Below are 60,948 nucleotides of genomic sequence, written 5' to 3'. Positions count from 1 at the left end.
TAGTGTGTACCATGCTACTATTTGTGCTCAAAATACGCAAAAAAATGCAGAGTCGAAACAATACCGTTAATATAATTGAGATATCTACAAATATTATTTTAAGAAAAATTTAGTAATAAAAATTATATTTGTATGGTGCATTATATTTGCGGAATGTCTTCCGCTCTGAGAAGAGATGTTGTGCGAAGGTTATGCTCAGTAAATTAAAGCAACATTAGCAGAACATTCTGTGAAACATTATCAGAATGTTTGAAAATATCTATGTTTACTTTCCTAAAATGTTCTACATGTAAATTTGCAGAGATGTTAGCTAATATAAAGTATTTTAGGCAACACCAAAAAAGGACTGTCTGTAGAATACTACATAACAATCTCCCATAGGATTATTACAACATTTTAAGAATGTTGCACAAAATCCATATCTGAGTTTTCCAGCAACGTACTTTCTACTGTGCTGCTGGAACCTTGTAGAAAATACGTTTTAGCAATATATTTCTAACAGTAATGCTGTAATTTTTAAAAAGAGTCTACAAATGATCTTGTGACAACGTCGCAAAAAAGAGTTTCTGGGATTTCTCTGAAAACCTTTGTAACGTAAAATTGTTCGTCAGGCAAGGTCTTCAAGCTTGGAACTTTTTCATCGCTATATTATTCTAGTGAAATTACACACAATTGGCTGATGAAAGTTTTCTGATAGGCTCAGTTTCTATAATGAGCATATTCTGGATTGGTATGGGCGGCCAGAGGTTACGCCATAAGAAAATTGAAGTTGGTTGTTATGGACCTAAAGTCCTAGGAGGTTGTTCCAGTATGATAAAATTATTTTGTTCGAGCATTTTTTATCTTGCCTTGGCTACCTTTTCCCAAGGACCGCCAAGTTTAATGCTGTTTAAGAAAGGTCTTAGACTTTCAGCTTACAAACAAGCACATATATAAGCTTTTTTGGTAGGAGTCATGGGTCCCTTTACGCCAGTCTTTCGTGTTTAGTCCACATGGTTCTTTTGTAGCTGGGATTCATCATAGGTCTTCTGGAAAGTTATTTGAGGGTTTCAGCTGGCCCTTACTCTAGATAAAAAATATCTTCATAGTATTACCAGCTACTAGGTAGCCATACGTTTTTATTCTTTGTTTGAATCAACATCACATTGGAGCACTTAGCACTTCAAGCTGGCTCATGTAGCATTGTGTCAAAAATATAATTTGTGACCTAAGGCCTCAGTTTCCTTTTTTCAGTCAAGGCAATAAAGGAATGTTATTACATGAAGGTTTTTTGTTTAATTATTGCATCCCAGTGTTCGCCTTTAAGAATTAGGCTTTTGTCTACCTTTCTCATGGTTAATGTAGCCTGATACCATATCAGGAGTTCATCCGGTTGCCCACCTTTGTTTTGCTCCTTGCTGTTCTTTTTACCTATTTGAAACAAGTCAACAAGGTGACTTAGCAACCTTTTTTTCTGTGTTTTGTGCTACAATCCAATATGAATAGGCAAGATAGTGTCAGTTTTTGTGGCCTGGCGGCTGTCAACTTATGCAAAGGGGTCAACCTTGGTGCTGGCTCAAAGTGCTAGAGCCAGATCGTTGAAGTTAGGGTATCAGGTGACTACACCTATATCTGGTCCAGGCTGGTTTAAGTTACTAGCCAGCAAAGAAACTTCCAGACCGCCTTCTATCAATCCTAACAGGCAGTAGTGTCAAGTGGTTTCCTAACATAAAACAGCTCATTCCGGGCTGGTACCACTATTACTCTCCTCCCAAGAACCTTGCTCAGCAACAACCACCATCTCAGTCTGTGCATGTCTTTGGTTTTCTGTTAACTAAAATCATGAGCGGCTGAAGCTCCATAACACTCAGCAGACAAATGATAATTGGCTCCCGCTAAATGGTATCTTTGTTGGGGTGCATTAATGCAAATATTTCTTTAGTATTTTTGTTCCAGAGGCATATTGGTTAACCGCGTGAAAGGTATCCAGCTCTCAACCGCCAACGAGATGTGGGTATTGTTTTTTTAGACAAATCAGTGCAACCTCAAACAGTTTTCCAAACATTTGCCTAATCTTCAAATTTGTGACAATGGATGTGTTAAAAAGAGGTTGAATGGAAATTTCATCTACTTTCTAACAAATAGTTAGCTAGTTGATCAAGACCAATATTGAGCAAAAGGTAAAAGTATTTAAAAAATAAGTGCAATTTTATAAAGTATAAAAACCTAAAATTAGCTGTGAAAAATTTATCTCAATTCTAGTTTTCTTAAAACATTTGCTAAAGGATCAACGCTACTCTTTTAATCAATGGAATCTGTGGTGCTTTCACTACAGAACAAAGACACAAATTTTTAATGATGTAAAATATTTGCTACATTTTCGTAGAAAACTTATAATTTCCTTTTTTGTAATGGCAATAATCTTTGTAAAAAAATACTTCACTAGAAAAATGTGTTTCTTACTTTCCTTTACAAAATGATGTAATAATTTGTCAGATGAAATTCATGTTTTATTTTTTTTTAAATGGAAGAATTGTTGGCTGTTTTGTAAAACCAGTTAAACAGTACCACTTTACTATGAAGGCTTACTGAGGGGCTTATTAAACGGGGTCCCAAATAAAATTATTGGTATTGCATGCCACTTAAGTGGAGGAGTGTAATAAAAGAATTTAAGATTTGCTGAATGCATGAAAATGTTTTTTGTAACACTGATGGACATGGCTCTCTTTTAAGACAATATTTTTTCATCTGAATAAATTTAATGAACCAGAAAAAAAACCTCTAATAAATTGTAAAAGCATATTGAAACCACTAATCTATTTTGAAATAATTGGCTCAAAATCTGCTTATACTCACTGTTTTTCTTGAAGGGAGCGCTAACTTGTCTTACCAGCTCATTAAATTTGCCTTTTGCAAATTTAAAACTAAATCTTTCCATAACTAATGGCACCTCTTGTATCTATTACTCATTGGAGTGTTTGGTGAGCTTTGTCTGGAAAACCAAATTTATTTTCATCAAACGCAGTTGAATTATTAGTATTAAAGTAAAAATTTGTTAATACCAAAAAGCTTAGTGTAATCAAAAGTCCTGTTAGCTGAAAAAACTTTGGTTCTCAAAAACTTCCCTAGACTTGGATCATTTTCTAAATTACCATTTACAGAGTTTAAAAAAGCACGAGTTTGTAGTTAGGTAATTATACAAACAAAGTTTAATGCAGAAGTTTTCTGTATGCTTCCGCTTTTATTGTCAATCGGAACTGCCAAAGAAGTAGTAGACACTTTTTTTTTTTAAATAAAGGATTATATTTGGCTTGATGCTAGGCTAAAATACCCAACAAAACTTATTTGCGTTTTTAGTGAAAGTTTCAGTTTTAGTATATTTTTATTAGTTATTTTACCTTGTTTTTGATGAAAAATCCTTTTACATATTTGGTCGAAAATGCGAAAAATTTGATAAAATATTTGCTTTCTATTTTACTGAAATTTTCAAGTGATCTGTTTTATACTATTATAAAATAATAAGTAATATGGCGGTATTAGTTTTTCAAATCCAAATTGTTAGAAAAAACAGTGTATTGTAAAATGTGATGGCATTTTGTCTGTACTGTTTGGTCATGTTCAGTATTAAAAAAGTTTTACAAGCAGTAACTGATAGGTTTTATGATGAAAACAATGGCTAGAATGTGTCAGTGCATAATATTTTGTTTTTTTGTTAAATTTAAGTGCTCAATTGTATACTAAAGACAATGTGTCGTTTGCATCATCATTGGTCAAGTTGCTTACTCGTCGATAAATTTTAATAAATTTTGGCTTTTAGTATCCTGTTTTTTTTTCTCAAGTTCTAAAGTGTTTTACAAAGTTTAATACCACAAAGCCGGCAAACTTATTCTTGAAGTCAACATTAACCAAAGAAGTTGCAAAATTGATCATCAGAAAGTTTCACTGAAATGAATTCTGTCAATTCGTTATTTACATGTATCTGCAAATTTCTTAAAATGAAAAGGCACCTTTTTTCATTTTTATCATTATTTACACTATAAAATAATACATAATTTTGATGATTGTCAATACTAATAAAAATCTACAAAACTACACACATACTGTTAAACCTCTATTTGTATGCAAAATAAGTTAAACCCAATGTTTAGTTGAGTTTCACTGTGGGAAAAATGTGAAAAAATGCTTTGCCATTTTAACGCCGTTTTGGCAATCTTTTATCAACACGATTCTATAAGTGATCAATAAAATCGGTTAAAAAAAATTTGCTAATAATCAATTGGTTACCTGGAAAATAATCAATTGCTTTAGTGTTGATGTTCATATCTGAGAACATTTTCCAACTCCAAAGCTTTATGCTCTTTAGATGAAAATATGAAAGCGTAACAATGAATATAAGAAACAAAACAATCAGGCTAATTATAGTTTTTGGTTTAAAAGAGTATTGATACTTTGATGTATATTAAAAAACCATTTAACATTTATCATCGAATCTGAACTACGATTTGGAAGGTAAACAACTATTTACCGGGCGTGTGAAATATTACATGTGGTTTCTTTTTATTCGAACTGAGAGTGTATGCTAAACAGGAGCGTGTAAGAGCTCTGCTTTGCAAAAAATTGCTAGGATGCTAATATCGACTAATTTGATCAGTTCAGAGAGTCATGGTAAGAAAACACTGTAGGAAGTTTTGACCAGTCACAAAAAAAAATTTGCAAGAAGGCAACAATCAGAACACAACTGGCTGAGCAAAAAATGCAAATTTTTTGTATAAATGTTTACCGTACTTTTCGGACTATAAACCGCTCCTCTATATAAGCCGCACCTGCTTTATTTTGCAAAAAACGATAATAAAACAATACATAGGCCGCACCTTTGTATAGGCCGCACAACTCAGGACGGTGCTTTTTAACATGTCAGCAACTTTGCTGTTTAAAACGGAACAGTTCTAATGGCACTGTTTTGTTTTAACCGACGCCTTTTAACCTAGTGCCCAACGGAACAGTACCGGTAGGCATTGTTTCGCAATTTCTTTCATCGCTAAAGGCACACTCACCGTAGATTATGGTTAATGCATTCTAGCAGTCAAAGAAAAAGTTAGAAAACAACTGCACCTTTATATAAGCCACATGGCTCAAATCATCAGAAAAAAAGTAGCAAGTAATAGTCCGAAAAGTATGGAATATTTGTATCAGCACGTTTTATTAATAGGTTTGTTTAGCTCACTTGCTCTTAAACGTCTATTTGTAGCACTTGATATATTATTATATGCTATTTCATAAGTTTGCATATTTATGGAAAGTTTTTGCACTTTTGGATAGTATCATGGCAGATACCTGAACTCGACACACAATGGCTCATAAGCCTGAATATATTGTACAAAAAGTCATTTTTGGTTGCAAACATCTCAACAAGTGCAATGGACTTTTAAAATACGCGGTTAAATATAGATATAAGATAAAAAATATGCCTTCAAGTTTAGAACAAAACTTAAAAATTCAATATCTGTAAGAAATTGCAACGCACACTACCTAGTGCTGGATAAAGATTCGAGTGCATTCGGTTTTTCGATAGTTATTCTCTCTCGGTTCATTGATTTAGAAGGAGAAGACAACTGCGTATGAACCGAATCTTACATCATGATTCGATTCAGTGTTTGGGCATGCCCACGCAGCAGCTTCCTAAACAAAGTTTCCTGAGAGCATTGATCGGTCAGCAAATGTGTTTAGAGCTTTTTTTCATCCAAATTGTAGGTATAGTCTTGACTTTTGCCAAATTAACTCATGTGATGTTTTGTAGTTAAGAGACTCATATTTGTAATATCTTATTACAGTATTAATCTTCATTGATTGTATTTGTCCTGAGCATATTGTAATTTTTTTATTTATATTTATTCATTTGTTTTTAAATTAATTAATTTGATGTTGATTCATTAAATTTTAAAGAGGATAACATTTTTCAAATCGTATTGGTTAATTAATATTAATATAATTGAAAATGACACCATTACTTGAACATTTTTTCAAACATGAATTATTAGTTTTCTACTTATTAATAAATAGACAAATCTCGATTCGATGCGATTCATAATGCCCATATGAGTAAACCGAAGTAACAAATGAAGATTCGGTTTCATTCGCTTTTCAGGAAAAAACAACTCTGAGATTGAATGCATGGTGCAGGTAGACATCGAACAGCTCTAACACTACCAGATCATCACAAATTGATTGCAAACAATAGATATCAATTGGTAAACAAATAATTCTGTTTCAACCCCAAATCATTCAAATATCAACAACAAGTTAGAGATGAGTAAACAGATTCTTTTCGTCCAAAAAAATTAGTGTAGCTTGCCTAAATTAAATCACATTATATTGACAAAACTCGTTTCACCTGCAAAAAAGTTTTAATTAGTCTTTCAATTAATCTGAAGAGGTAATTGAAAACTAAAATTTTGTGCTATTAATGAATGCCACCTCTGATGAAGTAGCACTCTCAGAGAATAGTTTAACAATAGAGCTCCTTGGGGTTACAATGAAGGTTTAGCGTTATATTGATATTTAAACATGTTGCTAGGAGTTCCTCAAATTTTACTTGCATGAATCTGCAACTTTAAAAATATTCCAGCTTCCAATTTTTATATCAAGCATACCTTAATGCAAAATTGATGATCGCAAAACCGTAACACTTTTTGGCAGTTCATTATGGTCATTATACATGTAAAAGGTGTGAAGTTTGCACTCTTTACTAAATAGTATGGCTGTAAAGAAAGATTTGGGCAACAAGATATGGGTTAAGTCGCTTAAGACTTGAAAGCTGCACTAACTGAACTTCTAATCATCATTAGAAACTCAGTTAGTGCGGCTTCAAAGTCGGATAACTCAAAATCATGAAGTCGAGTTATCCGACTTTGAAGCCGCACTAACTGAACTTCTAATGATAGTAACGATTTCTGTAACACATGCAACTGGACCGATCAAAGAGAGGTTTCTCTGAATCTAAATTCAGTTTAGCTAATAAAAATCTTTAACCAACGGAAAACACCCCATTGTAGCCGTTGCCTTGCTAAACAATTTTGAAAAATGGTGTCCGATAAAAGTAATCGTTTCATTTTTTTTGCCAATTTTAAAAATAACTCAGACATTTTGGACACTTACAATGAGTAATTTGGTGTTCCAACTAATTTAAAAAAAAGGAAAGTAAAGGGAATGACAATGATCTTTTCTTAACAATTCTTATAGGATTATTACAGTTTTTAATTATAAGATTAATTAATCGATTTTTTCAGATTATTAAAAGATTTAGTTGTAAGAATACTAATTCAAAATTACAAGGTCAAAGTATATAGTGACCTATCATGTGCAATATGTTACTGTTACTATTTTGTTAAGATTCTGTTGATAGTACAACGGCTGTGCCCAATATCGCAGAACTGCCGAGCCGTTTTTAATATCTGCAAAATTCAGTAATACATTTTATTATAGTTATACGGCTATTTCTATGACAACCAGCTAAAGTATGTTTAAATTTTTATATTCGGCGTAATTTTTTTGATATAAATACAGAAACTTAGATAAATATCATAACTTCTTGATATTGGTTGCTATGACATTTTGAAATGTAAACAAAATTATGCATTGGTTTTCGTTTCTCAAACCTTAACTCCAGTTTTCTCAGAGCTATGTTTTCGCAATAATGATACAAATGCATTCAATTTATTGACCATGAAATCTGCTGTAATTAAGCAAGAATAAAAAATTTTTTTTAAAGAACTGTCAGAGTTTTCTTCTTCTGCTAGCATAAATAACTGAAATTCTGACACACCCGACTTAACCATGGTTTCTGAGATCATGACCCATATGTTGTTTGAATATTAAACAATGCTGTTTATGAATTACTCAAAGTTATTACTCGAACCCTAATACTCAAAGATAGGATGTCATGGTTTTATTTGTTTGTTCCTAATAAGTTTGCGTGTTTTTCACTTCAATTACATGCGCGATCGGTAGCAATTATAATTATTAACAAATTGTAATTAAAAGAAATAAATGTCCACTAATTCTTCTTTTGGCAGAGTGTTTTGGGGCTTCCATTTCAATGTTTATATCAAATTAATTTTAGATTGAGTTACAAAAAAGCAATATCATTTGAAATAAACCTAATCAATTGGCACTTTCTATTCTACTAAGCTAAGGATTACAAATAATAAAAGATATGAGCGTTGTTTACAGCGCTCTACATTTCGAAACAACAAACAACTCTAATTTGGAACAATAGCTCTTAATAAAAATTTTGAACTAAATCTTTCGACAATTGAATTAAATGATTAAATGTTTATTAAAATAATATATTTTTATGGAAATTCGCATCGTTGGAATTATTTTGAGAACTAGTGCATAGAAGTTGTCCTCTCATATAAAAAGTATGATATTCACAAATAACTCATAGTGATAGAATAAAAGTAACATTGTTATCTCAACTTGTGAGTTGTTTGAGCTACCATCATGCAGATTCATATTGACTACCATTAATTTCACAATAACCACTCGATGTTCGCTCAGCTTTCCAGGCATATTAAAGACCAAATTTAATTCAAAATACAAATATGTGTCAATGAAAATTGTATATATTACTTTATAGTTTATTGATCATTAACATTTGCTATAATACTCATTTTTTTAAATGTTTTACATGAAATTTACCTCAAAATAAACCTTGGCCACTGACAATATGGGTGAAATGACGCCAGATTACTAAAAGCAATAATATTTCAGTTTCTATTCTCATCAACGCCGAGCATGTCTACGATTTTCGGGAATGACTCTGCTCCTGATGAAAATTCATCAAATGTCAATCGACCATCACTGTCTGCGTCGAGGGTAGAGAATACTTCTTTAATCTTTCCCTTAGAGATATCACCAGACTCTCCTGTCATCTTCTCTATAGACTAAAAGTTCATAAAATGGTGAATTGATCAGCTCATTAGATTTTGTATCAGAACATGTAGGGTGGTTAAGCTGGTGAATTAGACAAGTAACATTGTATGTGAAGTTTGATTAAGACAATGACAGTTTTTGCTCGGTAGAAAATTAAAGTATCATGTTGAACACAGTTGTGAACAAAGTGTTTAGAAGTTGAAATGCAGTGGACTTCTGGCCAACGTGAATAACTCTTAGGCCTGGTTTCCATATGATGGCGCAATAATCGTGTGGGGCCCAGTGATCCCGCGCAATGCATTTTTTGGGCTACGACGCAGTGTTTCCATAGCGCGCGTAGGCACCATGCTTGCATTGAACAGGGTGGGTAATTTCCTTTATTTTTTGCATAGGAGATTGATTTCTTTGGAAAACAGCTACCCGTTTGAATTGTGAGATAGGTTGAACAGGGGGAGCACTGTATTGTGGAACACATCATCATGCACACCCGTCGTTAGGATCCATTCTGTCGGATCCTTGCGATCAGCTAACGCACGTCGCGCGATCGTCGTGCGTTGACATTTCTACAACAAAACTGGCCTACGCACGACAACATGAGCCTTGTTGCGCGCCTTGCGCTGTCATATAAAAACCAGTCTTTAGTAAACAAGTCCCGCAAAACCATATTACATTATACCAAGAGTAGAATGCATATAAATAGATTAATTGTTTCCAAGACTTTCACAAAATCACCTCTTCTTCATTGAAAAATAAGGAAGAAGCAACTAATTTAGTTTGGTAGTGATGGTATTGTATAGTTGTTTTTGAACACTCATATCATTGCAGATTTATAAGATATTATTACATCATGGAATAGCATCATTGCGGTCATCTAAACTCAGCTGACTATGATTTGGCGCTTGTTACCTCCACCTACTGTGAAAAAAGTGTTTGCTGTAAACACATCCTTGGGTGCAATGAACGTCTATTTTACTTTGTTAAACAAAGTTATACCACAAAAATATGCTCACAAGTTTAGATACAAACATCCAATAAAACACAAAAACTTATAGTGCTGAGAGTTTGCAAAGTAGGCTAACAATAGCACAGGTTGTAGCCGAGGTTTCATTTACTCAGCATATGTCCGAGAGTTAACATTTAGGGTATTACTATATACTAGCGTTAGGCACGAGTAATAAAAATCATTGAACTCACAGAATTATCTTATCTCAGTCTCAGGTAACAGAGCTTGTGAGTATTTCGATATTTGACTTGAGAGTTTGAGTTTTGAAGCACAAATCCGTCGAGTAAAGTGGACAAAAGTTTGGGCTATTGCGCCCTGTGCTATGAGCACCTTTTACCAACCTGCCTGTTAGTGTTGTGAGCACAATTATTGGGCGATAGAAAATAGTAAAAATAATAAGTAGATTGAATAGAATTAGAAGTGCAATATAACTTGTAAGATATATTCAATGTTTGGAAACTTTGGACATGAAATCCGTATCAAAAAACCCAATAACCAAAATTCTGTTGACTAAGGAGTACTGGTGCCAAGTACTACTAGCTACCCGATACTTTAAAAACTCTAACGAAAAGGGGCGAGCCTAAACTCGTTGGCTAAAATGTACTTGTGCTCAGCAGGTATATTCTGTATAATAGTAATAAGGTTACTACTCTATTCATAGTTGAGAAGCTTCACAAATTTGTACTTTATATTACATCAAAGTTCTTGAGTTAGAAGACCTAAAAACCTTTAGGAATTTATTTTTATAAAGTGGAATTAATGTGAAAAGAGAGTTTTGCTATTGGAATGCTTACCGTACAATTTTTTCTGGGATTCCAACTCTTACTGGAAATTTGAAAATGACATTTCAGAGAACTTTGCTTTGTTAAATATTAAAAATTGATTCTTATCATAATTAAATATATCTATCAAAAGTTCTTGGTCACTTCTAATAGCTTAGCCTTTAAATTATGAAAGTGAAATTGCCTTTATAAAAGCAGTCTCCAGATTACATAAGCCAATGATGTCGTTGAAGTGAAGCGATAGTTTATACGCCTCTAACGGCTCACAATATATCATCGCATTTCGGCATTGATGCGACAATGCTTTGGTTGCCATTGATTATAACGATGTTCACCTTATCCCAAACTTATCCCATTTGCATCAGGAAATACTCCGTGACAAACTGTTCCATTTCTCTTTTTTATATCGCCATGAAAAAATATCTTTTATTTTGTGTGCTGGGACTAAATGCTAGTCCAACAGCAACTATCATAAGCAAATATGCATGAATCACGCTACCCACGACCATGAATTACTATCGCCGACATGGCTCACATTTGAAAGGCGATCCTCGTAGTTCGGTGAAATATTGGAAAGGTTGGACACCTGCAAACTTTCCCAATGTGTCCCCGATGCTTTATTGACACCATCAGTGCATGGTCCATATAATTGACAAAGAACGTCCAAAGGGAGACACTGACAAACCACAATATATTGTGAACCAGCCTTAAGTTCTGATGGTTTTAAAAACTTCTGCAATTTTTCTTATAGCAAACAAAATGATGAGATTTTATGTGTTGTTACACGTAGTATAAAAATGTATGCCTGTAATGTAATTGATGCTGAATGCTACTAGGTTTGTCATCTATAAAGAAAAACTTAAAATTGCCATGTCTACCCATCTATATGATAGTTCATAGTTGAATCATGGTTTTTGTTAAACCACCCTAAATTTGCTTTTCAATAGTGTCATGAGAATTTGCATATTTTCGTAGTCCTGTCTGTTAACCAAAACATTGAACTAGCGTATTTGTGAAAGTAAATCCCTAGGTACAAAATGGTAATAAAGGCAGTATCACAAGGTGGGTGAATGTAGATAAGTAGATGATGGTTTTTGGAGTACCAATCAGTCTTTGTGTAATGATTATCCATTTGCACTGGAAAGTGGTGTGTCTAGAGTTCAATGTTTCAAAAGGAAATGTGCAGAATTGCAAAGGCATGCCAGCAAAAACACATAACAATAATCATGCTAGCAGTTTCAGAAAATACAGTTTCAAGAAAATACAGAATATCTATGATTAACTGTGTAAAAGCATCTGTAACTGCTCATTGCTATAACAAATACCTCTCTGATTCTACCCAGAAAACACACAGAGTACTTTTGTCTCGTTTGAAAATTGAAAAATGTTTCTCCAGCAAAGCAAATTTTAGCAGGTATTGGCCAGAATAGAAACTTAATTGTTTGTTTCATACAAAAACAACAAAATAACACTATCGGTTAGCTGCTGACATGGAAAAACAGTGTCTCAATAAAATAGGGATTTGATTAGGTAGGCACAGTATTCTATGAAATGATTATCAAGGTGTGAAAATACTGATGATCTACATGTTATATGCAACTGGAAACATAAGAACTTGATGTATTTGTTTATAGAATATTGGGAAACAGACTTTTTTCAAAAAATAGTTGATAAATTAGAGGGGAGATGGTCACACCGAGAGTTATAAGATGTAGCTGGCAGAGTGAGAACTTGCATGACTACTGCATAGACTCACTGAGGCATGAAAACTGAACATGATTAATGAGCTTTTAGCGAAATTTTATTTGAGAAATGTAGTTTTGTACAGTAATGACAATGGAGATGCTTAAGTTTGCATAAGCAAAGTTTATAAATGGAACTAAGCGTTTATAACCTAGCAATTGAAACTATTCCAATATATGTTTTCATCGATTTGTAAGGTTTTTGAATAAATATAGAACTTTCTGCAAAATAGAAAGATATCTGATGAGCTTTTTTTTAGAAATTGATGAAGGCAAGCTTGCCACAAAACTTGTTAATAAAACTGCTACTTTGACTCACTAGTAAGATTGGCTAATAAGACCGTGTAATAAAAATTGCCAGGAAGAGACACATGTAGAACTTGCTATTTGAACTTGATAGTCAAACTCGCTAGTAAGATTCGGTAGTAAGGTATGCTAGGAAAACTCACTGGTAAAGTTTGCTAGTAAGTCTGACTACCAAGACTCACTAGTATGACCTTCTGGTAAAACTTGCCAGAAAGACCCGCTACTAAGACTTTCTAGTTAGACTCGTCGATGAGACTCATCACAAATGCTAATTATTAAGTCTCCCTAAACAATCCTACGAAAACCTTTTATTGAAACTTTTGGTACAGCAGAAAATACTTTTAATCATAGATATATGATTGGCTAGCTGAAAGCCATTGTTTTCCAAAAACTTAACTACATAGTATCGATTAGTGCTTAGGTTTCCATTTTCAACAAGTTAATAAGTTTGACCTCATTTTTAAGTGTTTGGATTGAATCAATTTTATTACATTTTCTCTGAGCATTTAAAATTAGCTGTGCACAGTTCTTGACCTCAAGTTAATTGAGCATCATTGCAAGCCTGTCAACTTACAAGAATTTTTACCTATTTTTGATTAATGGCTAAAAGATAGATAAGGCGCGTCCAGAGTTCAAATTTTAAAACTTCTAACCTGGCATACCCCGTAGCTGCACGATTTGATGCAGCGAGTTTGATTCAGGGGATCGTGAACAAATATTTTTACTTTTGAAATTTATTTGTAAAATAATATTTTAGTTACGCGATGCTTTATACAGCTGTTCAGTTTTGATCATAGAAGTTTGAACACATATAAGCCTAACTATCAATTTGAAATATTGTGCAATGGCTCATTCTATTGTTTAGTATATTTTAAACAGTCTAAATAAAAATTTCTACTTGGTAAACTGAGTTTCAAATTTATTCATGTTAGTTATTTTTTAACTTCCCTAATTTACGATATCAGGTTTTAAAATATTTTAAACATACCTCATATATATTTTTGGGGAAGAGCTAATAAAACTGTAAATGAATAAGTTCACATTTTTTTTTTAAATATAGCAGACCACTTCAATTAACTAAACCTTTAGTATTATAAGTTTGATAATACTAAATTGATAATAGATTTAAAAAATACTCATAAGAATGTAAATAAGGTGTGCTGTAGTTATAGTAGTTGCTGTTAATTTTTCTAGCTAAAGATGAAAGAGCGTTTTAACTTTCTCTATGGTAGCAAACTTACTGGGCTGATGCGGATCTGGCAAAACTGGACGAATAAGGACGAAAAGATACTCGAAATCTAATTGAATATTGAAACTTACTTATTTCAATAGAATCTTGGATATTTTCTGAACCAACTCATCAGTGACAAATCAATGTTAAATGTAATAATATAGATTTTATTCGCTCAAATGAAAAATCACTTTCTGCAACTTTATGTGAATTTGTGAACTAGAAAATACTAGATGAACACCAAAATATTTGATTCATACCTCATGATTAGCTTTTTAAAACTGATTTACTGTATGTCAGTTAAAGTTTAATTTTTAATACATAAAACTGCAATAAGATATTCATTGTGGAAAACTGAAGTGTTTTCAATAACTGTCAATTCATCTATGGAATGGCTTAAAAAAGTTAATATTTAACAAAGTGACTCAGTAAAAAATTACAAGCAGTTACAACAACAAAGTTGTTGTCTCTCTCAATATTAGTTTGCTGTAAGTAGCTGAACAGCATGCCAAAATATTTTTTGAACTTAAATCGAGACAGTTTGTTAGGCTGGAAATGATTGGTAGAGTTTTTGTAGTGTTGAAATTGGTAACTTCTTTGAAAAGGCTTTTTGTTTTAGATCAATGTGAGAACCTAATCTAAATACAGTAAGTTTATTGAATGGTCAACAACGGAGGTCAGAAAAATAATTGCAAAGCAGAAAGACATTAACAAATGAATCAACCTGACAAGACCTGGATAAGCTGATATAAATTAGGTTCTATGAGAAGATCACTCATAGAAAGCGTGATCGGGATAGCTTTTGGCTATGTGAGGTCAAAAAGAGGTCAACCCAAAAAAATTTGCTTTCACCACTTAATCTGACCGATGGCTGTTGTTAAACTACCAAATAACTTGAGATTTTCTGAAATCTGTAGTTTTTTATGTCCTAGGTGGTTGAGAAAGATGGTAAGTCTTCTGAAGTGACCATTATTATTGCTCCTAATATCCGTTACAAAGGATTAAAATCACTGCGAGTTTAGAGCAGAAAGTGGTGCACCTGTTGTAGAACCAATTTTCTATGGCCGCTAATAAAATAGTGAATGACTGCCTTTCAAGCGATGATATTGAGTATTATAGAGTTGACCAAAAACCTTTTTTTAGTGTGAAAAGGCGCCTCTTTCGAGTGATGATTTTGTTAAAAACTATTTTAAAATGCTAAAACTGCACAAAGAAAAAAAAACTTACTATCGACCTGATGACATTATCAGAAATGCACACTAGTTCTATATATAATGCAGCTGCTATAATTTGAGTTGGAATACACTATAATCCCTAATTGAAAATAAAAAGACAAAGTTCTACACCGGAAAAGTTCTAGAAAATGGTTTCATGTTAGGTTCGGATATAGTAAAACACCCAACAAATGGATTTGTAGGTTGAAGGGAAGATATAAGCAGATATAAGAAGGCATTGATATGTCTCTCAAACATTTCCAGACCAATTAACAAAATAATAACTTGTTTCTCTTTAAGTTAGTTAAGTGAGAATGTTTTTTTACAGACTCTGCAAATTACACAAGCAAATGATGCCGTGGAAGTATGGCGTAAGATAATGTTTCTCTAAGCTGTAATGGTTTTACAGCTTACTGTGATATTTTCTTATAGCAAACAAAACTAAGACATGTTAAGTATAATTTGTCTAGATGTACATGCCTATAAGTTATTTCATGCTGAGTGCTACTAAATTCATCATGAGTAAAGAAAAACCTGAGTTTGAAATGTCTAACCCTTTATCTGATAATTCAATTTTGATTCACATTTTTGTTACAATCTGAATATAATTTACATTTCATTAGTGTTATATGGAACTTTGCAGATTTTCAAAGTTCTCTCAGTTAACCAAAACATTGAATCACAATAATTTTTGAAAAATTTGTCACCATGTACATAATAGTAATAATTGAATCATCACAAATTGGGTAACCGTTGAGAAGTAGATGATGCTTTTGGAGTTTTATTCAGTCTTAATTAATAGTGGTTAACATTTCGCACTGGAAAATGGAGGGTAAAAAGTTCAAGGCTTTGGAAGGAAATGTGTACAATCTCAAAGACATCTCCAGTAAAAAAACATAAAAGAACCATGCTAGCAGTCTAAAAAGAAAACATAGTCTATGACAAATCCCAATAACATTGGGATTTGATCAAGGAGGCACAAAATTCTATGAAAGGGGTATGAAAACGTGAGAATACCAATGCTCTAGGTGCCATTTGCATCAAAAACAAAATCCCTTGATGTATTTGATTACGGAAAAATAGCAAATAAATTTTTTTTTCAAAAATAATGGCAAAGTTGGATGGGAGATGGCCACATCGCGTGTTATAAACGGTAAATGAGATGGTAAAAAGTTGCACAACTACTGCATATGTTCATTGAAGCATAAAACTGAAGGTTTCAATGAGTTTACAGTAAAATTTTATTTGAAAAATGTCTGTTTTTATGACTGTGGAAGGGTTTACATTTACATAAACAGAGCTTATAGATAAAACTAAAAGTTTATACCCTGGCAATTAAGATTATTCCTAGGTATGTTGTCATCGGCTTTAAGATTTCGTTTTATATGCAGATTTTTCTGTAAAATAAGAAGACATCTGATGAGCATTTTTAGTAAATGATGCTTAGCAAGTTGGCCAACCACAAAGATTCACTGATGAGACACACTAGTAAGACTGCTAGTAGAACTTGCTAACATGAATCATTAATAAAACTTGAAACCAAGAGTTGCTAGTAAAACTGGCTAGTAAGAGTTGTAAGGAAACTCACTAGTGAGACTCCCCACTAAAACTCACTACTGACAATCACAACTGAGACTCCCTATTAAGATTTGCTAGCAACATTGGCAAGTAAGACTTACTAGAAAAACTCACTAGTAAGCCTCGCCAGTGAGATTGGCAGTAAAAATCGCTAGTATGACTTGCTGGTGAGACTCGCTAATAAGACTCACAAGTAAGATTGGCTAAAAAGACTATCTAGCAAAAAGGATCACTCGTGAGACTATTTAGTAAGACTCGCTCGAAAATATCATTAGTACGACTGGCCTGTAAAACTTCCCGGAAAGACTTGCTAACCGCGCTTGCCACTAAGACTCGGTAGTAAGAATCAGAAGTAAGACTCGTCAGTAAGACTCACTTGTAAGACTTGCTAATAATACTTGCTAGAAAAACCCGCATTGAACTTCGCTCGCAAAACATTGTACTATGAAATAATAGTAAGATTCCTAAAAATATTCATTAATAAGACAAACTACTAAAACTTTTGAGTAAGACTGGCTAGTAAAGCCTGGTTTCCATATGACAGCGCAATGATCGCGCGCGGCCCAGTGATCTTGCGCAATGCATTTCTTGGGCCGCGAGGCAGTGTTTCCATATCGCGCGTAAGCTCCATGCTTGCATTGGACAGGGTGGATATTTTCCTTACTTTTTTGCAGGAGAGACATATTTCTTCGGAAAATCAAACCTCCGTTGCGAAATTACGCTGTCATATAAAAATCAGGCTTACTCTTTCGTATGGGAGACCGATTTCTTCGGAACAAAGCCCTTCGCTGGAATTGTGGGATATGTTGAAAAGGTCTAGTGGTGTATTGTGGGATACATAATCGCACGCACCCATCGCAAGGATCCATTCTGCTGGATACTTGCGATCAGCATACGCACGTCGTGCGTTGACCTTTCCATATCACAACTGGCCCGCGCACGACGTTGTGCGCCTTGTTGCGCTTTGCGCTGTCATATGGAAACCAGGCTTTAAAGTTGCTAATAAAAATAGCTAATGAGACTCGCTAGCTTCACAACTAACGATTTTTAAAACTAGGTTTGTTATCAAAACGGCCCAATGATACCTGTTGGTAAGACTGGCTAATAAGTCTCACCGGTAAAACCCGCTACTAAAAATCAGTAGTAAGATTCACTGGTAAGATTCGCTAAAAAGACTTGCTAGTTAGACTCGCTAATATGACTGAAAAGTAAAAGTTGCTAGTAAAACTTGTTAGTATGAGTCGTTATTAATACTAGCTAGTAACATTTGCTATTAAGATGAGCTACTAAGTTTCACTAGTGTCACTCACCAGGAAGTATCGCTAGTAAGACTCAGTAGTAAAACTCACCTGTATGAGTTTCTAGTAAAACTACATAGTATGACTGCAAACAAAACTAGCTAGTAGAACCCTCAGTAAAGCTAACTAGTAAACTCGCTAGTGCATAGGACTCACTAGTACGACTTGCCAGTAAGGCTAGTTTTTTATTACTTAATATAACCCATTCTGATAAAAACCTTACATTGAAACTTCTTGGTACATCGGAACATAATCTTAATCATATAATCATGATTCACTAGTCTGAAATCAACGTTTTTTTTTAAAATTTAATGCAAATTAATAACTAGTTTGTCTTACTTTTCCCAACCAGATAATGAGTTTGACTCAATCCATAACTATTTGGCTTGACCCAATTTTATGATGTTTTTGGTGAGTATTTAGAATTGATTGTGCACAGTTCTTGAACTAAAGTTAATCAGGCTTGTTGCATGCCTGTCCACTTTCAAGAAATTGCACTCATTCTTTGATTTATGGATGAAATTCGGATTAGGCCTTGCACACTCAGAGCTTAAATTTGATAACCTGAAGTTCGGCATACCCTGTAGCTGCATGAGTTGATGAAGTAAGTCTGATTCATTGGGCAATAAACAAAGATTTTCAGTCTTGAGTTTTCAAGTTATCCTCTGTAAAACTGTTTTGGTGTTACTCAGCGCTTTATACAGCCGTTCAGCTCCGGGGTTGAATATGGTGAACATGGTGAACAGAATTTAGTTTTCAACACACATAAGTCTAACTGTCAATTTTGCATTTTTTATAATGACTCATTCTATTCAGCATTAAGTTTTAAACAGTCCAAATATAAGTCTTTATTTTACAAAAAAGAGCTTTGAAACTATTCATGTTAATCTTTTTGTCAACTTTCCTACTGGATGGTGCCTGCATTTTAGAGTTTTTTTTACATACCTTCAATGTATTCATGTTGGATAACAAATAGAGCTGTGAATGATTCAGCATCATAATCATCCTTTATTTTGGTAACACTTAGTAAACCTCTTCAATCATTCAAACCTTTGATAGAAAGTTCAATGATGAGAATATATTTAAACTCATAAAACTGCATCTATGGCATGCTGTAGATCAGTATCATACCAGAAAAAAAGATATAAAATTCATACAAGTTTATTGTTGGTATCACACTTAATGAACTGTTGTAGGTCTAGCAGATTTGGATGCATAAGAATGAATAAGATACTTGAAATCTAACTGAATATTGAAACTTACTTATTGTGGTAAGAGCTTTGATATTTTTTGAACCAGTTTATCAGTCAGAAAATATTGGTAAAGCTTCAAATATAGATTTCATTCTCTCCAATGAATGATCACTCTTTGGAATTTAATGTGCATTTATGAACTAGCAAGTACCAGCTGAACTCCAAAATACTTCATTCTTACCTTACATGTATGATTACATTGTAGCTTTCTAAGACTGATTTTTAGTAAGAGAGGTGAAGTTTAACTTTCAATCCATAAAAAACTGTATGAAGGTGTTTAATGCATAAGACTAAAATTTTTTTAATAACTGTTGAATAAGCTTTGGAACGGCTAAAATATTTTAATTTTTAAGCAGGTGACACAATAAAAAATCACCAGCATCTGTTGTCTCTTGTTATCAGCTTGCTGCTGGTAGTTGAATAACATACTGAACAGAGTTTTTTGAACTAAAAGAGACAGTTTGTTAAGCTAGAGATGTTCGATCATGTTTTCAAATTGTTGAAATTGGTAACATCTTTGAAAATGCGTTTCGTTTTAGATAAATGTGAGAACCTAATCTAAACGCAGTAAGTTTATTGGATTGTCAACAATGGAGGTCAAAAAAAGGATCGCGAAGCAGAAGGATATTTAAAAAATGAATTAACCTGACAATTTCTGGTTGAGCTGAAATAAATTAATATTTATGAGTAGATCAGTCATAGAAAGCGTGTTCAGAAGAGTTTTTAGTTAAATGAGGTCAATATTTGAGGTTTACATAATTATGACCATTTTCATATAGTTCTTAACTGATGTATTGCTAAACCGCTAAAGGCTGGAATATTTTATTTAATCTGTAGTTTTTTATGTTTTTTATGCTGGTTGAGAAAGATGGGAAGTCTTTTGAAGCGGTCATTATTAGTGTTCCTAATATCCATTAAAAAGGATTATCATCTTGCAATTTTAGAGAAAGAAGTGATGAGTCGAATTGTAAGACCAATATTCCTACGAGCTAATAAATAGTGAATGAGTGCCTTTCAACTGATCATATTGAATACTTTTAGAGTTGACCAACAAAGTTTTCTAACCTTCTCAATGCATGTTTCTTGCAAAATATTAGTGAATAATATGTTTAATTAATGCTAAAACTGGGCAAAAAAACAGCTAACTACTGACATGGTGACATTTTCAGAACTGCACACTGATTTTATATAAAATGTGGCTGTTATAAGTTTGGTTGAATACATTACAATCATTAGGCAAGAAGCAGAAGACAACATTGACTGGTTGCAAGTTGGGGCGATTAATGTTAGGCGACTAGTTATGAACAATTGGGGTGTAAAAGGGCAGTGTAAGCCCCCCAACAGGTTTCTCTCATGTAAGGCTTTAGCCGGGCCTCTCATGGGAAGTTTTAAAAAAAATTATCGGAGGTATCAACATTTTGCGATTTTTTGAGACTTGTCTTTTGTTTTAGTTGATGTGACTGCCGGGACGTTTGAAGATAAAAATAGGCAACACCTGACCGCAGTTAAAACGCTAAAAAAAGACAACTTTTTCTTTTGAGCGTTTTAACAAAGGTCAATTCTGCCAATTATATTTTAAGTTCATCTGGAGGTTTCTAAGCTTTCCATAGAACATGGCTAAGCGGATGTTTGGTATAACTTGACATTTTGCCAACTTTTATAAAAGTCGTTAACAAGAATATTTTGCCACTGATGATGATGATAATGACTCCTAAAAACTAATAAAAGTTGATGTTTTTCTTTATGACTTGGAATGAAGTGATATTCTACAGTGATAAAAACTGTCTCCATAACCAATGGGCAAATAACTGTTCAAGTAAATGATGTTGAGGTCGAGTTATATTAAGCATGTTATCACTGCGTGGGAACAGACCAAACAAATCCTTTCGAGTTAACCTTGTGTTCGAGATGAAATAGTACATTTTATCCGAGGGTGAGTTATCCGAGTTTGACTGTACTTAGCCACGGAAAGTTCCTAAAAAGTTGGGGCGGCTCAGCCGGCCAGCCGCCCTAAGGAATACGGGCCTGGAAGACAAAGTTCTGAATGATAACGATTCTAGAAAATGGTTACACTGTAGGCAGAATTATAATCAAAAAACAGAAAACTCAAAAAAATTGTTTCTTTGAGAAAGGAATAGAAGCGGTGCTGTGTCTTTAAAACTTTCTGGCCAAGTAACAGAAAAAATGACTGCTGGGGTTTTCTGAATGAAATTTGATACTGAACAGATGTTATTGAAAAACTGCATCTTAGTTGACAGCAATTGACTTTAGCTGAAACATTGTTGACTATTTTTACAACTGTTGGCAATACATAACAAAATCTAAATAGGATGATGGTTTTAGACATGACCCTCTAATTTTAGCAAAACTTAATTAGCAGATAATGAAAAGTTCTTTATCTAGCCGCTGCTATTATATTATATTTCATAATTAGGCCATCACGACCTGTACTCAAAAATACATATAATTCATTACCCTTAAAGGCTCTCTCTTATTTTGAAAAAAAGCTACAGTTTTTGCTTCTTGGCTTGAAACAGCTGAGCGTTTTGCCGGAGTTTTAACATATAACGTGATAACAACATAGAAAACTTTTTAATATGAAGCAAATAAAAATATTTTATTTTATCAAAACTTGATAAAAAATTAAAGATGCACTAATATTTTGCTGTTTCTTAAAACAAAACCTTAAACGTTAGTGATACTAAAGTTTAAGATAATGTTCTAAGATATGTTCTAAGATAATGTTTTAAAGATAATAAGTATAATGTTTTACGATCTTTATTTTGTGGAACTTGGTCTTCCAGGTCCGTATTCCCTGGGGCGACTGGCCGGCTGAGCCGCCCCAACTTTTTTAGAATTTTCCGCGGCTAAGTACAGTCAAACTCAGCTAACTCGCCCCCAGATAAAATGTACTGTTTCATCTCGAACACGAGGTTAACTCGAACGGATTTGTTTGGTCTGTTCCCACGCAATGATAACTTGCTTCAGATAACTCGACCTCAACATCATTTACTTGAACAGTTATTTGCCCAATGGCTATAGAAAGGTTTTTATCGCTGTAGAATATCACTTTATTTTAAGCCATAGAGACAAATATCAACTTTTAGTAGTTCTTAGGCGTCATTATTATTATCATCATCAGTGGCAAAATAGTCTTGTTAACGACTTTTATAGAGGTTTGCAAAAGGTCAAGTTTTACTAAACATCCGCTTGGCCATGTCCCATTGAAAGCGTAGAAATGTCCGGATGAACTTAACCCTTTGACCAGGTATAAGTCCCTCAAAAACAACCGCAACTCATGTAATTTATTTTTGAAATTTCAAAAAAATCGATATTTTATGAAAAGCTCAAATCTTAAATTTATTTCTATGAACAAAATTTTTTGTACATAAACACTCATTCATGTATCTACTACTAAAAAAATACAACCATGCACAATTGTCCCTGCATAAAATGCTTGGAAGCATTTTTTTTTCGCTAAAGTCAAACGCTATAACAAAGCCGTGCGAGCCACCATAACGATAGTTTTCTCTGTATATTCCAAGTATATTGAAAGTCCAAAAAGTTTACATCCCTTCTATTGTTTGAATTATTTTTATTCTGATCAGACAAAAAATCACTAACGATCGCAGGATCAACTAATCTTTTATTTCACCGTTTTGAAAGTCGAGCCGATGTTTACTGGTTTTTCAAAATTGTATTCTTTTCCAAGGAGGCGCGATTTGTTTAGCTTTTAGCACAAAGCAACGCCTCTCAGATAATCGTTTTACATTGTAAATCATCGACTGATATCTTGTTGATGATATTTAAAACTTACTAGTGTGCATATCCTTTGTTTAACGTTACTAGGCAACAGCTTTATAAACGTCTACCGAAATAGACATAAATGTTGTTTCCCCACGCAACCGGTAAACGACATGTTGGTCGTTTCTCCTGCCAAAAGGGTTAAAATAATATCGGCAGAATTGATCTTTGTTAAAGCGCTCAAAAGAAAAAGATGTCTTCGTTTTCTGAGCCTTTTAACTGCGGTTAGGTGTTGCCTGTTTTAATCTAAAAATGTCCCATCAGTCACATCAACTAAAAAAAAACAAATCTCAAAAAATAGAAAAATATTGATACTTTCCTATAAATTTTTTAAAACTTCACACGAGAGGCCCGGCTGAAGCCTTACACGAGAGAAACTAGTTGGGGGCTTACACTGCCCCCTCCACACCTCCAGGTGTTCATAGCTAGTCGCCTAACATACCAAGCCAAAAAATTTCCAAACCTATCATCGCTAAAGGCTGGTTCTTGCTATATCGTTGTATATCATTTTTAATTGCACAATACTTCAATGATCACATTAATAAAAATGTTCACACTATCACAAACTTATCCGTGTTTGCATCAGCAAATAGTCCATGGTATAAAATATACAGTGTTATCATTATACGTCGCGTTGAGGGAAACAATGAATTACTAGTATCATACGAACTTTCACAAAAAAAAACAAAAGGAGCAGTTACCAACAGTCAATAATCTTCACCAAAGTAGTGAGAATTCAGCAGGATATCATCGATGCTTGGGGAACTATTGGAAAAGTGTGGCAGTTGTCTCATTCATTATAGGTTATCATCGCTAAACATTACCACTAGTTGATGTTGCACATAAGCAATGTACGATTGACAAGAAAACAATGGTGATATTTGGTGATAGTGTGACCAAACCATCGCAGTTCAGTGAGAGCCAAAGACAATGAATGATTGACACATATTTCTAATACTTTCCTACATTTTGAGTGCTTGTTATATATTTGGTTTCTGTTTTTTCTAATGTATCAATTGATTGAAAGCTTAAAAGATTTTGTGAGATTTGCGTGTTCTTAGGAGTAAGAGTGAAGAAGCTGTAGATTTTTTGATGTGTCATAATTTTAAGACACAGTTAACATAATTTTATTCAATATATTATAAGTAAGCAAATCACTTTTAGTCAACTAGAAAATATGGCACAAAATATAAACTTTCCATTAAAATTTCACTTCATAGTGATGAAAACTCGATTAACTTAAAACTTTCAGACTAACCAAAATTTATAGTCAAGTCAAGTTTTTTAGTTTGCTTGCATATGTATTTGTTAAATTTTAAATAGCCAATCAAAATGGCTTATTCATGAGGACTTTGTTTGGCAGAACAAACGTTGATTTATCCGAGGAAAGATATGAATGACTATTCACTTATATTAGCAAGGTAAAACAGCAAGAAAAATTTGGCTGATGTGGTTCTCAAGGTTCTAAAAAGATTTAAGATAATGTTGTAGTCAATAACTTATACATGATCAAACCTCTAATAATTCAATAATTAAATTTTCTGAAAGCAAGGAGCTACTTTTTTGTTTAGGCTATCAATGAAGAATATAAAATTTCACTCAAGTCTTTAATATTACGAAAGCAATGTCTGTGTGTCGGAAACCATGCAAAAAACAAAAGGAATATTTTTTTGAATTTGAAAGTCATTCTCGAGAATTGAGATTCTCAGGTAAGTCATATTATATTGTATAATATATTATATATATTATTACCACCATTATAATGCTAGCGAACTTTTCCATGTATGGTGTGGTTTATCATATACTGATTTTCATAACGATCACTCACAGCGCACGTGACTTGCAAGTGTTTTAGTTTACATTAGGAAAACAGTTCTTTATTAGCACTGTGAAATTGATGCTTATCATTCCTCCTAACTATACTTTTGTTTGCGAACATGCGATTAGAGCAAGCGAAGAAGAAAGCAAAAAAGTTTATGGTTTGTTGTTCATGCCTTTGTTAAGCTTTGTCCCACGGCAAATGAATTTGGCAATCCTATTCAAATTGAATAGCATAAAGGTTCGGCCACGCGTATTGAATTATTTATTCAATCTAACCAAATTCTCGAATTTCAGAGAATTCACAGACTTATTCGGAAATATCACCTAATTGTCTGAGCTGTGCCTTCACACCGATTTCGTCAATGAAACGCTTTTAATTGGCTAACCAATGTTTTTTAGCGAGCGCAATTCTAGCAACTTTGACAATTTGTATAGTCCAAGACACATACGACGACACACAATAAAAGTAGCTGCGCGATATGACCTGATACATATGATGCAACGGTCTATATGCGCTAGAGATAGCGACTGTTTCTGCGACGGAGCTCTGGATGCATAAAAAGAAATTACTATAATTGAAAAAAAAACAATTTTTAGCTTCTAAAACATCAAAATGAAAATACTGGATACACAATGGGAAGTTTCTGCCATGGTGAACCAACATGAGAGAACCAACGATAGTGCATCTAGGCAGTTTCATCGTAACTATCAGGTCATATCGCGCGGATCCTTTTATTGTGCGTCGTCGTACATGTTTTGGATTATTCCACTTGTCCAAGCTGCTAGAATCGTGCTCGCTAAAAAACATTGGTTAGCCAATAAGAAGCATTTTGTTGACGAATTCGTTGTGCATGCACAGCTCAGACAATTATGTGATATTAGGCCAAACAAATCTCTTAATTCTGTGAAATTCATGAATTCGGTCAGATTGAATGAATAATTCGTTACGTGTGGCCGGACCTTAACCGTTGGCAGGGACGCTGTTGATTTTCTAACAAAGGGTCTAGCACTTAACTTTTGCAATGTTGACTTAATCTATTGCTTTAAGTGAAATATCACGCTTTTCCTCACAATTGAAAATCACAAAGGCACAAGTAGAGACTAGCTCAAATTTTTCGAAATTGACATTAGTAGTGACAGAAACGAGATTCAACCTTGAATAGTTCTCTAAAACTAGGTATGCTTTCCCTAATTACTGTTCTCCTGTGTGATACTTTGGTGTATATAGTCAAAATCACACAGTCATTGTTATTGAACCAATAATCTTAGCAAAGGGCAGCCTTGGCTTGCAGCAAATAAAGGCTGGCTACTATATATGCCCCATACACCGGTAGCATCATCACATAGCTATCAGCAATGAAATCAGAACCTATGCCGGAGTAACCTAAGGTGTTGCTGGCAATCAGTACTATAGTTAGGCGCCATTAACTTTTGCAACAAATTGTAAGCAAAACCTTCCCAAAATGCACTATAAAAGTAAAAGTTGACTCTTTCGCAATGGAATGACCAGGAGCCATTTTTTTCAAATCACTAGCAACACAGCTTTATGTGAACATAAGCAGCCGAGCCTTACACCTAAAATGTTTTGCAGCACCAAATTACAATGCGTGGCAAGGGTCTTGCCACCGATTAGGGAGCAACGCTTTGAGCAAACTTCTTACTCTATATTTAGAAAATTACTACGCATTGCGTAACTGACTGCTGTCTGATAAAGCGTGGTTAGCAGTCTCAAAAATACCACCTTGCGAAACATCATTGCAATAGTTTTATGTTTAGAAGCAGGCCTTAGACACACCACTTTATCAATATTTCGATTCAGAGCTAGAAAAAGCATTCGATATTGTTTAACTTTGTAGTAGTAAATTTATGATATTCAGAGCTTGCGAATGAAATTGCTAGACGCAATAGAAGTTTTAGCAGACAATGTCTACGAACTGAATGTATATATTTTTGATATCAAGGCTGCATTCTATGTGAAGTAAAGCTTTTCAATGACATAAATCTCTTGATATCTTCAGTTTTTCAAATTGCATTAATATAACTTTGTTGATCTAGTTATGGTTTGATCTTTGTGAAAACGATACTTGCTTAGAGCGGAATTTTTAACGACTCTCCAAAATGTCGATCATGAGTTAAAAAATTTGTGCCATGTGCAGTTGCCTGATGAGTTTTTAAAGTAATGAATAGTTTTGTGACTTTTGTTTAATAGCATTTCATCGATCTTGACAGCAAATAAAATTAGCTAAAATAGCTCCCTGATGCTGCCAAACCATTGAAATTTGATGCCAGTTATTAAGCTTTGCCTCATGAAGAGTATGTTTTGACTAGTCTAAATCAAGAAAAGTTACAATTTCACTTACACACCGAAACAATCAAAATTGTTTGGTAAGGACCGACCGGCTTAGTTTTTAGGAAAACTATCTGAATCAACATTTTACTGTCGATATTTTACGGAACCCAATTTTGAAAAAATCAGAATAACCTTGACTTTATTCAAAGCAAAGCCTCAATAAAAACTGAAAATCTGATGAGAAATTTCCTAGCATGGAACATGTCGCTTCGAGAAAGTTCTTACGTAAAACTAACAACATGACTAAAGACAAAATCATCAAGGAAAAAAGGAAGCTGTGAAGTTGTGTCATCTTTGAAAGTTAACGATCTGTTTAAGTAAAACCATTTTAGTGCAGCCATTTTGTTTTTATTTAGGCACCAGCATCTGGGGTTTATCAAAATACTTTTCAAGAGGTTAAGGAGTAACTTTAGCTATACAAGCCATGTTTTGGCAGACTCCTGTTATTTACATAAATGAGCCGTCATAAAAATAACACAGTGTGAGGTTTAAAAATATGAATTTCAAGTCATATATCTTTGTCAAATGAGATGTGCAGAGGTTTTCCAGATGTAAACCCACATTTTAGTTTTCTAAGCAAAAAACTAGTTTACAGAATAAAACAGTTTTGAATTTGCGCAGTCAGCACCCATTTCAATGGAAAAAGTTTACTTATTCAGAGTAAATTTGGCGCACCCTATTCCAATTTAGATATTTTTCCTTAATTCCACAGCAAAATGGTGTCATTACCCATATCCCTCACATGATCCTCTTAGTGTTTGCATAAAGTCTGCATAATCGCATGTTTTTACTGTTTTAGTAAAAATATGGACTTTCTATCAAAGTTTAAAAACCATAGGCTGTTTACATGTATTTGTGAGTGTTTACTAAGCTGTACCAAACTGTGAAGTCAAATGTATTATTTAATTACATCTGATTCTAATCTATTCATTTTAATTCTACTCATTCAATTATATAAAAGGTTAGGCGCAATGACAGCCAGCTATTCAGCTTAGTCTTTAATGTTTAATCTCAAATTCCTTCACTTACGGAAAAAAAAATATTTTTAGTTTCCTTTACCATTGCCAAATTAATTTCTATGAAAATATTGATGTTTCACATCTACTACTGTGCACAAAAGACAAATGCAGTTTGTCCAGTTTTTGGGACATCATAAAACCAGGCAATCAGCAAAAGATTTTTCACAGAGTAATACTAATAATTACTTGAATACACGAATATCAATAAATCATATTGCTACTGTGGCTATAATTTTAAAAAGAAATATGTCTGGGAAGATTGGTTGTCACAATAATCAGAGCCAGTGTCTACAGATTTGTCGAGATGGTGGTGTACAACCTGATCTTCAGAATTTAAAATGCCTTGTTGAAAAATTTTGCTGCTCTTTATGAGTGGTGTACAGTGTGGTTGTTATAGATTGTTGGACTGTTTTTTCAAACTTTCAAAGTAACTTTGTAGATATAAGCAGTAAGTCTACCAGTCAATAAATTTTAACTTGAAATCGTTTCTTGATCAACACAGTCGAATGCATTATGATCAATAATAAATTGCTTACTTAAAAGTGAACCCAATAGTGATATTAATGTCGGTCTTCGCGTAGGAGGGCACAGAATTGTAGGTAACATAAGTATCGCTGATGCTCGGCAAAGGATTAACTTGCCTTTTGTAAACTTGTTCAGTAGTGGTTTAGGAAATAGTTCAGACTGCAACTATGATTTATGAGTACACACTCAGGTCACAGAAACTTACGATAATTGAATTTGACACTTGTACTGAGCCCTGATTCAGTTCACCTAGTGAATATCATATACAGATGGCAATCAGTTTTGCTGAGCCCAGGCAAAACCCAGCATGATTTTAGCCCACGAAGATAGAGCTGCTTGTCACTTTAAGTGTCTCCAATGATTTACTACTTTGTTTCATGAAGTCATTGATGAAAAACCCTTTTGATGATTCGCAGATGAAGTTTTGTAAAGATTGGCAAATGTATCATTGCAAAGGACATAAAGACCTGTGATTTAGATGACATTTAGTGACAGACACTGGAAGTGTCTAGAGAGTGAAGTAATCAATAAATGATGATCGTGCCATGACATTTTTCAAGCTATCTAACCCTTGCTATGTAAAATTTACCTTTTCAAAAAAGTTCCTATAAAACCTAAAAAGTTGGAATAACACAAAATGACTATTAATTAATCTGGTGTAGTTTTTTAAGCAGAATATGAGATATATTATAGAACTCCATTTTGCTGTTCACGGCTCCTATTTTGGTGAAATGTGAATAATGAACATATTGCAATACAACTCCTTGATTTCAGCCTAGTTAAAATTTGGCTATGGGACAGTTCTTTTTGGGACTGATGTTGACCTTGATATGAATTCAAACCATTTGTTTGCCAAATGATCATTTGCATTGCTCATTTCTCACTGGAAAACTAATTTACTCCTTTTTAATTGATGTGTTCTCAACCTTTAAGATCAACATGGCAATAGTTCTTTTAAAAATTGAAACATCAAAAATCATAGCTAACTTAGCTAAGCTAAGCCAAAGTTTATGTAAGTTTATTAACTAGTTTGTTAACTAGTTTATTAATTAGTTTATTGTTCATGTGTTGTTTTTAAGCAGAAGACTAGAAACATTTTTGAAAGAACCGCTGCATGTCTGAGCTGCTAGTTGAAACTTTTTAATTAGAAAAATAACCATTTGCAGTAGGGGAAAAACAAAATTGCATAAAATGTTAAATGTCCGCAATGTTTTGTATTTGCTTAACTAACACCGGTGCCCTTTTCATTAACAGACCCCATAAAGATTTTGTTTTAACAGCTCATTTAGTAATCTCTATTTATTTTCTTGCACAGCACATTTGAGGTCAAAAGCTACCCGTTTATTTTGATTCTCAATTCTTTTTCTTCAAATATCTGCTAATCTCGCAAACGTCCCAGAATGTGGTTTGCATTGAACTTCTGTTCTTTTCAAGTTTTGTCTAATAGAGTGGGCTTGGCTGAACTCCCAAACAACATTGCAATTATCTATTTTTTACTCATATGTTTAAGGTGTATGCGCCGTGCCATTTTGAAGGAATCACTGCACAGGTCGTACCTAAAACCATTAACTCCTTTGATGTTGTTGGGGCTGTTTTGACTGTAAAACTATTAATTCTCACCAATGAATTGGCAACTTGACTAATCATGGCAAAGAGCAATTAATTTATGCCGTTGACGTATATGAGTAGATATTAATAGGTTGATTGCAAGCTGAAAAAATTAAAAGTTTTCCGTTTTATGAAAGTTTGATGGTAATAGGCATAAAATCGTTAACCTTTCTATTGCCATTTTCACAATATTGCAAACACGCAATGGTTTAAAATCAATGAAGCGTAATGACAGGTGACTGAGCGTAGTAGATTTACAAAATATATACCAGCCTGAAAAATCTACAGAAGAAGTATATTGAATTTTTATTAAATAATAATAATATAATATAATAATAATTGATAATAATAAAGGCAAACGGTAACAGCAAAATAGCAAGCGTAAAAACGCCATGTTGCAAAACATCTTTAAATATTTTTCAACACTTTCAAAATTTTGCGACAACCTCCTTAATCAGTTCAATAGTTTTAATAGTTCAAACACAATAAAACATTTTATGCGTCTACAATAAATTACAATAAATGTCTATAATACTTGGTAATTGCTTCCCTCACCAATAGCAAAACCAATGTGGTGCAAAACAATGTTATTCTATGTTTTTTATGTCTAACGTTTTTATGATGCCTTTTCATATAAACAAAAGACCTTTCTCTATAGGAAAACACATTACCTTGAGTTTAAACAATTTTCTACTATTGATAATCATATTATGAATGATGCAAATTTTTTTGTTGGCCAATGTTACGTTTTTTAAAGCCTGATTTAGGCCTAAACTTAGTTTTATATTTGCATTACACTATATAGCGCGGCATTATTTTTTCCACTTGATCCTAACAATTTTCAAATTCTTTTAGCAATTTTAGCAGTAAAATAAAACAACTAGTCTTCATGAAATAAAAGTCAGAGCCCAGACAGTGGTAGTTTTGGTTCAAAAAACAAGTTTTTTGTATTCGGAATCACGTGGTTTGCTTTAAGTTTACCCAATACCGGTATTACTGGCCTTTTGTAGTTGTTGACTTGATTCTATTGACATTCTGTTAGTTTTTAGACCAAATAGACTAAGTAATAACAGGGCAAAAGCAAAAACAAAAGTTCTTGTTTTAGAGTGAAAGAAAATTGACCCAGTAGTATTTAGCACAACAGATAAAGCACCAGTCAGTGTGTTACAACAGAACATTGACAAGTTTTTTAGTGATTTAAAGTTTAAAAGAACTGCACAGATAATCAATCAAAATTTAAATTTCATTTTAATATCTTTGATAGCTTTTATAACTCTTTCCAAACTTTTGTGTTTTTTATTTATGCAAGCAAAAATTGTGTAAAAGGTTCCAGGATGTTCGCAGTTTCTTGTGCATACATCAAAGGGCATAAAATGTTCAAAGACCAAAGTGAGCAGGCCACTTTACTACTTCAGATTTCTTAGTAACAAAACGAGGACTAAAATTAACTTCTGTCTAGTGGCCTCTCACAGCGAAGGCCACATACAAAACCTAATTGTCATTCAATACTGCAAATGACCATTTCAACACTAGCAAGCTATTTGGTAAATCAAAGCGCTGTAAGGGCGGCATAATCAGCAATGAGTGCCAGCAGTAAGCTAAGCTATTATATATTTGTATCGAAACTGTTTCTCGCGATGCAATTCTTTTTACTTGAATCATAAGATAACGTTGTCAAAAATAAAATACAGCTGCTTTTTCTAAAGATAACCACATCATTTGGCAACAAGAGTCAAATTCTAGCTATAAATACTCATACAAAGTTGCTGCTATTTCAATTATACTTGCCTTTTACTAGTAACAGGTGAATAAATAACCCTATTTTCCATTATGTTGGACAGTGTTGATCAGCATGCAAAATTATTTTTGGCTTGACATTTTAGTACAATTTCTGTTAACTAAAAGTTCAGTGATTGCATTTGACTGAAGCTGAGAACAAAACATCATACTACAATACCACTATTGAAAGATCAAAGCAAGACATGCGTGCACATGATGACTATGGTTAGAAACGCTTTTGTGTTCAAGATTCAGCTTAGGCATAGCTTTTAGACAAAGCATTATATTTTCACATCGATTCATGGTGCCTACTTTTACATATGCTACTGACCTTACTCAAGGCACAACAGGTCCAACTCGTCAAATGACGAACAACTAGTAATCTATCTTAAGATTCAGACATTAGGCTGTCAAAAACAGTATTACTCAAACTAGCACCTCTTCTGGGATAATTTTCAATTATTATAATCCTAGTAAACTTTCAAAGTTGTTTGGTGATGAAGTCTTCACGATAGCATTAAGGTTTCATGGCACAAAGTAAAGCCTTTATTTTGTTAATTACATTTATAACTTTTTAGTTACCAAGATTTATTCCCTCTCTGCTGTCAGTATGGCACTTTATTCTGAACCAGATTCATCCTATAACTAAATATTTTGTGACCACTTGGTCACAACAACGATTTTGGCGTAATGTTTTTTCCAACACCGCCACTATTCCTTTGGTGATTCGAACCACTGACCTGCTGCTCAGATTCCAGTGCACTAACCTCTGAAGTACAGCTGTTCTACATAAAAATTATATACGGTGTTATACAGTGTATAACATGATATATATATATATATATATATATATATATATATATATATATATATATGATGAATATACATGTATATATATATATATGTATTTTCTTAACTACAGCAAGGATTTTATGTAAATAATATGTTATATATGTATATAACATTTATAACATGTTGTATACATAAAACCCTTCCTGCAGTTAAGGAAATACATGCTCAACAGTTACAAAAAAATTGCTTTTTAAGCGATTTTATTTAGATTATAGTGCAATGTACTATGTTTGATTTTTAAACAGTTAAAAGTATTATTATTTAAATTAAGTTACTATGAATTTAGCTTAGAGTCGTGATGATCTTAGCCTTATTATTTACCCTTGTTGCATAAGAGGCTTGAAATCAAGCCAGCTACTCGTGTTGAAACAAAGAAAATTTTCAAAAACATTTTATTGCACCATTTACTTTTAAGCTTGAGCAAATTGTGCACAGGATCAAGTTATGGCTATAAATTTATGTTTTGCTAGTGAATTAAAGCTTCATAAGAAGATTTCATTACTGTAACTCTGCGATACCTTAACAAAATCTCAATTTCATTTCACTCAGGATTATGAGAAAAAAGTTTACTAAGGAAACGAGACATCAGACTAAAGCCGCATTTGGACCAGCCAATTCATGAAGCCAGTTTTTGTGGCCAATTTCTGAATAATTTTATAGAAGCTAGGAGCCAGGTTTTTTTATTCCCACCTGGCCAAGTGTAGACTGATAGTCGGAAATTTTGCAAGTTTTTAATTGCAGGGTCAGATAACTTTTGCTAATAATTGTAGTGAGTCATGCTTTGCATTTTGTTGACTGCTTCCTAGAATGTTTTTGTAGCCGTTTTCAGCAAATTCACTTATTATTTTGCACTGTTTAGCTCCTCACTAATGATTCCAAACTAATAGGCTTCTTTAGCTGCATTTTGCAAAAGTTACCTTTTGCTAACATTATATGCTTCAACTATATTAGCAATGATACAATAACTGAAGCAGATGTTTCAATCATTCTGCTGTTGCTATATTACTGGAACGAAAGCAATAATTGACTTTATAGAATTTTTAAGGGGTGCTATGAGAAGAGCTATTACTGAAAAGTTAAGCTATGAAAAACATCCATGCAAATATGCAAAAATATGGCGGTCACATTGTTTGACAATGTATGACTTGCTGTGAAAATGATTTCATTGGCTACTCAAAGTCAAAATTTGCCTAGAATTGGTCATCAATTGAGAAATCACTGTCTGATGAAGTTTCTCTCTAGACAAAATCAATATCAGGCTTGTTTGCTCTGTTCACACAATACAATTTTTGTTTGATGAACAAATAAGGCAGATAATCAGCCTAAAGTCAGCTGGTGTGAACATGGCTTTATAAACTTGACACCCTTGTCTTACGCCCCTATTTTTATTAGCTGGTCTCCAGGTTGGTGCCAAGTTGTTCAGCAAATTAATATGCTAACTTGATTTATGAGCAACCTTGATGTATTTATGGAAGTGTCAGTTCATTTGATCTCAGAGCAGTTTGTTTCGCTACCAGTGATGCTAACTTGAAAGACTTACCTAAAAGTTGCGCAAAACTTCAGCATGCTGTATCAAAAAGTATCAAAACTTTTTTATCATTTGCAGTTGTTTGTATCGTATAAAGTGGTCTGACCGCCAAAATGCTTTAAGAGGGCAAAACTTGATCGTGATGAAAACGTTCAGAAAAATGTAGGTGCAAAATGATGTCACTAGTTGCTATCGCTGGTTTAGTTGATATCGGCTATTAAGTTAAACCTACAGTGTTATGCGTCTTTATTCTTTCAGTCTTTCTTTCTATTCTCATTACAAATATTGCCATCATATCCGCACTTTTGCTTGATTAATGCAATTCGGCAAAAACTGTTGACTTTAATCTTAGAGCAACTTGGCAGTTAGACCAACTCAAACATTAAAAACGGTTAATGCTGATAGATAGTACCAATACGTTCTGCTAAAATCAATTAACCCCCTGTGTGAATTCATCTTTGAACGAGTGTCCTCAGATTTTGAAAGGACCAAGTAACTTGCTAGTGTTAATAGTAGGTGAGAGCTGCACTCAACAGTGCAACTGAAAGCAAGGCTGCAGCGGTGCTATAGCCTGTAGCATGAAACTGTCGATGAAAGCTGTAGATGAAACTATCAAATTGTTAACAGAGGAGTTGACTATTAACGCTAGCTTATAAATTTTATGTCTATCAAGGTTTACCAAAATAAATGCACTTTTAAATTTTTAGCATGACACTAATGACACATCAATTACTCATTACCTTCTATGTTCAGCATCCAAGGTATTGTGAGGTTTTTATAGCTAAACCTCAACAATTTTTTTATGAACATAGTAGCTATGTCCATCCTTTCGTCTGTTCTAAGCCAAGGTAGAAGTTTAATAAAAAACAATGTATTGTACAGAGTTCGAACTAACACAGTTTTAGGTATACAGCCAGAAGCGCTACTATTCACACCAATTGAACATTCATTAGCATAGCGGAATAGCAGTTAAGTTATTTTGCAACAACTTCTTACTGTACACTAGAATACAAGGGTAGTAGTAGGCATACAGATTTGAAGATGCTTTCAAATAGCTGATGCGTCAAAAAGTAGAATATCATCGAATCCATCTATCAAAGTCAAATTAGATTAGGGGATTTTTGACCTACTTTCATTACATTTCATGAAGTTGTCATGAGCAAAACCAGTCAGATCTTAAAATTTGCAGTCCACATTGCATTTCAGACACCAATTATCAAATGGCGTATGAAAAAGCATTAAATAACTAAAGCAGTATACTAACAACAAACAACCTGGAAAATTGTCATTTAACCATAATGTTAATGCATAATATTAACTCACTTTTACGATATTGATCATTTCCTGTTTTGTTATGTAGCCATCTTTGTCAGAGTCATAAAGGTTAAAGGCCCATTTCAACTTTTGCTTTCGCGTACCTCGTCTTGTGATGCTCAGACCGATGACAAACTCTTTAAAATCGATACTACCGCTATCGTCTTTATCAAATGTTCGGAACACATGACTCGCAAACTTACTCGCATCGCCATCTGGAAAGTTCTTTGAGTACAGCTCTTCAAATTGTTCTCGTTTTAAATATCCTGTTGGGTGGTCTTTTATGAACTGTTTGTACCAATCTTGGATCTCATCCTCTAACAGAAATGTATGCGATCTGAGATCTTTCATAACTTCTGGTTTGAGCTTGCCATTTTCAGAACCCATTTCGAACTGGACTGTGCAGTAAGTCTGTGCTAGTACGTTTTGCAGGTTACAATAGGAAACATAGACAAAATGGCATATTATATGCAGGTGATGCATGCTTTGACGCTTGAATGCACATAGTTCAAAGAGGTCATATTTTATAAGCGACATTGAAATAGGAGAGCTAATAAGATTGACAGTTCATTATCGGAGGTACGTAAACTAGCCTAAAGAAAACAACGCATTCAGTTCTCAAGTGAGTGAAGCAAACACAAAGAGGCATTAGTTTGCTATGCAAATCTTACAGTCACAACTATCTGATTATGTCAAGTAGCTGGCGATTTAGCTGCTTATACGTGATTGCTACTAAATAGGAAATAGCCCTAAATGGCTATTGCCCTGAAAGCGTGTCTACTTTTGAAGATCCAGTTATTGTTGACTGTCTTATTAAAAGCCTACATTTTAGTGGCTACCAACATCTAACTCGCTTTGATCAACTATTCAAAATCAGGATCTAAATTCTTTGTCAATTGTAAAGAGGAACCTGAATAAAATTTTAGCAGATTTGACCTAAAACTATCAGTGTTTTTTTATTAACTGCATTTGTATTAACGTAATTTCTATTAACCACATTTGTTTTACATAATCCGACTGCAAAGATGATTTAAAACTGAATTCTACAGAACATGAGCCCATTTAAAAAGTTCCGATCAAACAAAAGTGCAATTATAATGATGCCTATGTATGAAAAAAATTCCGAAAAAATAAAGAAGCATCACGCTGCAGTTTGAAGACTATAGCCTATATCAACTATTGCAAAAATACTAACTAGTATCATCATTTTGCACTTATTGCTCTACTGAAAGCTTTAACTGTGATCAAGCTGAGTTGGTATTAATATTGAAACATCTTTGCAGACAGATTATGTCAGTCATCTAAAACAATTCCCAATGACCAAAATACCAATACTTTCTCCAAAAAAATTACTAAATTTTTTGTAAGTTTATCTTTATAGTATATAAGTAACCATTTTCAATAATTTACAGTAAGATGTCAGTCATTGACCTTGACCTTGGTTAAACTAAGAGCCAAAAACTTTAATATTTATTGATCACCCTCAACCAAATAACACATGAGCCGATTTTGCTAAGAACTATGAAGTTTTCTAATGAACAACCTATGCAGCAGAAAATCATGAATTATTAAAAAAACTATACCATTAACCAGAACTTTTAAATTTTTTCAAAAATTGTAATAAACCAAAAAGTCTCAATTTTAGTTGATTGAATCAAGTTACTGAGTCAAGTATCAAGTAACGTGTAGTTGCACTTATTCCCGGGGTTGTGAAACAATTTCAGTTTTGCCTAAACTTTTACATACTTGCTTTTAAACAAAGTTTTCATGTTAAATTAATATTAAAAAAAATGACTACCAAGTAGAAGAAACATGCTTAGCCTAAATTATTATTGATGCTGAAATTGTAAACCATCTAAAATGTTGTGTGGTAGACACCATTGCATTCTCGATTTAATTAATTAACCTTTACTTTCCTTTAGCTGTTAGGTCAATGTTGACACACTGCCTCCAGCTAACAAAGTGTTGTAATTCATATAACCTAATTCAATCCTTTGGCAGGGGAAACGACTAAAATGTTGTTTACTCGTCGCGTGGAGAAACAAAATTTATGTCGATTCCGGTAGACGTTTATAAAGCTGTCGCCTAGTAGCCTAACGTTTAACAAAGGATATGAACACTAGTAAATTTTAAATATCATCAACAATATATCGGTCGATGAGTTAAAATATGAAACGAGTATCTGAAAGGCGTTGCTTTGTGCTAAAAGCTAAACCTATTGCGCCTCTTTAAAAAAGAATAAAAGTTGGAAAAACCAGTCAACATCGGCTCGAATTTCAAAATGGTAAAATAAAAGATTATTTGATCCTGCGATCGTTAGAGATTTTTTTTCTGATCAGAATAAAATAATTCAAATGACTGTAGTGATTTAAACTTTTTCAGACTTTTAATATATTTGGAATATACAGAAAAAACGATCGTCATGGTGGCTTGCGCGGCTACGTTATAGCGTTTGACTCTACCAAAAAAAATGCTTCCAAGCATTTCATACAGGGACAATTACACATGGTTGTATTTTTTGAGTAATAGATATGTGAATGAATGTTTATATACACAAAATTTTGTTCATAGAAATAAATTTAAGATTGGAGCTATGCATGTTCATAAAATATCAATTTTACTTAATTTTTGAAAAAAAATTTCACCAGTTTCGGTTGTTTATGAGGGGCTCCAACCCAGCCAAAAGGTTAAAAATCAGTTGCAACATAACATAGTATCACAAATTAAATTTGTAAACATTAAATCTACTCTGTAAAGTACTTCTAAGTTGATAGTCTTTCAACAAATATTGAAACGTCTGGAAAACCTAATATTTCATATTCAACATTTGGGCAAAAATAAGACCATTAAGAGCAAGCTAGTAAAGCCTTAATCTTTTTACACCATCTGTAACTGTTTTAATCCTTAGAATACTGGTCTCCAACCACACTGCAAAAAAGATTATATTCAGCAAAGCAAATCGCACCCATGAAAATGTTGCAAGAAAGCTGCAATATTCTACCTCCAATTCATAGTAAACCACAAAAAATGTACATTTTAAACAGAAACCTGCACAGCTCATTTTATCACATCGCTCCCAAATAAAGATGCATTGCAGTTGGGTATGAAGATATAACTGTTTTTGCTGAGATTAGTTCATAACAAAAACACAAATAAAATACAAGTAAATAAGGGTTATGCTATTCAATGGTTTTCTTCTGCCTTATACTTGTTTGACTAAGTTTTGGCTTTCCCTTAATGACTCTGCTTTGCAGCTTGCTCAAGGCTGCTGGGGAGTCGCGCCAAGCTGAGATGCTGGTTTGCGCATGGAGCAGGCAGCTTTGCACCAGACATCAAAACACTGAAAATGATAAGAAGTGCAATTTAACTGTGGCCACTTTATGGGAATCTTATAATTTGAGTTGCAATTGCTAATTAAATTTCATAATCAGAAAACATTTCATTTTTTGTCCCACGTTTATCTTTACTGATATGAAAAAATGCTACAGTTTGTAACAAAACAATCTTTTTTTTCGTATAATTGAAGTAAAGCTATAACCTTCTATCTATTGCAAGCCCAGTTTGAAACTTCACCATTGAAGCTACTAGAAACTTATACTCAGCTCAGTCACTAGATTTTTATGCACCAAATAAAATTGCAGTTAGCGAGGTATTCTTTAAAACAGAAAATTGTTTCAGTATAATCGTTTTTATGTCACGATTTATGTTCAATTTCTGTTTTGTATACTTGTTACAGTAACTCAGTCAGGATACTTCATGAGTTTTTTGTTGTTTTTATGGCCATTATCTTTATTACTAAACAGAAGCAGAATTATCTACCTGCTATACACAGTTGTTACTTTGGAGGTCGCATGAACGATAGTCTCTTTTGCGAGTATGGGTTCTATAATGAACTGATTAGGAAAAAGGCCTCAATTTACAAACAAGATAAAAGTGTGATATTAAAAACATAGATGATGTAGTCAAAACAAAAATGTATTTCATGGTTGTGGTTGCCACCGCAAACCAGAATAAGAAAATAAAAAGCAGTTAGCTCATCTTCGTTGTACGAGCTATCTATATTGGGCAATAGTACTTAGAATATACCTGCATGATAAAGTGATAGAATGCGCTACACTTTTTACCCCTACTTGGTAAAACTTTTGCTGAATATCATCAGTTTGATTTCATTCACAGTGACTGTTTTTGTTACAATGAATAGTAGTCTCACTGCAAATGACTTCGCAATAAATTTGCGAAGCGAAATTGCTTCGACACTGTCTGTATTTTAACTTTTATATGATTTAGAGTCTAAAAAATCAAAATCAATTTCAAGCATGAAAGCCCAGCAATTTCTGCAAAATTTAAGCATCGTTGATTAATAAAAGGCAAGCGAAATATTCAAACATTGTGAACATAATTGCTAAAACTGAAATAAAAACATTTGAGTGAGATTATGTAGCATGATTAGATTTTCCACAGTAATTTATGATTTTAGTATCATTGTCACTTTCACTCACTTCACCTTCTTTAGGATGTATGTATACTTTTATCTTCACTTATTTCTAACCTAAAACTTCCTGTTTCACTGCTAAACTAATTAATATCACCATAGAAGCACATGTTTTAACAGAAGGGGGTATCTTAATGCGCAACCATTTCAAGTAGTATTTTCAAAAAGAAAGAGCTTTAGTAATGGAGCTCTTCTTACCTATGCATGCTAAGCACACAATATGTTTTTTATAATGGCAGTTAAAGGTATTTAGTTTTTACCCAAGCTAAAAATAATATGCTATCATACAAATTTGTAGACTCCTCAAGTGATTTAAAAATTATTTTAAAAATTGTTAGTGTTTTCAAGAGCACAAGTTTACAACACTAATACTTTGGGATTGTGTTGAGAAAAGATTAGCTGACTCTTATTTTCTGACAACTAGTCTAAATGCTATTGTTTGAGTTTTCGACATAAAACTTTAGCCTTTTTTGCAATTTGCAGCTGATCCGAATCATTACTTTTGAGACTGATGCAGCACCTAAAAAATATGTTTCTGAGTTGATTGTAAAGACATTAAAAGCTGCAGTTTTTAGTTGTGGAAGGTGTGTATAACATATATTTAGGCAATTCATGGCAGTGGCAGCGAATGGGATTTTCATTTTTGTTATGGACACATTTCCATATAATCCGATGTAGTTTGATAAGTTTTCCTTTCTACCATACACCAAAACTATGATTAATAAATCTTTATTCATAATTCAAAATGCTGTCTCTTGCTGTTTCAGTGATTACTTTTAAACAGATTTCTAAACGTTTTGTTTGGAAATAACTTTTAAAAATCAAATTGTTTAGAGCTATTTAAACTCACAGGTTGCAGATTTGAAAGATTTTCAAGGTAGTTTCACTGGTTTCATTAAACAGCTTGGCATGTTTAAAAACCCAAATACCTGAACAGATAGATAAGTAGTTTTATTTATGTAATTGATTCTATTACATTTTTTATGGTAGAAAGAGGGTAACTTTTACAAATCAGAATTTTGACTAAAATATTCACGGACGATTTGCTAGAAATGAATGGCTCTCCGTTGAAAAACTTCTAAGCTTCCTAGTGCATATTATTCTATAGCTCTATGACAATTTGCATGTAAGTTATAGCAAAGTTTAGGCAACCATGTTGGGCCTTCATTTTTTGCTGAACCTTTGGGTCACGCATTGAGAACTTTGAGTGGTGCTTCTGCAATGCGTGGGAGCTCACAACTCCACTTTCAATGCTCTTCCACGAACGACTTCTTTTGGTAATGGCTGTGAGCCTACTGTATGAACCCCTGCCAGTATTATTTATATCAAATATTTTAAATAAATTTATCAAATTTAAAAATTTAATGGAAAATTGAGTGTCAAAATAGAACATTCATAGCTTCAACCAATTGAGACTTCTGCTGTACAGTATTTGCAAGCTTTCTTCATATAAAAAATGTCAGCTTCCATAAATGTTTCTCAGCCCTCTTATGCATGTTAGTTTATTTAACTTCCACAATTTTGATGTAAGTTACTGCAGTTTTTATGCAGTCATGTCAAAGTCTCAAATCACCCTAGTAATTGACTCTGTATGCTGAGGGTTTCCAAGCGGTAGGATCTCCGGTAGCTAAAAGGCTAAAAAGCTGAAAAATGTTCTCTAAAGGCAACCAATTTCTTCTTGCAATTTTTTTTAAATATTTCATTCTAAACTCTGATTTTTCAAAGTTATCACCTTTTTTATAAAATGTTAAAATCAAATACATTTTTAAAAGCAATAACTTTGTGAAAGTGTTTTGTGAGAAATTATTGCATAGGTTATTATGTTTGCAACCGTTTCCAATAATATGGTTGTTAAAGTGCGTTTAAAGTGAAGTTAAGATCCCCGAAGCATTGTTGGTGCACATCTTCAAAATTCTTACAATGCCATGTTGATGAGCAGTGCAAGAGAGTTGCTCGACTTTGCAGCTGAAACTCAGCTATAACTTACATGCAACTTGGCATCAAGCTATAAACAAATATTCATTAGAAAGCTGAGTAACTTTCCTACAGACAGAGATTTTCACCACCAACCAGTTTAAGAAAACTTTACCGCTTGAGTTCTAAATAATTTTAGTTATTGTTTTTTGCTATCAAACTGTCATGCATTTTTGAAGCTATAGATTGATGTAACAATGTTGCATATAAACTCACAGCACAGATTCTTGTTTGCTGCAGTTTACAACAAAGTTTGACTGGTTGTGTGCAAAAAGAACAAAGTTGTGAGCCTGTGATCACATATTTGCTGAAACTGCAACAGACCAAAATTAACATTTCTTATGATCAGAAACAGAAATTGATGAACTGCTTGATTGTAGAAAAATATGAGAACTGAGCTGTTTGACAAGGCGGATGCCCTATTAAGGGCTGTGAGAATACCTATGGGCAACAAATACAAAGTTTCAGATGATTGCATTTCAACAAGTAGATGCACAAAAGCTAGCAAAACAAAGCGATGAAGTGCTTGGAGAAGCAGAACGCAAATTTGCAAATAAAGTTATTTCGCTTTGCAGGGCTTAAAACAAGGTGCGCATAAAAATGTTTCTTTTATCTTTCAAACAACCAATCGTACTTTCACCATTAGAAATACTTCTTGTCTCACTTTTTTAATAGTTTTCCCATTACATATTTTCAAAACTACCGGAACACCTATTCAGTTTGGATGCATATTTCCTGAAACAAGAGTGTTATTTTTAAAAGTTCAGCTGCTAACTCTAGTGTATTATAAAGTATATCCAAAAATAAACAATGATCTAAATTTAGCAAACATTTCATTAACTTTATGACCATTTTGTTGGTGACTTCATTGCCAGTTCCATCAGCTTGCTTTTGCTCATCACAAATGGATACAGTCAACTTGTGCACATAGCCAGAGACGGCATCACAGAAAGCGAATAACTTCATTTCAAAGCTAGATTTTTTAGATGTAATATACTGCCTAACGCTGAGCTGTCGATTCAAACCCAGCAAGCTTTCATCTATGTATATACATGTAAGTTAAACCGACAGTAAAACAAAAGGTAACCAGTTCTTCAAAGCACATATACATCTTTTAGTTTTAAAAATTTGTTGCCACAAGGATCTTCTGATTTGTCAGTAAAATTCAAACTGTTTAAAACCATTGAAAACTCGATTTTTGAAATCTTGTTACTAAAAATTGGCATAAATAATGGAAGATTAGTAGACCAGTATAACAACAAAGTAGGCTTTTGGAGAATACCCATAAGCAAAACCAAACCAAAAACTCATCAAATATCTTTATCATCAACAGACTCCCAGGCAACGCCATGTTTTCAAATGCCATAGCTACTCATTTCGTTAAGTGTAATATTAATGTTGGCTGATTTTACAAATAACCTTAATAATCAAAAACAGTGGATATTTCAGGAATTCAAACTTTTACTCCTGCCAAGCTGTCATCAAAGTGTAATCTTTATGGTTTGAAATCACCTCTTCTTTGAACTCTGCCATTATCTCTCTTTTCAACGTCTGTCGTTTCCTTCTCACTTTCACAATCCAATTTACTCTGTTGATCTTTTTTTACTTAAATCATTTTCCCAAATTTCTTTCTGAGTAACAATCTACTTTTCGCTTCAAATTATGTCTTACTTTAAACAATGTTTTTGTAGATCTCAAAAAATCGCGAGCGTTTATATTGAATAGCTTTTCAACAAAAACATCTAATTGTTGCCACGTGTACTCCTCGCACATGCGCAATATTCACAATTATTAACCTCAACATAGTAGTACAAAGCCTATCGTAAGAGCTCAATTAATTGATTAGTAGTTATAATGCAAATTTTTAAATGAATAAAATGATTTTAAAGCCGTCTATCGAAGACTGAATTCTGTTGGATTTTATGAGATTGGTATGCTGAGACAAGGCTATAATCTTGCTATTGTCGGTTTTGGAATGAAAAAGGTTAATTGAGATTATTAATCTTAACTGACAGTGGCTTTTATTAAAATTAAGAAAATGAGTTGCGCAAGCCGGCTAGCAATCGGCTCAGGTAGACTTTCAACTCAGTTACCGGATCCGAGCGGCTTGACTTTCGGCATGGTAGTCCAACTCCGAGCTTGATTAAGTATTATGCAGAGCCTAGTGGCTGTGTCCATATATAAAAAGGTCAATACCAGAGACCATTTTGAGAACATTTGCACCTTGCTTCTATGCGTGACATACGGTGTATTATTATATGTGCGCAAACATATATATTGATATGAACACAATTTGGTTGCTAATCAAGATTTGGTGTTGTACATAGTACATGAATCTTTCAGATTTCCTCACAAATAGTTCATAAATTATCACAAGATTGTAACAAAAATAAGCTGTTTTTACTTTGCAATTTGTTAGAAAAACAAATTAGTGTTAACTTTTGGTGTAGTTACAGGAAAAAGTATCAAAACTGCTCAAGTGCTATCTATCAGTCTGCGATGTATTTATCACAACTACAAATGATTATTTGAAGTTGTGATCAATCACTTGCTGTTCCATTTGCAAATTAAACCATTTGTTGGGTTAACGAATCGGTCACAAATACAAGTGAATATTTGAACTTTACATAGGCCATACTTCCTTTATGCTTTTTGATGTAAGATTAAAGAAAGTAGTTAAACGAAAAGATAGTTATTAATATAGCGTATCCAGACCACTTTTCTTATGAAACTTGCTGCCTCTTACTGCAAAAAAGTTCAACGTTAAAAAATAATCAATGTAATTTGAAGCAAATGGGAGTTGGTCTCAACGTCAGTCGAAGTAGAAACAAGAAAAAAAAGAAGGTTTATCTCTGTAACCGTCGCGCGGCACAATGAACAAGTTACTGAACATTGACGAACATCTCAATGAAGTAGCTGAAAAATGGGAGAAGAATGGCGTTTTTATTTTCTGCCTAGTCTTTCTCAACATGTTTTCTATCGGACTGAACGCTCTACATATAAACATGGTGAGCAGACTGCCTGAGGTGCGGAAGTTAAGCTTCTTTTGGGTCCTGGTATACTTGGGTCTAGCTGACATTCTGTACAGTGGATTGTATATCATTGGTTCTCTTTTGCTGCTTACAACATTCCTATCTTCTCGTAAAGCTGTCCAAATTACATTTGTAGTGGACAGCTTAACAGAAGGTGCGATTCTCTTTCGATATTGGCAGATTTTGCTTGCTTGTATAGACAGGTTCTATGCAGTGTGTAAGCCATTTCAGTATTCAACTTCTAAAATTGTGGAGAACATTGGAAAGCTGTCTTGTTTTGCTCTGATAATCAGCCTCTGTTTGATGGCACCACGAATTTTGATGTACTTTACTGACTTCAGTGGCGAAAGTGATAGCATCGATCTAGCTAAGAACATAGCGAGAGCACTCTTTGGATTGACTAGTGTTATAATAACAGTTTCTACCACTGTGCTGCTGATCAGAGTCACACGAGAGTTAAAAATAATGAAAGCAAGAAGTAACCTAAAGGAAGATGATCAAGTGTTGATTAAAGCTTCCCAGTATATTCGAGGAACCAGCATTCTGTTTTACACAACGTTTTCTACTGCACTTGCGGCAATACTTGTTTTTTCTACATTCAATGATGAAAAGAAACTTGATGAGTATTTTCATATTCAAGGGTACGTCAGGGACATTCTTCAAACCGCATACGGCATCGCCAACATCTTTTTTTATGCATACGTAAATCAAGGATATGTGCAGAAGGTGTGGAGTAGGCTTTGGCCACTTTGCACCAGTCAAGTTCATCCGGCCGAATAAGAATCTTTTTTTCTTACAAATTCGATAGAGTTGTAACCTGGTGGTGCATATCTTTGTAGCTGTAATAGATAGTCACACTTATAACAGATTTTATGTTGGTAATGTCATTGCTCTTATGTGAAAATGTGGCAGCTCTACTAATTATCTCTGTAGAACTCAGTCATGAGCGAGTTAGGTACTCACACAAGTTATTAGTTTGATCATGTCCTACATCAGCAATGGGTTTTAGCTCTGCAACTTGCAACTTTTGATCACAATTTTTTAAAATAAATATGACTGTAGTGATATTATATTTTATGTGTTTTCAAGACATATGTTTGTAATTCGAGATGTTGGTTCTACAGAATGTTGAACAATCGAATCAAGTTTACTTTGTAGAATCGTGGACAGTTTTAGCAGCAAAAAAAGATAATCGAGTCGACCGAATAAACACAGGTTCATTAAAAAAAGCCATGAACGATAGGTCAGCCTCATGGAGTCCTGCATATAACGCCTGCTTATCAATACCGCTTCATGTATCAAATCATTGATTGAATAGTTTGAGTCGGCATTGCTAAAATTAGAGGGGTTTGTCTTTGACTGTAACAGAGTTCATGGTGTCTAGTATTGTATCTAACCTACAGCAGAAAAAAGTTGAATGAGTCAATGTATAATGTATCTGTTTGTAGATTTGGTAAATGTGGTTTCATTGAGAGTACAATAACGATACACCGTTCCTACAACATCCTTTGCTCCAGTTTACACTATTTATCTCAAAGCCGTTAAACATTCAGTTTTAGTAACCACAAGGGACTTAAGTTCTAACCACTTCTCTTAAAAACTTGTTACAAATGTTACATACTATTTAATGCAGTATTTCCATACCAGATAAAATATAATGAGCTATCGATCAGGTTTACGTTATAGCTCTTGAATCTCTTTCAATCACTTTCATGGCCGGCTAGGATTTTGTTGAGAAATATTGTAGGCTAGTTGCTTTGACTATTTTTAAGGAGAATCGTGGCTCTCAGAATTAATCTGCTTAACCTTTTGATGAGCCAAAGATGTGTTAAAATGGCTGTCTTGTAACACACAAAGTTTTGTCACAATTGTAATGAATTAGAAACACCAAAACAGTGTATATACATTGAGGGAGACTTCAATTTATTAGTAGCTGAAACTTCTAAGGGCTTGCTTTACTTTTGATAATTGTGCTGGAGGCTCTGGAAAAGCTTGAAAATTTTGGAAAACTGTTTTTTAATCTGAAGCTGTTTCCATTCCATAAGTCTGATAATAACACATGTTGTATGCTAAAAGGTTGATAGATAAAAATCTAGGATCAAATATGTTTTCAAAGTGTCAAGGTTGGTTTTTCTGATGTCCCGTCCATAATAAATTTGGCACAAGTAAAATTTTGAACAGTTTACTGATAAAAAAAGTAAAAGTTGACATTTATAGCTCTTCAATAATAGTTTACTGCCAGTAAAAAAGAGAAGTGATCATATTAGATAAAGCGGTAACAATATTATAGACATTAAATATTCCACAATACTAGCAAAATAGGAAGTGTCTGAACTGCATTGAAGTGACATATACAATGTATATAAATTTAACAAAACAGAAGCAACAGTATGCTCATACAATAAATGGATAATCCAAAAGAAACTGTGCGTACAGTCAGCACAAAGCGCACACAATCAAACTTATAAACAGTGGCAGGTATTTTCGTTGCATTGGCATCATCAATTGGCACTAGCATGGTACACTGCCAGTGACTAATTTGACTATGCCAGTATCTGGATTGCAAAACTGATTAATAAGAACTGTGAGACTGAGTTTTAATGTTGCATAACGCGGAGCGCTATACAAAATTTAATCGAGATAACAACTCATATCGCCTGATGACTACATCGCATCTTGTGTAGCTTAATGGTTTAGGTTATCACGAGGTGAGTAAAAGGATCGGAGATTAAAACCAGCACAAAACGGATCTTTCATTTCTAGATTTTCAACCATAACTGCCACAAACAGCTTTCCTTGGTTTTCATAAATAAATCAAACATGTTGATTCCGGTTTTGTACGCAAAATAAAGGTTTTAAGATTTCAATGCCATTTCTTTTTATTAAGGCTCTTTTTACAGCAATTCAATATGGGTGGCACAATTGACACAATCAACACAACAAGCTCTGCTCATAAATTTGACGTAGCTCAGATTTTTTGGGAACAAAAGTTTTGGATGTCTATGCCGATCTAGAAGTATAGAGGTGGGTTTCTTAAAACCCGATTGCTTTCAAAATTCAGCCTTGAAATAATACCAGTTTAATCTGAAAAGTAGATAAGCTATTTACCATTGCTTGTAGCTTGTTACAGGATATTTAACAGACTAAATGCCAAGAAAATTGAGCTTAAAAAGCGTGTTGAAAACGCTAATTTGTGAAAAAAAACACGATTTTTCGAGCTCATCTTTTTAGCGTTCAGCCTATTAAACATCCTGTAACAAACTACAAGCAATGTTGAATAGATTATCTAATTTTCAGAAAAGACTAAGATTATTTTGAAGGCTGAATTTAGAGAATAATGGGTTTTATGACATCTATATCTATAATTCCAGATTGGACTATCCACAACTTCTGTCCCTAAAAAGCTAGGCTATGTCCATATTTATGGGGCAGGGCTTTTGTGTAGATTGTGTCAGTTGCGACACCAACATTGAATCGCTGTAAAAAAAGCCTTCAAAAACAAAATTGGCTTTAAAAGTTAGTTGACCAATCTGAACTTCGAGTACAAAATTGGCATCAGTGTGTGTGATTAACCTATGAGAAAACAATGAAAGCTACTTGTGGCAGTTATGGTTTAATAGCTATAACCAGACAGACCGAATGACCGAATTTGAGATTTTATATATATATGTAGTTGAGCACACAAGCCTCTGAAAACAATTCTAATATATGTAATTATCATGTTTTTTTTCAAAACAAGAAACTTTTGAACCCTGTAAAGTGGTTTTTATGTATACAATTATCCATTACATGGTTGTAATTATGGTATTACCGTTCTATCAAACAGCTCCTCATACCTTCTATTGTAGTTTCTGAATCTTTGATTTTAAAACCATACCGGCTACCAGAAAAGTTCATTTTATCACATGCTCAAATTGAATTTGACATATACCTGGGTGATTGAGTAAAACAGTCGTTACAATTTAATTTTAAAAATAAATTAAAATTCGACTTTTAATCAACTATGAAAATTTGGTTTTTTATTATTGCAGATTATTTTTGTCCTAAAGGCATAATGCAGCCATTTTATGCCATTAATATTTTTCCATTTTAAATAAAGCCTGAATAGAAACCACTTATTTACTGTAACTTTTAGTTTCTTTTCTATAATAATTTGATAGCGTTATTAAAATTTAGGAATCAGTGATATTTCACCAAAAGTATGTGTTTAATTTTATATTCGTATAACGTTTCAACAGTGAATAATTCCCCGCTCTTCATGGTTTTGATGCCCTGTGCAAATAATTAAACTAGTAATGATTTTAAATTTACTACAAAATAATTAAAACAATTGACTGCTAACTAAAAATAAATTTGCTCAATTTTATAGCGGTTTTAATGTACATATCTAATGCTGCAATTTGGTCCATGGCGTTTCGTCGTTATCTCAAATCTGAACATAGGCTGAAAGGCTGCACCTGCGACAGCTAGTTGTTGATTCGTGTTATGCAATTTTTCTATTGGTTCAGTAGTGGGGAACTATCATCACTTACTATGATTTCACTATGATAGATGCACTAATTGAATTTGTATGATATCTTATTCTTGTCTGTTTTGTATTCATCTTCATAGGAATTGAGACGCCGGATCTAAATAGTAGACCAGACAAGCCATATTTTATTTCATGGAGTCATTCAATATGCTTGGCATTGCTCAGAACAAAAATCTGATCCAATATATTGCATCAGCTATTTTGCAAGGCCATGTGGGTAGAATTTTGCAATGTGTAGTCTTACTTTGCGTTACAAAGCATGCCTGTGCATGAAATCATTACCTGATACTCATGCGCTAGTTGTTTATCAGCTCTGGTGGCATTTGTTATTGTCAAACTGACAAAGTCATGGAATCCAGATGTTTCCTCATTACCTAATATTCTATTTGGCATACGATGCTGATGAAATACTTCCCTCAAATTTTTTGTGGTATGCAACCTATTGCCTCCCATCAGCATCAATGAGGATCTGTGGTTAGACAATGATTTGCCAATTGAACACAGTGCTTGATATTTATAGCTGTGAATACCGCTACTGTAGAACTAATTATTTTTTGCACAGCTAACCCAAGTGAGTTTTAAGACACAGAAAACTTCAAGTATCCAAGTGATATGATGTAGAAAGTGTTCATTGTATCTACATAGCTATTATGAACATAGGATATGTGCATGATGTTAAAATCTCATAAGCAAGTTTCTTACAAATGTAACAAATGTTACACAAGGTTCTGCAACAACTGTTTTTTTTACTGAGGAATTACAGCTTCATTGAGTTTTAACCTCATTTTGTAAAGGGTACTCCACTAGGTTACTTGTTTCAATTTCCAACTTTGGGATATTTGTGGCAGTTCTTGGTCTTGAAATTGCTGAAAAAGAGTCCACGGTAGCTAGTTGACATTAGATTATGGCAGATGAAGAAATGCCTTATGAAAAGTCATTGACTGAAATATTTGCAAACGATTTAATGTTTCAACACAATGCAGCGAAATGATTGCCATGTAGCAAACACACTCCATGTATGCAAGTTTGGACTATTAGACTTGTTGGCTAGTATTTGATATAGATAATATTGTTTTGTCATAAGTATAGATGGTAAAAACAGTACAAAATAACTCCAAGCTTAGGTATACAAAGAGCATTGTACAATGACATTGCAAACCATTGTTCTTCTGAACCACATTCTCTGGTAGAAACTTTTCAACGCTTGCTCGAGCCAGATGTTTTATGATACTTGTAAAAATGCAAATCAAATTTTTGCCATGTATCGTGTTAGCAAACCTTTGGTTGTGATTCAAGTTTTTCATTAGTAGTTTCAAGTGCAGAAAAGTATTCACACAAAACAGCAGAGTAACTAAAATGTTTTGAAAAATGTGAAACATCTCTATGCAAATCAACTTTGTGTCATTCTCTACCTAGTAGATTGACTCCCGAGTCAAAAGGAACAAACAAGGTAAAGTTAAAGCGCCCTGATACGTGCAGACTGCAACAGTCAATGGACTAAATGTAACCGGTGAATATTTTGTATACAGATTAAAGTATCAATTTTTTTGTAATTATGTCTATATACATATTTCATTTGTATAATATATTATGTATATGCTATATAATATAACCTAAATATGAGTTTAGATTTCAATCGACTAATAAGTTGGAAATATTTTGTCATGTTTAACTTAGAGCCACCCAGATGTAGAATACAAAGTAGCCTTATACTTCTATGTCAATATAAGGATAGGATATATTCACAAGCTAATAAACTCATCCACACACTTTACATAGCTCTTAACCTATTTTCATAGTTTATGGTTTTTTTTATGCTAAACGAGTCAATGAAGCATGCCTTCAGTGAGACAAATCTATCAGGGTAGTTTTGCAGTAACTTGCTGTAAAAGGCTTCCGTTTAACTAGAAGTAGTTACATTTAATACACAGATACCCAGTTGTGAGCTTTGGAAATTTTTAAGAAATACTATCTAATTTGTCACAAAATCTTTAAAATAGCTCATATTTTGGAGATCTGGTAGTTTTAGAACCAAGTTTTGGTTAATTTACATAGTTTTACCCATCCAAATTTTTATTTGGCTCCGCATTTGTAGTTCTAAAAACATGGATGTATGCGCTACCAATTTTATTCAAAGGTGGCATTATTTGCTGGACAATAATGAATATTATGAAAAAGTGAGTAGAAAGAACTAGATTTTTTTCATTTTTAGACGCTATTGTAACTATGGTTATACGTATGGTAACACGCATAATAGCTGAATCGTGAGCAAAATGAAAAGTTGAGGGCGAAAGTTAAAAAGCCAAAAAGTTCCATGATAATTCAATTGTTATAAGCTCGGCAATACGCTGTTACATACTGTAAAATTTTTACCACAATTGGAGTCGAGACTGTTCATACATTTGGCTGAAACCACAAATAGACTTTTGCAAAACCAGGTACTTGCGTAGTAGATGCCGGGCCATCACTTTGTTTCAACATGTTACACTTATAACTACTGCTATATGTGTAGCATGTTGTGTTGGTTCTTTTTGTACATCGTTAATAAGTGGTTTGTTTATTATATCCATGCCAACACATGAGCGATTCTGTTATTCTTACCGTTATAGGACTTCCCCTTCGGTTCCATTATCTGGAACCAATACTTTGTAGGTATATAAAGGAAGTGCTCTTAATGCGAGAGCAGAAGAGTTACCGTTCTGCTCCATTAATCGAGGAGCTTGCTACTACTGTTACAGTAGCAAGCTCCTCGACTAATGGGGTTTCCATTGATAATACAAACAACAAAAAAACACACTCATTCTCTACCTTTATGCAACTGTTGGTACAAGCTAGATCTCGTCTGAGTAAAGGCTGGCAACATGCTTTACACTTGCCACAAAATTTGAACTTGTTTTCTGTGCAGATTATCTATAAAGTTTTGGTAAAAAAAAGCTTCACAGATGATCTGAACTCACAGTGATTGTAACCATACAACACACACCTAACCACACGGCTGAGCCATTCCTATGACTATCACTGTCTTATCTACGGTATCTTGATTGCAGTTTCAAAACTAAGTAGATAAAATGAATGCGTTACGACAATGTCATACTTGGAAGGAATAAGACACTCGGATGATAATATTTTTCAAAGTGCTTCACATTGATGTAATGTTTCAAATTTTTCCCCTTCAAGTACATAGTTAGTTGGTAAAGTAGTACCAGATATCAAGAAATTAAAAAAAGCTTGGCAACAGTCAATTAGGACACCAAACGCTCTAAAAATCCGCCATAATTTTTTGTATTTTAGCATGACGTAATTGTTTAATAACACTGTAATCATTTTCATCTTAATGTTCCTCAGCACCAGCACCATGGTACAAAGGGAAAATCTGTGAGATAAAGCTACTAATTGCATACCTAATAATATCACTTTTACATTAATCATGGGAATTTAAATTTTCTGTGATAGTTGATTAAACAATTTAGAGAGCCGTGGAGTGTGTATTGCTAGCACTTATTTTTTTTGCTTTACACAAAAAAATCATTAAATGCGATGCCCTCTATCACAAAATACCTGCGAAGAGATCTCACTGAGAATAAGGTTTAGAGATTTAGGTACTTTTTGTAGTATTTATTGATTGCCATTTATTTTTTAGATTTAATAATATTTTTGCTCGCAAAATATTAAAGTCGCAAAAGCTGAAAAACCATTAAGTATTTTTATTCATACGTGGTTAAAAACAGTAAAGATAAGTTTCAATTAAAATACTTGTAATCTATATCTACTATATAAACGGCAAACGTTGTGTGTGTGTGTGTGCGTGTGTGATTGAGTGTCCGTCATATAGAGCACCGTACTTTTCGGACTATTAGCCGCTACTAGGTATCTAGGGCGTGTTAACGGGATTTTCCGGTTAGTACACGCCTCTATACATAACCTATTCATCGTTTTTACACAGAACACTTCATATCTGGTTAGCGTGCCTCTTTGCGGCACCCAACGACATCAGTGCGTTTGAAACAGCAAAATTGCTGCCGTGTTAGCAAGCACTGTCCTGAGTTTGGCGGCCTATATAAATATACAAATGTACTAATTATTAAATAAAATAAATTAAGGAATGGTAATTTACATGCGATTAATATTTACTGCCAACGTGTACCGAGAAAGTCACGCGAACATTGGTTTCTTGCGACCACTGGAAAACGCAGTTCTCACCTATTACATTTCTACATAAAAAAGGTAAGTATTCGTTAATCAATGTTGTATTGTCTATGAATTGCCACACTTCCACTTCATAAACTTTTCACTTGCGTCCGTGTACAAATTTAGCTATCGGCCTACTGCCAGCCATTTTGCCGATATTGCTTAATATGTATACGGTATTTTTCCAATTTCAAACTCCATCTATAACGTTTGTTTTGGTTATATATTTCATTTTGCCAACATGTTAACAAGCACTGCTATACAAAAATTTCGTTGTATCTATACTTTTATGCATTTTAATTATCTGTGTAATCACAAAAATCTGAAATGGCTATAGTGTCATCAACATAAGTAGTTATTTGTTTTTTTAACTCGGATGCATTTGATGAACTCGCACAAAAAATCTTCGAATTAAGTTGGAAATTCTCAAACAACGATTTAAAATTAAATTTTAGGCTAATTTTGTGGAGAAATCTTTGGACAACACTGTCATTCTATACAAGTCTTAAAGATCATTGGTTATGTGATCAACGAATAATAAAATTCAGTTACTAGCAATTGCTGGGAAAGTCGCAAATATGTGTCTACGGCGGTCGACCATAGAAAACGCATGAGTCTACTTCAGTGAAAAGGTTAAAAACATTGGATTTGCCACGGTTTGTGATAGTAAACATGTTCATTTCCTTCCGCAGCTGAGTTACTTTTACTTATTTTCCAGCTACAGTACTACAGCTACAACAGAATTTGCACGGGTACTGCTACTGCGTTTTACCTACTAAATTTCTACATCGAAAAGGTTAGTAGGCCTACGTCTTATTCAATATTGTATTGCTTATGAATTGCCACAGTTCCACTACATAACCTTTTCTCTTGCGTCCACGTACAAATTTAGCTATCGGCCTACTGCCAGCCATTTTGCCGATATTGCTTCATGACATTTTTATCAATTTGAAACTCCATCTAGAACGTTTGTTTTGGTTATATAGTAGATTTCACCAACATGTTAACAAGCAAAGCTATGCAAAAAATTCATTGTATCTATACTTTGTGCATTTTCATTATCTGTGTAATCACAAAAATCTAAAATGGCTATAGTGTCATCAACATAAGTAGTTATTTGTTTTTAACTCGGACGCATTTAATGAACTTGCACAAAAAATCTTCGTTTTTAAGTAGGAAACTCTCAAACGAAGATTTAAAATGAAATTTTAGCTAATTTTATAAAGAAATCTTTGGACAACACTGTCACTACTATAAAAGTCTTAAAGATCTTTGGTTATGTTATCAACAAATAATAAAATTCAGTTGCTAGCAATTGCTGAGAAAGTGGCAAAAATGTGTTTACGGCGGTCGACCATGGAAAGCGGGTGAATGAGTCTACTTCAGTGAAAGGGTTGAAAACGTTGGATTTGCCACTGTTTGTGATAGTAAACATGTTCATTTCCTTCCGCAGCTGAGTTACTTTTACTTTTTTTTCTAGCTGCAAGTACTACAGATCTACAGCTACTACAGAAAGTGCACGAGCTCTCCGAGCGTTGCAATAGGCGACGGTGAGAAGAAAGCGAGCAGTGTATATTACAAAAAAAGCGCACCATCTCATTCAAGTTTAGAAATGCTTGAAGCATTGCAATGCCTTCCAAAAAGCCTACTGCCCAAACGCAAGAACAGATTGATTCTAGTAGAGAAAGAGACCGAATTCGCAAAGCAGCAGCTAGACGAGCAGAAACTGCAGAGCAAACACAGCTATGCCCGCAATGAAGCGGAACTGCTACTGCATGTGCTAGAAGTGCTGAAACTGCAGAGCAAACACAGGTACATCAGGAGCAGGCCAGAATAGATGCTGCAGCCGCTAGAAGTGCAGAGACTATTGAACCGACCCAGCAGCGACTCAAACAGCTCAGAGCAGCCGCTACATTGGCCAGACGTGCAAAAACCTCCAAGCAGATGCAGCAGTGACAAGAACATGATGCACTAGCTACAACAGCTGCTCGGTGAGCTGAATTTTCTGTGCAGATGAAACGGCGACAACAGCGAGATGCACTAACTACAGCAGCTGCTACTAGGCGCTGTGTATGGACAGAAAACTTTGCACTTGACTACAGTCCTGCAGCACAGTATAGGGCTGGATTTTTCTATCGGACGAATGTCCAAAAATGCTCCAGATGTAATGCCTTACGTGGGAAAGGCGAGAGGCCATATATGTAGTTTATATAGTAGATTTTATTGATAATAAATTTTATCAACACGACCACATTACTGCTGCACAGTTTGTATATACCATGTCAAAACACAGGCTATAAACGAAGAACTGGTGAGTCATGATTAGTGTTTCAAGCATGTAGAAGGATCAATTCAATAAATGATGGTGATAGCTAAGCAGTGCAATAGAAAAATATTATCTAGAATTTCTTAAAATATGTAATTTAAAATATGCAAAACTTTTCAATACTGCTAGTTTGAAGAACGTCAGCTTGCTTAGCAATGTCAATTTCATTATCAGTTCTGTGTACAAAATTAGGACAATTCCGATTTGAGTGGTTCGAGACTGATGCATCGTAGGCTAGCTGTAAAGCACATTGCATATTTCCATTGGTCTCTCCAACATTATCGACATGTAAAACTGCATATGTGTATGTAGTCAGATCAGCACAAAAATTTTAGTAGATTGCATATTTGGAGTTGTTTTACAGTTCGAAAGACAACTCTCAATAAAACTATTGCTTTACGTAAATCTGTTCCCGAACACGGGTAATGCAGCTAGTATATATGAAGACCACAAAAGAAGAACGATCAATGTCACAATTTCTCAAAATCCTAGGTTCATCTTTTTTGAATAGTTCTGGCCACAAAATTTAATCTCTGTGACCAAGTTTCAGCAAAAATGATCAAGGCCCAGAGATATTCCTGCTTAAAATAAACTAGCTCTTTGCAAACATGATCAATGTCAAAGGGCTACACAGCAACAACAATCATTTTCCAGTCATGTGATTACTTTCAGCCAATAGCAACGCGTACTTGTTTGGGGATTTCCAACTTATAACGATCATTTTTTCTTCCGTACGCTTGAACTATTTAGTGTTATTATGTTGTTATGGTTTTCTTAAGTACCTCTCAAGTTAGAAAACATAGAACTGCTTATGCTGATTATGTCAGATTTCTCTACAAAGTTACCATAAAACAATGAAGCAATTTCAAATTTTTGTTTGAGAATTTCCAAACTGAAAACAAATATTTTATTGTGTAAGCTTTTGTAAGTGTCGCCCGTGTTAACAAACAGATAATTACGTATGTTGATGACATTATTGCTAATTAAGATTTAGATTTTCGTAATTAAACATACATTTCAAGTATCAGCTCTGACTTTAATGGTGGTGAACTTAATAGTTGTGTAAGAATAAAGAACATTGTTGAGTATCGTCTAGCTTTGTGGTGATCGTAGCTTCACATAGCTTTAAAAATGCACAGAATGTTGAGACATTGAATTTTTTTATTGCTCTATTTATTAAGAAGTGCGCAAAAATAAAATACATAACAAAAATGTTCCAAATAAAGGTTCAAGTTGAAAAGAATTTGTATACATATCATGAAGCAACATCTGCAATTTTCAGCAAAATGGCTGGCAGTAGGAAGATAGCTAAATTTGTACATGAATTGCAGTGAAAGGGTTAATAACTTAACACAATAGACAGAGGCAGTAGGAGTGAAAAGAAATATTTGAAGAGTACCAATAAGCAAACAATAAGTGTGTTCAAAAGAGTGTAGTGCAATGCAAAACAAAATATTGCAGTTTTTCTAGGACACATTAAAAAAAGTTGTTGTTGTAGTTGTGTGACATGTTCATTTTAGTTTGGAAGAAATTTGGATAGTAGAAACCCCATATTTTACTGCAATATAGCATTTAAAATTAGAATATTATAACATTGTAACATTATCACATAATAAAACATAATGCATAGAGAGTTGTCAATGGTTTTCAAAGTAAATCGATCAATGTCCGTGTAGTGGTTTCAACTTAGGCCATGTTGGGCCACCCCAAATTATCTCTACGGCTACTTTGTTAATCACATTTCCAGGTAACATCCTTATTGACCACCAGCTAAAAGGTTTCTATGATATAAATTGTAATTCTTTCCCAAACAAGTTTGTAAACTTGAAAATGGCTATATCTCAGTTTTGAACATTGATCGTTCTTCCGTTGAGGTTTTCATATATATATTTCTCAGAGTCCGTCGTGTGTTAGAAATGCGGCTAAAGATCTTAATATGAATATACCGCACCGAAGTGGATTCGATCTCAGACTAATCCGTTCACAAGTCTTTCACCTAGTCCACTGGACTATGGAAGTCGAATTGCTAGCTAACCAATATAAGGCATTATATCAGAGCAATACCCAACTGCTTTACATTTGACGCGGGTCATAGCATAACGTCACGAGAAGCCGTTCGCTCACATTATTGAACTGCCTAATAGCAAAACTCTCACTACTTCTCATTGTTTATAAGACAAAAAACCTTTCTCATGATATGTAGTTTGAAAGTTAGAATGGCAAATGTTGTAATATGTAATAAATACAAATCAATTTTCTGTCCAAATACTCTTCTATTACTCGGGCAACGCCGGTTGGCACAGCTAGTTCAATATATTTATTAATGCATAGATGACAATGAGGAAGCAACTCCAAGTCAAAGGCTATGCTTTCCTCTGTCCAAATGGTCTCACTATGGACATACATACTTTACCATAAAGGAAAAAAGCAAACTAACTGATGTTATTCTAGTGTTTACAGCAAGTAATACAACTATTTAGATGTCCATCATTACTTGTTAACACAAATAAGATTTCCAACACAATTAGTCAGTAAGCCACTATCTAAAAAGTGGCCTAAAATTGTGTTCCGCTCCAGTTTCATGGATATACACAATTTAAGTGGTTTCTGGGTCAAAAACCCTGAAATTTTTAAATCTTGGTAGTAACTCGCTCCAAACCAACATGGTAGCCGAGAAAACAGGTGTGTATAAAAATACCAACAAATACCCTTCATTACATATGGGCATCTTTTAGATTAAAACTGAGAATTAAGTTTTCATAAATTTATTGATTGAACACTCAGATGTTTTAAATATTTTAAATGAAATTATAACTAAACATTTTGATTGTGAAAAAATCACAGGGGTGGACAAAAATTCCCCCTTGCTAGCATATGCCATGCAAATTATTAAACAAATTAATAAACATCGGTGGTTGATTTGTTTGATTATCCACTGGTCTATGGAAAAGTTAAAACTAGATTATGGTGGAAAAAATGAAGAAAATACATCATTACTTATTAGCACAAATAAGACTTCTAACACGATAGTAAGATGGAGCTAAAAATAATAAAAATTACTCAATGTTTCTAAAGTACATGTTAGCTTCTGATAATATTTTTATTTTCTGTCTGGATGTTAATTTTGTTATGGATGCTTTATGACAAAGCATGTATTTGATGAATTTTATGAAAATAGGGTTATAAATATTATATTTACAGTTTTGACACAACAAGTTAATTCATTTATATTTATTGATTTTTTGCCTGAACCAAGGTTATTCGTTTCTTTTCATAAAAATGATAATTATCAGTCTAATAAAATTATATATTATATTATATTTATACTTCTTTTGTGTCTTAAAATATTTTGGATGTCTTGATAAAACTAGGACAAGAATATTTCGAATATTATTTTTGACAAACAGTAATGTAATTAAGGAAACATCAACAGCACCATTATCGAGAATTGCGCAAATGGCAGACCAACAATTGAAAACCACAAGTTAAAAACCAGTGATGCCACATTTTTGTTTTTTAGAGCTATTGCTACCTACCTTTAGTTTTGTCAATATCGATTGTATGGTGAACAAATAGTTGAAAAAACCAGTGTTGTCCTATGGAATTCTGTGTTTAAATTTCTTGCTCAAATAAACAAACAGGAGATGTCCAAGCCGTAATATGGAAAAATCTGGCTAAGTTCAACCGCTAACCAATCAAAGAGTGCTTTGCTCATTAACGCAGCCTTGCATTGTTTAATGTTGCTTAGCTAGCAGAAATGATCGATGTGCATGCTCGTTAAATTATTATTAATAATGATGGCATCCGGAGATAGATCTGAGTCTTCAGAATAAACTGAAAAGCTTAGAAATTAGAGAAAAGATAGAAATGCACCAAAGAAAGCTAAAAAGCAAAAGGTTTCTAGCCACACAATAGGAGAAAGTTGTTTATACAAACAGTAAAATTGCTTTGAAGTTGTGTGTGCTGCTGACCGGCAAAAATTGTTTACTGATTTTAATCAGTTTTCCACTACAAAAAATCAAAAAGACGTTTATTTATCATTGTCAATAATTGTGTGTAAAGTGGAAAGAAAAAGGCCTCATTGCAAGTCAAATAGGTCCGGAAGTAGTGGAGTTAGATTTGTTCTGTGATGGATACACTGTACAGAGCAAAAACTGCATACCCACTCACTATTTTTATTGGCTTGCGCATAAGAAAACCTTTTTTAACCAGATCAAAAAAAGTCATCCAATGTGTGAACATTCTTACATGGAATGTGATTAAGACATGAATGCAGTGGATTGCAATTCATATGTAGATCTACAGTCTGATTGGGTAAAGTGGTTTCGAAATGCTCTCAAACATCCTAAACCCTTTAATATAATTCATCTTAATATCTCAGTTCGTCAATAACACAGATTATCTCAAACATATGTACCAGAAAACTTGCCCAATGAAATCTAGGCCTATACGTCAAGTGAAAGTTGTGAATATGGAAAGCAAGCT

General features: G+C 33.7%; 1 protein-coding gene across 1 annotated transcript; it reads right to left on the bottom strand.

Moving 5' to 3' along the window:
• Nucleotides 1–8,597: 8,597 nt before the first annotated feature.
• Nucleotides 8,598–36,358, bottom strand: LOC137396580 (hippocalcin-like protein 1). Its single transcript, XM_068082891.1, has 2 exons — nucleotides 35,930–36,358; nucleotides 8,598–8,924 (listed from the first exon to the last, which is right to left on the bottom strand). Exons 1-2 carry the CDS (start codon nucleotides 36,305–36,307, stop codon nucleotides 8,748–8,750), a joined length of 555 nt encoding a protein of 184 aa, XP_067938992.1. The 5' UTR covers nucleotides 36,308–36,358; the 3' UTR covers nucleotides 8,598–8,747.
• Between the last annotated feature and the right edge of the window lie 24,590 nt (nucleotides 36,359–60,948).

The sequence above is a fragment of the Watersipora subatra genome, chromosome 5 (assembly GCF_963576615.1).
Source record: "Watersipora subatra chromosome 5, tzWatSuba1.1, whole genome shotgun sequence".
Taxonomy (NCBI): domain Eukaryota; kingdom Metazoa; phylum Bryozoa; class Gymnolaemata; order Cheilostomatida; family Watersiporidae; genus Watersipora; species Watersipora subatra.
The sequence above is the reverse complement of the archived record's forward strand: the minus strand, read 5'-3'. Positions and strand labels throughout refer to the sequence as shown.

Excerpts from the sequence above, each read along its gene's own strand:
- LOC137396580 (XM_068082891.1), bottom strand. The coding sequence starts at position 36,307 with ATGGGTTCTGAAAATGGCAAGCTCAAACCAGAAGTTATGAAAGATCTC. Across the intron at positions 8,925-35,929 it reads AAATGATCAATATCGTAAAA|TCTATAGAGAAGATGACAGG; the intron begins GTGAGTTAATAT and ends ATGAACTTTTAG.